Source organism: Lytechinus variegatus, chromosome 8 (genome assembly GCF_018143015.1).
Source record: "Lytechinus variegatus isolate NC3 chromosome 8, Lvar_3.0, whole genome shotgun sequence".
In the NCBI taxonomy this organism is placed as follows: Eukaryota; Metazoa; Echinodermata; class Echinoidea; order Temnopleuroida; family Toxopneustidae; genus Lytechinus; species Lytechinus variegatus.
Genome location: NC_054747.1, coordinates 30,068,622 through 30,129,569, shown reverse-complemented (window position 1 = coordinate 30,129,569; position 60,948 = coordinate 30,068,622). Strand labels below are relative to the sequence as shown.

Genomic DNA, 60,948 nt, shown 5'->3' with positions numbered 1-60,948 from the left:
TTTAATACACAAGAAAGCCCATAAAGCACTATACAATTTTGCTAAACATTTACTTTCAAAATGTTCAGACAAAAGTTATAGCCCTCTAAATAACAAAGTATTATATGACGTACAAGGGTTCACTGCTAGCTGCTTACATGTAAATAACACACAGGCGCTTGTGTGTCAACGCATCATGAGTTCAAGGACCCCCCAAAAAAAAAAAAAATTGCCAAATCGTCTACTGCCAACTCGTCCATTCACCTCATGGACTATACCTTCATTTAGTCTAATGCCATTCCATCCATCAACATTTTGTCTAACAACCATTTGGTCCAACATCACTTTGTCTAATCACCAGTTAGTCTACGTCGTCTCATATAAAACCATTTGGTCTAATATCCTTTTTATTTTCATTCATTTCATCCAACACTTAGTCCTATTAGACTAAATGGTATATGGACCAAATGGCTATTGGAACAACTGGTAATTTTAGACAAAATGGTGAGGCAGAGTGGACAAACTAATTAGACGATGTGAACTGATGGCAGAACAAATGATAGTACATGCAGACACGTTGGCAATTGGACAAATTGGCATTACACCAATTGAAAATAAACAGATCAATCACTGGCCTGTTTAATTCTATGCTGTTTTGTGTTTCAATAGAGCCCTTTTCAAAAAGTATTTAAGCAGAGCCCTGTAATCCAAGAGAATATATTATGCGAAAATTCCATAAACGTGAACACATGTAAACATACAGATGGAAAGTTGACATAATACATGTATGTATGTCATTTGAAGTTTGAGTTGTCGACATTGCATTATATGCTCACCTGCATTTGAATTATCACAGCAGTATGGCCCAGGTGCTACATGTATGCAATAAATATCTAGAATAATTTGGCAAGAAAAGTACACATGCATTTTGTACACAGATTCATCCAATCTACTTGAACACGATTGTAAGTTTGATTTCCAAAAATAATTTACACTCGCCTAATATACAATGCCTTTATATATAATACAAAATCAATAAATATATTGCATTTTCATAGCTTTTATACTGTGCATCATGACTATCAAAATTGGCTGAAAAAGTTTAAGTTCTATTTTAAATTGCTTACATGTACATGTAGCTGTACCAATGAAGTCATCAAAATATTGTAGTTTGAGTTGAGAATAAAGCTTTTAGATTCTATCAAAGGACTATTATCTAATACATGCCTTGAAAAATAAACATGAATTTAGAAATGAGATGTACTGTATTGCTGAGTTGATTCACCCCCCCCCCCCAGCCATTTTAGGGTTAATCTTGTTTGTTTCATTTGCATAATTAACATTACACATTCTCATAATTGATAAATATAATTTTATTTTCAAAGATTTGCTTACATGTATGTCGGATTGTCATTACATTGACGGTTCACCTTTCGCCTTAAGACCACTAACTTGGCCTTAAAGAAACTTTGTAATGTCGTGAATAGTGACCACCACTAATATACATGTAGGTATACCTTCATGTAGAACACTGCTGAGATGTTTTGTACACATGTACATATACATCTAATATTGGCTTGAAATTTATAGATAAACTGCAAATAAACAAAGTTGCAATGTGACAAAATGTGACACTTCTGTAAGGTCACATTCTTCTTCCCTAACCAAATCAATTTATTGTATGTGACTGTGTTGTTATCAAGGAAAGAAATTCCTACCACAATTTGCTACTGTACATGTACATGCAATTTCTCTATAAATAAAATTGTCATTTGTGATTTTTAGCAGAATTCTTCATCTAAGTATAGTGATATATTGTAACATTGGAATCCTTTCCAAAATGACAAAATTTGCTAGAATTTGAGCTATAAAATAATTAATATTCTGTTATTTTTGTTGCCATAACAATTGAATGTATCTTCATGTGTAAGCAAATGAAATAAATAAATCATTAACACTTTATATTACAGGCAAAGCAGCTGTTCCTGAATTTACTTCAGCTTGGATCGCTGCTTCTTTCAGGTTTTTTCACCTTAGAATGTGTCTTGACATGCCTCTCTAGGGATGTGCTCTGTCCAAAAGCTTTCCCACACTCCTGGCAAACGTAAGGTTTTTCCCCAGTGTGAATGCGCTCATGGCGTTGACAGGTAGTCTTTTGGGTGAACCGGCATTCACAGAAGCTGCATCTGTACGGCTTCTCACCAGTGTGAATGAGCCGATGCTTTTGAAGGCCACTCTTCTGGGCGAACCCATTCCCGCATTCCGTACATATGAATGGAAGCTCGCCGGAATGGGTCCTCTCGTGGCGCAGGCATGTGGATTTTTGCGTGAAACCTTTGCCGCATTCCTTACATTTGAATGGTTTTTCACCAGTGTGGCAAAGGCTGTGCCGCAGGAGGTGACTACGTTGGATAAACGTCTTCTCGCAGACGAGGCATGTGAACACCTTTGGTTCTCTTGACCGCAGCAAGGCCGGAGGATCAATGCATGGTGCTGTACTGGTTTCTAAACCTTCATTCTTGTTTCCTAGCGTTTCCTTCTGACTAGCACCATTGGTCGTAGCAGATTCCAGTAATTTATCTTCTGAGGTGGTATTCTGAGTTATTGGTGAATTTAATGAGATTATGATATCTTGTGAAGTTGTATTTTCAGCTGGTGACGAATCTAAGGGAATTTTCATATCTTGTGAAGTTGTATTCTGAGCTTTTGGTGATTCTGCAGGGATTTTGATAAGGGACGGATCCGACTTCTCGCTCGATACCCTATGCTTTTCTTTGGCGTGCCTTTCGAGCCTCTTAGAAGAAGAGAAGCCATCACCACACTCATTGCACATGTACGGCTGATTTCTGCCATGCGTCTGTTCATGTCGTTGCAGAGAGGCTTTCTGTCCAAATCGCTTCCCACAATGCTGGCAAGAAAAGGCCTTCTCACCCGTATGAACTATTTGATGTCTACGCAGGAAAGATGGCAAGCTAAAGATCTTCTTACAGATATCACATGCATAACCCTTTTTATCTAAACAAGATGTTTCCAGATCAACTTTTCTCGTTTCAGGATTGACTTTTCTCCGTTTCTTGGTGGTACTTGCTGTTTGAACATGGTTCGCACCTTTAACATGCTGCTCAGAAACTTCTTGTAAATAATTCCTAGACTGGATCACTTCTTCCCCCTTTTCTATGCCCAACTTTTCCACATGAGATCTTCCTGCTTTATCATCCTGCATTAAGATCCTTGATTGAGTCACTACCTTTTCTTCTTCAGGAACATGTACCTCAATGCTCTCACAGTGAGTTTCCATAGGCAAACTAGCTTTTTTGTGTTGAAGAACATTGCAAGTCTTTTCCCTGGGCCCCTGCCCATCACGCACGAGTTCTGGCATCCTCTGGACCAAGTGCATCTGTTGATGGATAGTTAGCACTCTTCGCTGGTTGAAGCTACGCCCACATTCTCCGCAGGTGTGCTTCTTGCGGTCTCCCATCTTACTCATCATCCCAAAAAAGTTTGCCCTTCGTCTTGAAGACATTCGATTTGGCATTGAGAGCTTGGAACCTTCCACCAACTGAAGGTACCCCAGGAGATGTCTCTGAACAATCAACGCTGACATCTTTATCAACCTCCGCATCCAATGTCTCTTCATCTTGGGTCACAAATTCCTCACCAACACTACCATTAAAACTAGTCTCTGTCACTGTACCTAAAACAGGTTTCCCCCCTCCTTGTTTATCTTCAGTCATTCTTTGAGTCTCTTCATCCTCTAGATGGCTACCTTTCCACAGTGAAATCTGACTATTCCTACCTCTTTTCCTCTTATTCAATCTCTTTCCCACATTATCACCTTCATATTTTGTGTCTCCAGACTGAGCTTTTGTAACAAGGTATTCATGACAATCCTTCACCTTGTCATTCCCACCATGGTCCTCCTCCTGTACATTTTCTGCTCTTACTCCACCGTCATGTTTCTGGGTCAACTTCCTCAGGACAATCTGATCAAGAATGCCCATTTTCCCAAGCCGTTTATGATGGTGCGAGTTTGGTCTGGTTTGGTCATGACCATGGTCATCCCTTGATGAAGGAATCCCATGGCTATTGAGAGATAGGGGGTGATGGGGTAAAGTAATTAAAGATTGAGTGTTTCCTGGGTCTTCTGTAGACTCCTCCATTATTGCAATGATCTCATTTCAGACCTGGGATTAGGTTGCTACTGCCATGTTTTTCACTGTTAGGTTCTGTCTTGTCTTTTCGCAGTACATGTATATTCAGGCCACATTACTGCACCTTGCCAGTGAAGAGAAATCCCCAAGAAACTCAAATTTTGATCAAAGCAATGCCCAGAATAAAATCAAATTGACTGGTAATAATAGGCCTTAACTACCCTAGAGATTATAGCAGAAGTCAATCAAAATAAAAAAATAGAAAAAACCATGTCCTGAGAGATCTTTATAGGTGTCCATCATGTCAGAGTTACAGTTAATGGTTGTTTGATGATCCAAGGCAGTGGGAGCAGAGTTCATGATGGCTATTCACACATTCTTGTATTAAAGTATTCTTCATCACAAAAGTTATTCATTTCCAAATGGCTCCGTCTGGGATCATTGCGGGAGATAGGATGGTGGCCAAAATAGAACAAGGTGGAAGCAGTCCAGGATGTCATTTGCTTTCATGCTCTCTCCAGGTCATTGATCAACCTAGATTAAGATTAAAAAAATAAAGAAATAGAAGATGTCTCAATCAATCATGGTAAATACACCTTATGACTTGCAGTTCACAGCATTTCTGACCTCGATTTCAACTACATGTAGGTGAAGAAATATATGCAGAGCTGCCAAGCTCACTTTATATCAAATTCATTATTTCTTTTAACCTACATGTACATGTATTTTCCAACCTTAAATCAAATTTTTCTCCAACATTTTGAAAAAAAAATATAAATTTATGAGGGAAAATACTATTAAGTGTTACTTAATCCTTCAAATCCCACTAAATAACAAATGTCAGCTCTGCATACAGTATCACTCCCCCCCCCAAAAAAGTATTTCAAAAATATAAATAATGCTCTGGATCACCTATCATATCAACTGGTGAATTATGAAAAAGCATGGTCTTATGCTACCCATTATAAAAAAATGTGTTCAAAGCCTACTCTTTGAATTCAAACAAATTTGTAATCAACTATCAGCATAGAGTTTTAGGATTATTACATTATCCTATTAAATTTAGCATTTATAGAAGCCAAGTTTCACTGTGATTGTACGTAGATCTATCTAAGTCTAAAATCTAGGTCCAAATAGCAATTGGTCAATTCCAGCCAAATGTTGCATTTTTCCATTTTCAAAAATTTCTTTTCGGAGCAATTTTGTTTATACTGTTTATAAGTATACAGTTTAAGGTTTACAAAAACACACTTATATTTACTATACCCTCATTCATTCATAAAATATGCAATGTACACTCTGTTGCATTGTGGTACTAAGATTTCATAGAAAATGTACAACTTTCACCCATCCTTGGCTCCTGGCAAGCAAAGGGTGCTGATGAAAAATCCCACTGTCCATGTGACCTCCAAGCAATAATTTACCATTAGCTGTATTGTTTTACACGCTGCAGTGAAACTATGAGGCACAAAATACATATCAAGGTGTGTATGTTTGATGTCCCATAAGTCACAGTTTTGAGCATTAAGTTTCCCTCATATGCTGCCATAGACTCCTGGAGACAAGTATTGGACTTTTTTATCTACCATAGTACATGCTTGCTTCAACAAATTAAGCTGCATCTGTATTGGACTTGAAATAGCTATACTGGGGGGACATACATTTCAGTCCCATAAGTCACATGTCCCATAAGTCACATATACAGTTCGTAAACCATGCCACCTTAAAGCTGTCCATGACAGCAAAGAGAGAGACAAGAATGCTTAAAAGCTGGAGAACAGTATGCTGACTGTCAGAAAAAACAGTCTGAATATCAAAGGCAGTGCATTGAACAACAAAAAATAAGTTTGCATTGTGTGCCCAGTCCAGAAAGAAGGAGAAAACTGAATATGATCGCTAAAATGCAAAGCTGAGTGCAGGTGAATTGGGTTTGTTTCACCCTAGCTTTTAGTCATTTTTTAGGTCCAGATCATTCTCTTGGTTTTCTTGTCCCCTTAGAGTGTGCATCAACTGTTTTACATATGATGTGAACTTGGTATATACACGTAGTTCCATGGAAACTATTAAAACCTATGTCAATGTCCCATCAGTCACGAATTTAGTAGTTGAGCGACCCTCTGGATCCTGTCAAAATAAGAGCACCAGTCCTCAGATGCATTTAAGGCTACCATGAGCAGAGCTATTAAAGCCCCTGTAAATGCCAAAAAATTGTTCAGAAGCTTGCAATCAAGTTTTCTCAGAATCATTCCTGCCGCCTGCCAATAGAAAGGAACATGCGCATTTAAAGAGGACCAAAGGGTGGTGTCATAATGTCATGAACATCGAATCGCCGGTTCTAAACCTAGTCGCAGCTGCATGATCGTCTTACACATTTGTATTTGCAAAAATAATGATTTGTGTTGTCCTTGGTTGTTACCATCATTCTGATAGTCGTAAAAGGGCACTGGTTCATAAAGCTTTTCGTAACTTAAGAGCGACTTTAAGAACGACCGATGGTCCTTGTGGTAAATGTCATCATAAATTGGCAATGTTTTAGCATATAAGAAAGGATCACTAGTCATTCTGAAAAGTTGCTCCTAACTTACAACAGCTTTATGAAATGGCCCCAGGTTATTTTGTTTAGAACCAGGCCGCCATTACACCATGACAACTAACATCACTTTGGTACTCTACAAATGATGATGTCCTTACAGGCATTCAGAATTTCTATGAAAGAGATGACATATCAACCCAAGCAGCTGGCAAAAAAAGAAGTTGTGATAGGGTGCATCCCCATGGTATATTTTTTAACCAACATTTTTTGTATTGCCTGAAGTGTATAGTTAATGAATCTTGATGTTCCCTTTGTCAAATCGTGTCCCATGGGGTTCCAAATTGGCAATTTTGGCAGCCATCTTGGATTTTTCATGAAAATCAATTATTTTCATATTTTTTGCACAGACAATGGTAAATCTTCCATGTAAATGAATACACTTTTTACTATACAAGTATACATGTACATGCAGTTTAGATAGTAGAAAGCGATTGCAACTGTTTTCTAGACAGTCCAGTTAATGAATTTTTTAAAAAGAATTTATGCCAAAATTTTAATATTTTTTGTCAAAAATTTGCCTGTGCACTGATATCCATCTGTTTTATCATAAACATCAACAGCTAATGAAAAATATGAGCATTTGACACAAAAGAGAGTATATTAACAAGAATATTGATTTACTTCATGGCAGCATTAATGTCTTAATTTCTCACATGTAATACACTGTTGTGTAAAGGTCATTTTCTTACCATACTGTATGAGACAGATAGAGAAAAGCAACATTTATTTGTCCTATCTGTAACAAATATGTCATATCATTATGTCCCATCAGTCACAATTGAAAGTGTGTACATTCTTTCTAATTGTTCATTTTTCATCTGTTTATAAATTTTTATGATTGTAATTGTTTATTGATTATTTTCTACTTATTTGATTACAGTTCTTAAAACTTGATGACAAGTTAGGAAGCTTTTTTTTGGTTAATGTTCCCTTTATATAAATGAACTGCGTGAAAAGATGTTTCTGCCCTTTGTTGAATTTATTTCTGACACAATGGCATGAATTATTAAGGGTGTCATCTTATTAGGAAATATTTATTCATGCTGAAATTAAGTTTGACTTAAAAAGTCATCGCGAGGAAATGTTAATTCCATGAAATGAGATAGGGTCCCATCAGTCACATTCACTTGTCCCATAAGTCACACACGATTGCACACAACTACTGAAACAAATGAAATGAATCAAGTCCAATTCAAGTACTGTTAGTGAGCCCTATCACTAGTTAATCTCCAAGCCCAAATCTAAAAACATTGTCATAAAACTGAGATAGATATGGCACTTTGAACAAAAGAGCCCAATTTGTGTGGTCCATCAATGTCCCATAAGTCACAATGACATTTCTGAATATCTAGCACCCTATGCAACCAAGCTGAAAGCATACATTTTTGTATATAGTAAGTTTAAGTATTCTTCTTTCAGTTTAATAAAGTTAATCCATGTTTGTGCAGCTACTATTTCAGATATGCACCTCAGTTATGTGGAAAAAAGTATCAAATGTCCCATAAGTCACAATGGAATTGACCATTTATTAATTTATCTGATCTTGAAGTGAAGAACTTTATTAATACAACTAATCTGATTTCTGATTTTTTTATACTTAGAGGATCTGTTTTGTGAAATATCTAGAAAAACAAGTAATGTTTTTTCATTGGTGATTTTAACGTTGATCTTTTATTATGACTAATTCCCATCAATTACATGTACAACATTATCATTGTATACCTTTGATTTTAAACCCAAGGAGAACAATACAAACTTCAGCGACTCTTCTCGATAACTTATTCACAAACAACTTTGATAGTGTCATAAAAAATGATTACTTGTTAATGTCAGTGATCATTTCAAAATAAAGTGTTTTCACAATGATTAATTATTTGAATGTTTGAGACTCTACCCATAATCCTAAGTGATACAAATGTGTGATGAATAATGAAAATGGTACTGACTTTTGAAAGTTTCAGCGTACTTGACGAATATGATATTAGGAGTGGGCTATAAATGGGTGATTTTTGGTTTTACTGTGGGAACAGTTTTTTTGTGTTCCTTTTACCTTATCTCAACATGAAATGACAATATTTTTTGTCTCGGGTCCGAGAAAAAAGTGTGCTGGGCAAAAATCCAAAATGGCCGCCAAAGCCCCCCCAAATTACAGTTTATATAAGCCTTGTTATCTGTCATGGTGGCGAATGCATTTATACAGTGCAGTATGTAGTACAATACATTGTATACTGTATAGCCCCAATGGACAATATACATTTTTTAAAGGGGAATGAAACCTTTGGAACAAATAGGCTTGTGTAGAAACAGAAAAATCAAAGAATAAGAATAAAGAAAGTTTGAGAAAAATCGGACAAATAATGAGAAAGTTATGAGCATTTGAAAATTGCAATCACTAATGCTATGGAGATCCTCCCATTGGCAATGCGACAAGGTTTTGTGATGTCACTGATGAACAACTTTCCCTTTGGTGGACTATAAAATACCCTCAAAATGTCTCTTTTTGCTTTTTCTTATGATGATACAAACTCTTTATCCATGATGTTTTCTTATAAAATATGTATTACATGCCCTCATGTAGAAAGAACACATGATCTATGGATAGATGTGAATTAAGAGGCAATTCAAGTGAAATATATACTAAAATAATGGGGAGAGTTGTTCACAAGTGACATCACACATCTTTGTCGCATTGCCAACTTTCTATCTCCATAGCAATAGTGATCGCAATATTCAAATGCTCATAACTTTCTCATTATTTGCCAGATTTTTCTCAAACTTTTGTTGATCTCTTTCTTTGATTTTTCTGTTTTCACACAAGATATCTTGTTCCAATGGTTTCATTCTCCTTTAATTTAATAAGATATATTTCACAAACATCGTAAAACCCAAAGTGGAGGAATAAAAGCAATATAGCTATATGAAGCTGCTTGCTAATGTTGACCTCGTACCATCTAATATCCCAGAACCCCAGGATTATAAAACCTACTTTTTGGCTGAAAAAAGGCTACAAAAATGGGAAAATTTAGGTATATAATTACCTTTTCATCTCTATACAAATAATGGTTTAAAAGTACTAATAATAGGAAAAACAAATTGCCTGCCCCCTAAAACATATGAATAGACACCAAAACCAGAGAAATTGACCACCAAATAAAAAGGTTGTGGCCAAAACTGTGATTTTGGGGGGTTTTGGCGGCCATTTTGGATTTTGGCCCGGCACACTTTTTTTCTCGGACCCGAGACAAAAAATATTGTCATTTCATGTTGAGATACATTACAAGGAATAAAAAAGAACTGTTGTCATATTGAAATTACAAAAAAAGTATTTTTGACCCATGTACATGTATAGCCCACTCCTAATGATATATCATAGATGTTGATTTTACATTTTCATGAATAAATCAACTAGTCTATATGATCAGTGTTTTCCTTTCAAAGAGAAGTCAGACCCACAATTTAAGAAAAAAAACCTGGTTTAATAATGGTTTTTAAAAAATGTGCAGGGAAGAAAATATCTTGCATCAAAAATACATAAAGAATCAAACGGTCAATCCACGTCAAATCAACCAATTTTCAGACAATTTGTCACCCGACCCTCTTCGATTTTCTTTAAACTCTCACCAAATGTTGCCCCAAGTGTCTGACGGAAAAATCTGAAATATTTTGCCCCAAGGTCAAATGGTTGCTAAGATACGGCCTCCCATAGCAACCAATGCGCACGCAAAGAAATTATTTCAAATACAAAGCAAAAGAAATTTTGTGTCTCGCCCACTTATGAAAATAACCAGAAATATCATGATTTGTGAGGGCACGCAAGAGGATTTTATCGAAACTTCATTGTGAAATGACTGGGATGAAATAACACTTTTCATAACAGCCTTGTATGTAAACTTTAATGTTGACCTGAAAATGACCTTTGACCGTACCATGTGACCTCCGACATAACATGCAGGTCGCCTAAGTACATCTACCATTCATGTTTGGTTGAACAGCGACTTACGGATGCGGAGTTACATGTACGAGTCTTGCATGTAAACTTTAACATTGACCTGAAAATGACCTTTGACCTTACCATGTGACCTCCGACTGCAGCATAACACGCACGTCCCCCAAGTCCATCAACCATCCAAGTTTGGTTGAAAAGCGACATACGGTTGCGGAGTTAGGTGTCATAAGAGAGTCTTGCATGTAAACTTTAACGTTGACCTGAAAATGACCTTTGACCTTACCATATGACCTCAGACTGCAGCATAACATGCAGGTCCCCCAAGTCTATCTACCATCCAAGTTTGGTTGAAAAGCGACTTCGCACAGTTGTGGAGTTAGGTGTCATAAGAGAGTCTTGCATACATGTAAACTTTAATGTTAACCTGAAAATGACCTTTGACCTTTAACCATGTGACCTCAGACTGCAGCATAATGTTTGGTTGAAAATCGACTTATGGTTGTGGAGTTATGTGTCATTACACCTTTGTGACGGATGGACGACGAACGACATTTAGATCCCTAAGTCTCGCCTTCACCTCTGGTGGGCGAGACAAAAATTGCCTATTTTTGATTGACTACTGCAGCAAAGTTTGATTGATTACAGTCTTCATGTTAAGTAAATTGGAAGAACTTTTTGGTCTTAACATGCAGAGTATACTGTAGCTCGGACCTGTCAACCAGATTTCGCACACGAGGTCACCGAAAATGGCGTTAAGCATCTGTGTCGATGATTTCAGAAGCATATGTTTGAAGGCTCATAAATCCAAAAGTAAATTAGCTTAGAACTAAATATTATGCACATTCATGGTCTTTCATATACTCAACAGAATGACAAAAAATTGACCCAAGAGTATGTGTCGTTTTCATGTAGGGCGCCCTCAAAGTTGGATTTTTTTCAAAAGATGCCAAGTTCAACGTCACGGATCACCTCCTGTCCCAAAAAAAATAGATAGACATTTACCCTTATTTTCAAGTGTTACTTGAGAAATTTTGCGACCGGAATGTTTAGGGACTGATTTGCGCATTCCGAAATGGTCGTAAACACCCTAAAATTGATGTTAGTGACAATGACATGCTTTTCAACACTTTTCAAATAGTGATAACTCAAAAGATGAAGAGCCAAAAGACATTGATATCTTCTGTGATGATAGTCTGTAATTAGTATTAAAAGGATATATCTTCAGAAATTGTTTTTATTGTTGAGCATGATCGGTTCATCACGGACGGACATTTGATAGATTTTGAAAGTTTTGTAGGCTTGTAACAAATTAGGAATAAGATGAACAAGGTTCCTTTGTGTTTTATAGTGAAGGGTAGGACATAGTATGCTGAATGGTTAAAAAAGTTTGTTGCCATGGTTACCTACAAACACAGGTATCTACTAAATGTGCCATATCACGGACGGACAAGATAGAAATGTGGTTTTTAGAATTTTTGTACATTTTTATTGTTTCTATCTAAACAGCTTTACATGGACCAATTATTGTTAATGCACCTAACACTCGGGTATGTTAGCTTCTATGTTCAGCATATTGAATTCTTAACCAATATCAAACTTCCGAGAGAATTGCAAATATTTTCCATCACGGACGGACATCATGGACGGACATCACGGACGGACACAATTAAAATACAATGGAAGTACTCTGTAAAAAGTTCTTAGTACTTTTTTGGTAAACAAATGCAATTGTTTTGATGATTTGTACATATTTTAATAATATTAAACAGTATTAGTTGCACAATCAAGTTGCTGCAACTTGATTTAAGATGTAGCAACTTGATTTCTATGCTAGACGCACAGTATAATCTAGACATACGATTGCTCTTAACATATTTCTTGTCAAAATCGAACGTAAAGAGTAAGTGATGTATAACAAAAAAAATAAAAACATAAAAAGCCATTGATATGCAGGCAGAAAGGAGCAAATTCACATGACAGTCCTTTTACTTTTAGAAGATGTTAGTATTCATAGAGCATTAGCAAGTGAAAAGACTTTAAATGAAAAATTGACATCCTGGTTCTTCCCGCATACATTTTTTACATAGTTTTTGTGGCTCAACTTACCCCAGACGATGGCACAACTTACCCCACAGATGGGGCAAGTTGAGCAATTTGACATCCTTTTTTTCAAAGGTCACAATGACATTCAGCGTGGGGGTAGAAAGTTATATATAGGTGAAAAATATTTCCCAAGAATCAAATTTAAAGGTAAGGTACTTATTTCTACAATATTACTAGTCATATCAATTCTAACGTGCAAAATGCAAAAAGTGTCACAACTTACCCCGCCTTCCCCTATTGTCTTTTTAAAGTGTAGAATACAAGTAGGTTCAAAATCAACAGCTAGTTGATTATTGATCATGTTGATACAAGTATTTTTATGATCATGATGATTTTAGGCATTAATTTTCCAAGAGCAAAGATGTTTTTTAAGGTCCAAAAACTAAATCTAAAAGATTAACAGGTCACTGATCCTTATACTTGTTTGTTAGATCAACACTTGTCATGGGCTCTCTTTAAATCCATCTTTTGCATTAAAGCGGAGACACCCCATAACATCAACAGCCCTCATGTATTTAGGCCCTGACTGAATCCAAAATTGAAATTGATATTCCAATCCAAAGCTTAACTTCTAAACACTGCAGTGCAAGCTTTATGCATTTTCACAGTTTACCAGATAAGCGATTTGCTTAAAATTAGCTCCAAAATGGACTTCGAAAAAAGGTATTCATGTAATTTTCACAAACCTATGTTCTGTTAGAAGCATTGTGAATCCATAAGTTTGTACATGGAAAAATTGATTTTTCTGCTTATCAGATTATGCATTGCATTCTACTTCTTCTCCATAACTTTCTGCAAGCTTGAATTGATGAAATCTACAGCTTTGGATGTGTTCTTGCCATACTTTGTTTCCCGCTTTTTTGGCATATACATGTACATGTAGCTTTTCAACTCTATCTGCATTCCAATAATGCTTAACAATTTTCCTGACAACAATATAGCCCCAATAACGGCCAAACAAAGATATCACAAAAAATTGTGAAGAGTTGTAGGCTTATTCCATTTGAGTTCCGAATAATTCTCAGAGCCATTTTTCACTGCAATTAGAAGCTAAAATTAAACTCATAATCTGCTCAGCAAAGTTTCTCATTTGCATATATGAATCTTTCCACAAGTATTTCACTCGTCCGTCCGTGATGAAATTAATGTCCGTCCGTGATCATTTTTCATTGATTTATCAAATGCATAAAATGTATGGATTTTAGCTATGTTCAAATAAAATGATGAACAGTGTCCAGTGAAATACTTCTACACACTTTTATTTCTGTTTCTATTCTGATAAAGAATAAAAAGCTGAATCCATAGACATTATCCTAATAAAAATGATCACGGACGGACATTAATTTCATCACGGACGGACGGAAATGTTAACATCTACAAGGAAAGTTTACTTCCATATTTTTTTCCTACTAATTTATGTTTGATGATAGATTAATGTTCAGAGTGCAAGACCATTAAAAAAAATTGGAGTAACTTTGAAAACAATAAAACTAGAGTGAAATGAATTTGAGTGAATTAACTTTGTCCGTCCGTGATCAAATTAATGTCCGTCCGTGATCATTTTTGACTGAGTTTATGATATGGATAAAATGTATGGATTTTAGCCATGTTCAAATAAAATAATGTACAGTGTTTAGAGAGATACCTCTAAACCTTTTTATTTTTTATTTCTACTCTGATAAAGAATAAAAAAACTTTTCATCTTTTTTTCCATCACGGACAGAAATTTCAAAATGGAAATGTTAACACCTACCAAAAAAAATTAGTTCCCAATATTTTTGTTCTACTATATTATGTCTGATAATAGAGAAATGTTCAGAGTGCAAGAACATCCAAACCAAATTAGAGTAACTTTAAAAACAGTAAAACTAGAGTGAATTTAATTTGAGTAGAAATGTCCGTCCGTGATGAGAGGTAGCAGCACCCCCATGAATAAAATGGACTATTCCGGTACTTTCGGAATCATCAATCTTCATGAAACTTAGTTTTTTGAAACCTGAGATATCAAAGATCATTTTAAAAGCAAATTTGATAAAAGTACCTTAAAAAAAATTTTTCACCTCAATGCGAACCCTTAACCGATCATGCTTTGTTGGTAATGACCTCGAAAACACACCTAAAATTCAATAAAAACCGTAAATTGGCTAATTTTCCAGAATCATATGGCATTCAAATGATGTTTACATTGACTTTCAAATGGGTGTCATTTCAATACAAAGGGTGAGCTTAAGCCAAAACTTGAAAGACATGTTCAACTTTTGTTCTACTTTGAGCAACATAAAATATTTGAACTCAAAACCATATCATTTGACCTTGAAATTATTCCAAATAAGTAGCATTAAATCGTGCATGTACGTTGTACTTGTTCCAACTAACCCTGGTCTCCCCTACATGTAATGGTTATTCATCTCCTATACAAAACATTAATATTACTGTTCCTCTGGGAACTGTTTTATGTCCTCTATTTTAATGTATATAAATGAGTAGAGGACACTTACACACAGTTATAGATCTAAATGAACAACAATGAATAATATCATTTAACAAAGAAAAAAATAAATAGCACTTATATTTTAAAATTAATTTGTAAATAAGCAGGATGGGCGAAGTGTCCTGGGTCGCACAATAGTACAGGTACATACAACGTATTTACAAAAAAATGAAAATGGAGCCCCGAAAAAAAGTCCCTATGATTTGTACCTGTATATTTTATCAGATTGTGGAAATAAATAAATCTAAAAAAATACAATCTAATTATACAGGCCTACTAACACAGGGAGCTCCTGACATTAAGGCACAACTGGACCCTCAAAAAAAGGGAAAAGTTTTTAAACTTGGCCTTGCTTACTAAACTTAAGGAGTTTGGGACTCATCCTATGAACAAGGTTATAATATAAGTTTGGTGACCTTTGGAAATCTTGAAGGAATCCCAACAAATTTGATATCATTGGAAATCTTGTGAAATAAGAAAAAAAATGGTGATTCAATCAACTCATTGTATGATATATTGACAGAGATATTCAATTTTACAGGGGAAAATATGAAGAATTTGTTCTGTCAAAAAAAATTAAAGGCCTGTTTGAGTGGGGAGACAGTGGCTTTTTGAAATCTTGAAGGAATCCCAACAAATTTAGTACCATTGGCATTGGAAAGCTTGTGTAATAAGAAAAAAAAAATGGTGCATAGATCAACTCATGTCAAATATTGACAGAGATATTTCTGTTTAAAGGGGAGAATGTGCAGATTTTTTTACAGCAAAAGTAGATTTTCATAACTTACACAAAATGCAATGAATGGAACTGTGTCTGTGTAATACTTGTTTTTAATGCAATGCGCTGCTCTGCGCGACAAGGCATGCCCCACTCACACTAAGTACAAGGTTAGTATATATACTAACCTCGTACAATGGACCGTGTTTGACCCTGGATTTCGAAGTAGTCGGCAAACATCGCTTCATTGCTGAAGTAATATTTGCTGAAACTCCTTCTCGCTACGCACCGGGGCTCTTGCCGATAAGTAGCAATACATTAAACAAATATGAAAATAATTTTAAAATAATAGATCTTAAAAAAGAGCAAATTTCGCTGACCTCGGCCTCGAAAGTGACTTCGCTTGTCTCTTCTACGGAAATACAAGGAAGCCCATTGGTGGCGCGAATAATTTCACAACCTTGATTCAGCTCCTCGGTAATTTTATAACTGTGTCTAAATTCTTTGAATGCGCAATCCTTATGATTAATTTACTAATTATGGGTGCCAGCCAATAAATGAAATGCCTTCAAAAACATAATTAAAGACTTTTATTGGTGATAACACTTATTTGCAATTAATTTAAAAAGATGACTAATAAAAAAATGAAAATAATCTACGTGCCTGGAAAGAAACCAGCAGTAGAAGCTTTAACAAACGTCAATACATGTACGTATACGGTATCCCAAAGTCTCTGCAATGAAAAGATTGGACACTTCACAGACTTCGCATAATGCCTTGCGTCGATTTGCGTGTAAAATAGTGTAGGTGCCTAGTCTTTCCCTTGTGTCTTTGAATATGAATATAAATCGCGCGCCCTCTTTAGGCGAAAATTGATATCCACGCTGATCAGTTTTCATCTCCATAAAATCTTCACTAAAGATCAAGAAAATATATACGTTTTTTTAAAGAAACTTCAAGAAGTCACGGAAGGATCTAAATGATCGGTGTCATAGCAGAATGTGAAATATAAAATTATAGGTAATATTTAATGTGGGCAAAAGCCCAGAATCTTTAAGAAGTGTTGTGTGTGCCGCGTGTATACGACTGATATTCCTTCGCACGCAAGATGCTTTGAACCCATGGGCCCTTGAAATATGTAGCCTTGTAGGCCTAGACCAAAAGCTTCGGTCTCTGTTTTGTTGGTTGTTCAGCTGAACTCCGTTGGCTTCACTCACCAAATACAGAGACCAAAGTTCTAGCGCGATCTGTACAGGGGACTCAATGGCCATATGTTTATGTAGTTAAGATCGGATAAAACGGGGGAAGTGAATTTGCACGACAGCCGAGGTAAGTGACTGTTTTCGTTTCTTTTAACTTGATTTTTTTCTGTTTTTTTGGCAATTAATGCCAAAAGGGAAGATTAATTTGCATTTCGGTTGCATAAATGTTCAAAATTTTAATTCATTAAAGACAAAAATTGAAGAGCCCCGACGGGGGGATTTTGCATTGCAAGTCCCCTAATGGTGGCTGCACGATAGCGAGCCGTCTGTGTACGAGGAGAAATTTAAAAAAAAGGGTTAAAAAACTCCTCGAAACAGACGGCTACCAGCTGTCTATTGTAGGCCTAGATCATTTTATCTATAAAACTTCAAAGTTTCTCATGGTATAGGTTTCTATAACTAGGTTTTTCCGGCATTATCGTGATATTGGGAACCACCGTTCATGCACAGCAGTGCTTTATTCAGTCACACGCACGGTTCCCCATTTCCACCTCCATTCACTTCGTACACAAGTCCCGGGGGGGCCACTTCCATTCACGAGTGGATACCATGCGCGACCATGTGGTCTCAAAAAGCACCCTAAACACGTAATTTCCATGTTCTGAAAAAGCACCCCTTAACAAGTATTGGCGTGTGAAACCCTACCCTTAGTAAGTATTGGAAACAAAACGATACTCTTGACAAATATTCCCTGAAATGAACCCCTAAACAAGTACAGGAATGTTTTATGGCGGGTCCTTCGGTCGTCGGCTTTACCTTATTTGGTTTAGTACGACCCCACCCCTACACGTCGCTCAAATCGGACTCTAAACACAAAGTGTTGGGGCAAAAAGGACATCCTTTATAAAACATTAATTTGGTTTTATCATCCCCGCAAATTCGACCCTAAACACGTAATTTTCCTAGCGAAATAGATACCCTTTTTTCATTATTTTGGTGTTTTTGATACCCTTAAGGCCTTATCACGTTACGTACGTAACGTGCCCTATCGTGAAAAAGACATCCTTTTTACGTGTTTTTTTGGTCGCGCATGGTATCCACTCGTCAATATGTAAGTGGCCCCCCCCCCCCCCGGTACACAAGTGCGCGTACACAAATCTACGAGTGGTTCCCAAAAACACAATTTTGGCCGTTTTTCCTCCTCCTTTAATGGCTTCATACTTGTTTTATACATGGGTGCACAGACAGATACAAATTCTGAAGTAGCATTTCACCGAACTCCCCTACTTATTAACAAATGGCGATGCTTTATTGCATGTGTCCCACCTACTGAGTTCCGTGTATCCATTTCCTTAAGTTCATAGACTAAGACATTTATAGAAAAGTTTCTCGTATAAATTCTGCGCATTCTGTGGATGACGTTAAAACAAAAACATCGTCCGAAATCTTATCAAACATCTTTCGTTATTTATTTGATATACAATAAATAAATACTCACAATGAACTGGCAACTGCAACAACAAAGACTAACAAGATCAAGAAGAGTCTCAATTTCTGTCTGCGTTCCTCGATCGTCAGCTAGAATACAGCGCCCTCTGCGTCTCTCCCGCGTGCATAGATTATGGGGGGGGGGGGGGGGCGGCGCTCCATGCACGGAATTTCCGTGGCTCCATATACATGTATGCCACGGAAATCCATGCAAGCAAGGTCGAGAGGGCCACAAACCAGAGAAACAAACGATAGGCCTACGATGTCACCCACTCACTATATTCCTCGTATCTAAATACTTGTATCTTACTATTAACAAAAAAATTTTCGATATTTGCAGATTCTTTAACAAGGAAACTTTTCATGGAAGAATCAAAACATTTTTTCACATGGTGAAAATTTTAAGTTTCATATCTCCTACATTATAAAAAAACAAATACACCAAGGAAATAGTGAGTGGATGGCGTTATTGGAATCCATGTTTGCACACCGAGCAGTATGTACATTGTACGACCAATAAGTATAACTTTAATGTTCTTATTTCACTTCCGAACTACTGATTAATAATATTATACTTTTAGAGAAGGCGGGGTGGGGTGGAATTGTTCTAATGCAGGGGCGGATCCATAACTTCTAAGTCTTCTTCTGAATGATGGACATTAATTGACGGTACGGCAAACTTGACAAGATTAACAAAAGTTTTTTTCGCTCATGTACGGCTTTTGTGAAAAATGAGGAAAACTTTATGTCATCATCAATTTCTTATAACAAATTTGAAAGAAATTTCGAGCGTTATGCTTGTTTGAAATTATTCTGGACACATTGATTCAAATCAGCACCTTTTTCTTGATTGGACTTGGCCTTTAAATCATTATGTAAAGTATCACACAGTGTAGAATCAGATAAGAGTTGGCAAAAAGAAAAAAAAAGATCCCAAAAGAGAAGATTTTCAGTTTAACAGTGAGCGAACGTAATAGTGATCATTCGAATATTCTTACAAGCTATATTATTTTAATTCCATTACATTCATAAACATGTCGTCTTTAAAGAAATAGTAACCTGAAATGAGCGTTGATGGGACCTTATGCATGTTAGGGAGGTGTAAAATGTATGAGATAACCAATGCTAGCTGCAAGTTACAACGGAGGCATAGCCTATATACCGGAAATTGGGGACAAGGTATCCTTCATGGATTGACGAAAGTATTTAACTATCTATTTTTTTTTAAATATGGCCAAGCCTTTGATTTAATAGATTCGCGTTATTTGAAATTATAATTTTTTATACTGATTTTGTTCATGTTTTTTGCTTAATTGTTCAATTTGTATTAGATATATAGGCCTGTTATTATATTTAGCCAAAAATCACATAGCGATATATTATAGATATCTCTATCATCATCATCATCATCATCAAACATCATCATCATCATATCATCATCATCATCATCATCATCACCATCATCATCATCAATCATCATCATCATATCATCATCATCATCATCATCATCACCATCACCATCATCATCATCATCATCATCATCAATCATTATCAATCATCGTCATTATCATCATGATCATGATCATCATCATTATCGCCATCACCATCTTTATATCTGGTGATAGATGATGAGAAAAATTAGCTATTGGAAGCCAAGAAATGGCGCCATGAAAACATAATACAAATAAAAATACATTAATGTGCTTACATCAGTCTTTTCTTTCTTTCTTGTGTACAAACACTGAAGTGAGCTTATTTGCACAAGTAGGTTATCTCAACACAAGAAATATATATTATTAAACTTAATTGTCCTCTTGTGCCTGAAACGTACATATATACCTGAACAGATCAACTTACTTGAAAATGTATCATTATCACCATCACTGATTACTTACCATCATCATTAGTAGCAGCAGCATCAATTAATTTCACCATCAATTTCTATTTCGTTATCACCATGGTCATAATCACAATTATTACATTTTAAATCACAACAATCCCCAGCAACACCACCACACCACCATCATCATCATCACCATCATCATGATTATCACCATCATCATCATCATCTTCATCACCTTCATCACCACCATTTTTAATGTCATTATTATCATCATCATCACCACCATTTTCAATGTCATCATCATCAGCAGCAGCACAACCACTATCGTCATCATCGGTACCATCCCCACCATCATCATCTTCAAAATTATCAGCCTTATTATGTTTGGCAGCATTACGGGTATTTACGTATCGATATTTACCAGTCTTGGAAAAATTGAATATGTAGTTCACGCCTTTTTCCTCATGTAATCAATTTCATGCCGTAATACAAAACAACCATTGTACAGTTGAAAATGTGATGAGCTTGTCTGAGCTCCTCGATTTTATTACTTTGAGACATTCTTTAAAATTTTGGTCCGATTAAAAAAAAGAACTCTAGCCGCTTCAATAATACAGCAAGAAATATATTGATATATACATTGATATTCTCTTATCAATCGTTGAAATCTATCTAGGGCATACAAATGGAAAATTTTACCCCGAAAAATGTGCTAACAAAACCAATAACATAATGAAATAGACACCAACTGTCGACAAAACCCCCTCAGCTGTCAATTTTGATTTCACTTGCTTGCATTTTCAAATGAATTGATGTGCGGTAAAAAGTGTTTGCGTATAGGGATTGAAAAAATACGCTATTGTTTTACTCTTGTGGGGATCAGGCTATGATGGGCTGATGGTTTTAATGTCTGGACCTCGATCTCAAGTAGTTTCTGGTTCACCTTGTTTTAATAACTCTTTTATGCTGCATGTGACAAATAGCACCAATTATTCACTTATAGTATATCAATGTGAGTTTCGATATTCCTCTGGCGCGTTCAGAGCTATTGTTCAGCAATTCAACGCACAATCTTTTGCTAATTTTGGTGAGTGTGGTTTTGCTTCTTTGTCTGTTTGTAATAGCTTTCTCTTGTAAGTCATATAACTACAACCATTGACCAAAAAAATAAAAATTGTGGACTATGATAAAATAATATTCAGCAATCGCAATTGAGTTAAGTACTGTCCAATACGTTGAAGGCCGCGGTGGGTGGTGTAATTTACAAATCTTCTGCAGTTTCTGGATGGGCTTGGTTCGAAGGCGATGATGTTGTCTGTGTTCCTTCAACATTTACGGACTCTGATCTGCAGGAGGTTGAGTCTGGTGTGTTGTATCAGAGGTTCTAGTAGTTTGGTTTGAGGGTTTTGTTGTCTGGCGTGCTTCATCTGTAACCATTGAATGGCCTTTGGTTGTTGGCATGTTGGATAGCGTTGTCTGATGAAATTCATCTGCAGTTTCGGAGTGACTTAGGTTCGAAGCTTTCGACGTCTGTCCCATATCATCGGCAGTGTCTGTACGGCCTTCTGTTGGTGTTCTAGGGCTTGAATGATTGTCAGCATTAATTCCGAGTTGATTGCCGCTGGTGGGCGTTGGGCGGGAAGAAAGTTGAGTTTCTTCATTACCATTATCGTCAAAGAAACTTGGGAATGATGGCCCATCGCTGGCATACAGCGAGTCAAAAGAAGAGTAGTCTAGTGGAGTGTCTTCGAGTGCAGGCTGTGAAGGGCGATTTGGTTCAGCAGGAGGTTCTGCAGTAATATTTAATTTCAAAAGAAAATGTCACCTTATCTATGTGTCAATGATGTGCTCATGTGGAAGGCTTATTATATCGGAGGCATGCACATGGTGCGATGAAAAAACGCCGACAAAGAGAATGCAATAAATGCGATTCCTGAAAAAAGGGATCCTTGTTTGTATGTTCTTGTTAGTAAACTGTATTTGTTTTCATTATTTATTACAATAATGATAAACAATTATCTTGACCCCCTAATACATTATGGCGACCGAGGAAATGAAACAAAATTCTATGGTTATCATCTAACTTTTTTTTTAACTGAATATAAACAGGTACACAATTATCTGTTCAAAGGAGGAGTCCATCCTCGCAGTTCTGTTTTTTTCTCCAGCAAATGGATTATTGAAGAATGAACGAAAATTGTTTTACCACATTCACTCTTTACAGATTTAGCATTGTAATATTCCTTTTACTTAATTTGGCTATTATTATTTATATATTTTTGCTATTTCATTCGCTTACCGATTGGTCAATCGTTCATCCAACTGCGATGAGAAGGGTCTTTCGATGTTTGCATGAGACAAAATAAGTTTTGCTTGGAATATGATTTACGACGGTGATAAAGCACTGTAATCAATAAATATTTTACCCTCTTTAAATTGCACATGATGCTTGACAAAAGGTGGCGTGAGCTTGATATTTTTTTCCTGAGAAAGAGCCCACGCCCGTAGAAACGTTACTACCTTAAAGCTTACCAGTTTGAACGTTCGGGAGATACCAAGAAAAGGAAGAGGATAATAGATCAGTGACATCAGGAGGAGAGTCAATATGATCAGGATCTTGTACCGGGTGAATCTTCATGGACAGAAATTTCTAATGAACATAAAAATTAAGTAATCATCAATGTTGAAACTAAGGCGGAGAGCAGGGGCGTAGATAGCGGGGGGGATGGGGGGATGCACCCCCCCCCCCAGAATTTTAGGTGGGGGGATGGTGTGTACAATCATCCCCCCAGGTTTCTGTGGGGGAAGAAGCAAAACTATACAGTAATAAAGCAATGAATGCTAGTTAAAATCAATCAATAATAATAGCAGTAATAATCATAACGTACAGCAATGACAAACATGATCAAAATTGGACTTTTATTCAGAGTCAATCATCTTATATGCATTTACAACTTGCAAGTTTTAAGTAATAACAACTGTCTTGCGTCGTCATATACATTTAAGGATCGTTATTCAGAGTTTCACCAAGTACATTTCCTTATAATAATTATGTATTTGCAAAGGAGATAAGTTCAAAATATTTCATTACAGATTTAAGAAAGTGTCGCTTAATCACTCCCTTTCAGAGCAATTGCTTTCATAACACATTAACACTGTTCAAACGAATTAATAAGAAATTACCTATACACATACACTGACCCTTTTCCCTGCTGGCCATGTCCTCAACCCCTACTTTGCAAAGGAAAGGTGAAAATTTTCAGTCTCTAAGGAGCGAATTAGTAAATGAATGATTTTGGAATGAAAGTGCAAATTTTGGATGGCCTCAGTGATATCCGAGGTTTTTTTCACTCAATATTTTTGGCGCAATGTATTTTGGAATTACTTATACCAGTGATTTCTGTACGTGCGCAGTCTTCTAGGTTTGAAGGTTATAAACTGTTACATTTCCTTACCTATGTTTTTATCATAATCATCACAACAAGGTACATAATAAGAAATGAATCGAAATTATAACAAGTTACTATCTATACAGTTTACATCCGACAACCCGGTGAGGTTTATTTCATTTCCATACTTAATTCAATCAAGCCTTTGTAGTCATGGTAATTTTAAACAGAGTGTGCTTATCATTTTAGTGTCCGCATATCTGCACGTGGATAAGAAATATAATGTTGAGCTTTTTTTTATTTTACCCCTATTACTATAATTGTAATTGATATTTTTTTAGTTATTTGGCTGTTTATTTGTTTATTCCTTTAGTTGTTGATTCATTCGTTTGATCATTAACAATATATCGCTACTTTTAAAAGAGCATACTACTATACTAGTAAAATAAGGAATACTAGTTATTCTAGATCATGTTTAGAAGGACTGTCATGACCAAGATGATAACTAGACATCCGACAAATGACATTTCTCTTATGATCATCTTTACTCATTGTCATTAATCAAACAAAAGATTACTGCCATGAAAAATGTGCAAGGAAGTTTGTTTATTACAGGATGCCCTGTTTATTGCTGAAAGCAAAGTGATTAAAATACACACGAGATAATCCATGAGGCAGATCGTGTTATTTTGTTATCTTTAACTCGTCTGCTTTGGCCCATGATATTTTGTTTTTATCGAGTACGTTATCTCCTTCATTCTTTATATTTATATATTAATTATATATATATATATATATATATATATATATATATATATATATATAATATATATATATATATATATATATATATATATATATATATATAATTATATATATAATATATATATATATATATATATATATATATATATATATATATATATATATATATATATAATATATATATATATATAATATATATATATATATATATATATATATATATATATATATATATATATAGAAAGTATGATCCAGCTAGGGATCATCCCCCCAGGTCTAAGGACCTGTCTACGCCACTGGCGGAGAGCACAGGCAAAAATATACGAGGCCAGACTGTCCGAGTTCAAGGTCAAGCAAAAAATCTAAGGTCAATTCTCTTGGCAATTAACCGCTTCGGACCTCCAAGGCCGAGGAGACGTCCGAGACCATGGAGAAGGCCAATGCGACATTTGCCCTCGATCGAGGTCGGATTCGAGGTCAAGGATGACCTCGAGGAACGCACCACTTCAATCGATCTTCCATCTAAAGTTCTGCTAATTTCTTGTTACAATTCCTATTTCTGGAATGTTTAATGACCACCTACGTAACGCACTCTTCCAGGACCTACCAGAGGCCAAGGAAAAGGACTTTTCTACCTGCGAGACCAAAGACTAGACGTTGCGAGGAGGAGCACAACACTTAAAAAGGTCAAAGTAAGCCATGGGACCATAGTTTTAAGTCAACAGAGGAATCGAAACGCACTCCATGTTTTTTTTAGTAGTGGGAATGAAAAAGAAATGATTCAAGTCATCAATCATTTACATTAGATCTCTGATAAACCTCGTATTCATCCTTTGCCACTCCGTTAAAATGTAGATCTCATGACGTCTATCAAGTCACATTTTTTATTTGAATGATATAATATGAATATGAAATGATATGAAAGAAGATATTAAATATAACCTTTTTTATGAAATGGAAAAAAATGAAAAAGAGTGGTAGATATGCCGTCTTTTCGCAGAACTGTGGAAAACATGCAAAGATGGTATGCACATTCTATATATATTTAAGAGATTCAAATAATCACCTTCGCACGTTGGTAGTTCGGCGGACCAATGTCCATTTTCCAGGCAGACCAGACTATTGGTTGCCCCTTGTAGAATGTAGCCTTGTTGGCAGTGGAATATCCTTATATCTCCGATATTCCTTCCATAGCCATAGACCCCCTCCATCAAAGCATGGTTTGGTATTGTCAGCTCTGGACATTTGTTAACTACCAGATAGAAAGGCAAACATATCTCATTCAGCGATAATAGACAGTAAACCTTTGTAAATATTGGAATGATATCACTTTGTTTCATTTATTGGTTCATTATTGGAGTTCTAGAAAAAAAAAATTCCAGAGCACTTAAGGTATATATGGCTCTGAATAAAGTGATATTTCCGTATCTTTTAAAAAATATTCATATCATGATAACATTCGTATTAATTAATATTTCCTACTTTAACAAAGTATTTGTCTTGTTTTAATTTAATCATACGGAAAATAGCATAAAACCCATGCACTCCAAACCAACCCAATTGCTGAATGGATAGCCTTATGTCGGATTCGATGCAAGGCTATACACTCCCGACATATGCCCGAAGGTCTCTATCCTCCATCTTCACCCAATCCAAATGCATGTGCCAACCTGGAGCTGGGATCAACTGAAATTGGTATACATGTATGTACACAAATTTCCCAGAATGAGAAAAGCATTGCCTGTTTAATCGAAAAAGATGGCTTACTCATGGCCGTCACCCGGCTTTTTCCAAGGTGGGGGGGGGGGCTTTTTGGGGAAAAAGAGACAAGGCTTACCAATTCCGCATCAGGCAACGCCACTGGTGGCCCTATAGGAACATTTTTTTAAACAGGCTGTGGTGGCTTATTTGACAAAAGAAAGAAAAAAATAAATTAAAAAAGGCATTTCGATCAAATTTTAAAAGAAAAAGGGGGTCTAGAGGGGGTGCGTTCACATCTTCAGCATCCCCTGGTGACGGTCATGCTTAACTTGATTAACTTCACATCCGCCTGCAGATCATTTGGTTCGGATTTTTGCGCGCTCCCAAGGTATAGAGCTGTAGCCTATTTATAGCGTTTACACTATTCCGAGGCTGGTGGGAGTCTGGGGTGGGAATGTTGACCAGCATGTGGACATAGGCCCTAAAGTTTAGTGTATTATTTGGGACGATGAATGATGATTCATCATTCATCGTCCCAAATAATACACTAAACTTTATTGATGAAGAACAATTGCTTAATCTCCCATGCCCCTCAATAAAAACCTTACTTTTACACAAAGGAAGGTCTCCTGACCATTTGCCATTGGCACATGCGAGTGTCCTTGATCCAACTAGACGGTAATCGTCTCCGCATCCAAACGAGATTGTAGTACCACTTAAAACAATGTCCCCAATGTGACGTCCTGATATATATCCTCCATGTTCGGTGAAATCGGGAACTTCACATTCGGCAGCTGAAATAAAAAAGAGAGAAATAATGCAAAAACAAATACACCGGGGTACACTGATGGAAGGAGGTACAACTTTCTTTTAAACAATGGACTGACATGACCGAGCACAATAATAGTGATGAATGCCATTAAACGTAAATCTTGGCGGATTCTCCACTCCGGCATGTTTGCGTTTTAATGTTTAACAAATGCTTCGTTTTGATAAATCTGTATACATAGCGATAATTGAATTATAAATTAGAATGCTACAAGCATGGAGCTACAAGTAACCACAAGGATTACATTGTTGCAACAGTGGCATACCTTTAAAGAGCACGTGAACGCTGTGGGAATATGAGGACCAAGAGCATGTGAACATGCCAGAGAAGTCGGTAGAAATAGGTTTCAGCCGTTTGCCATGTGATCTGGGCCAGCGCCAGCTCTGAAAGAAAATAAAATATTGAATTGCGTAGTTATTCAAAAAAGTACAGTCATGATATTAGTAAACAACGACGGCATACTATTAATGATGAAGACAGTGAGTATAGAGCCAGTATGGTGTCATATGGGCAAAAAACTAGAAATATGAGTGTCTCACATAACAGTGATATCATTTTCACATATTAGCTCCATACCTCCATCTAGGCCTACAGCGCAATCTGAAGAAGACACATGGAGGAGGTGTGTTACGGTCTTAAACTGTAAACTCCTGCTAAAGCGTAACTCGCTCCCTAGCTTATTGAAAATGTGTTCAGTGTGTGTGCGCGCACTGCCTCTGTGTTGTTTGGTACCATCCGTTTGTACACCAACCTGACACCAACTCACCGGATGCTCGCATAGGATCCACTGCATGCACTGCACACGTACACGATCGCCTGTGCCACGCCTGTGATTTGCTCTAAATGAAAAATATGCTGCAGTTTTTTACCAGGTTATTATACGTCTTATATCTCTTTAATTTTGTGATGAGAAAGATGTGTGTTTCTAGACTACAACCCCCACCCCAAAAGAAAAACTTATGTAGTTGGAAACTAAACTTAAACGGCGAGTTACACTATAAGCAAGATTCGTAACAAGTGAAATGGTATACTGTTCTTTTGATATTTTTAAACCCAAATAATATTATGCAATAATGATGTAAAATTTCCTTTGGTATGAGATCGATGTCCAACCTCAGTTCCTACGTAATATTGGAACATGTTTACCCATAATTCTCCATCGTTCTCAAGAGGAGTTCTCAACCGAGGTAATTTCGTGCTGTAGTCGGTGATTCTGCAAACTACATCGAGACGTCTCTTATCTCCTTGACGTACGTACACCACGACTGTCCCATTGGGAGCTACCTCACGACTGGCGCCATAGAATAACACTTTGGTCTGTATCTCTCCTTAGCACAATGGAAGTGGAAAAAGAAAATATTAAACCAGTTGACGATTTCTACTCCGTTTTATTACTCAATCGCAAGCAGGCATATGAAATGAATTGTTCACTCATTTTTTTCAACTCACACGGTACAATGGGTATCATTACCGACGCATGGAAAGCCATGCTTCCGGTAAATTTGATATGTGTCGGTAATTACTTTAGCACGGTTGAAAAAAAGTGATTTTTAGCATAAAGTCCCACCATTCTATTAAAACAAATGATACACAGATATTTTTCGTGCACCAGTGAGCATGTGGTAATTATGGAAACTAGTCTAAACAGTTCCATAAACGTAATTACCTTATGCTAACAAATCTTACATGTGCATTATTTTTACATTGAAAATGCCCGTGAAATCTTAATCGACAGATTAGAGGTTATTTTTGCAAATTGGAGGACCAGGACAGCAGATCGTCCAAACATTCGGACTGGAAAAAAAATGCAAGTATGTCCTTGGTCCCGAGTCCTGGGCCCCGTTGTACAAAGAGTTGTGATTGATCCGATCAATCGTAACTCTATGGAAATCCACCAGTGTCATAATTTTTTCTACAGGAAATTTGCAACATGTTCTTTGTAATCAAAGGAGAACACTCCAAAGTGTCAAGGAATCAATGAATTAATGGATTTTTTGTTAACAAACATGCATTTCATATGTTGACTTTACTGGCTTTCCATAGTTGCGATTGATTGGATCAATCGTAACTCTTTGTACAACGGGGCCCAGGTCGACACTGCTGGTTGATTCACCGATTTTGACAAAGGCTTCTTTGTTATGAAGGGTAATTGATAAAAGGTTATCTGCGTTATATGAAGCGTCTGCGAAGTAACTGCTAAAAAATCCTAATTTTGGAGAGTTTTCGGGGAGTTCCCACTGACCCGGACGTCATAGGGTACATATAGAAATCAATTTTTATAAAATTAATGATGCATATTTGAGAACTTTTATCACAAGAACAGGAAATGAGATTATTACTCTTTTCATATAAATGGAGTTTATGGAGACTTCATTAGTTACCAACGAATACCTATCATTTCTGTTTTATTCTGCGTTTCAGACCTCCTACATAGCAAAAGCCACGAAAAATATCATTATCTTCATATTCTCAGGAAACGAAGGATATTTGATTATTTATTGACAAAAGTGTGTATTTAGTCATTATAAACACCTATATAGTTATACGATTTGATCTATTCTTGTTTTTAACACATGAACCTATATGGAGAACCCTTTTGGGACGTGTTCCACCTATAAGCACTACCCAGGCAGTGTGATGCCGAAATAAATTACATAGTATAACGTGGTCCGTATTGTTTCCATTGTTGAAAGCATCCCTTGGGGAGTGTTTCATGAAAGGGGCAATTCCATGCTATAGAAAAAATGAGCAATTTTCACAATATTTTTCAACCCACTGTCCAAACAAACAAGGAGTTTCAGTGTATTTTGTGGTAATAATTAAGTACTACTGGGTAGCCATGTAAAAAAATGACAACCAACAAAAATTTGCTGTCCATGGGTGAAATTCGAGGTAAAAATGTTGCGTGTCGTACGGGACATTTCTGAGTCCCGTACGACACACAACATTTTCACCTGTAATTGACCCATAATCAAACAGTTTTTGTTGGCAATCGGTTTTTCCACATGACTACCCACTATAACTTTATTATTGACAAATAAATAGATTGATATAGCTCAAGCAATCAGCTACACCATATATTGTAGTCGAAATGTCTCGTACGACACATATGGAATCGCCCAAAGGACTTGTCAGACATTTTATCCGACAAGACCTGTTTTATCCGACAGTTACTGTGGTAACAGTTCCTGTCAGCCAATCACATTCAAGGAAAGTTGTCAGACCTGACAACTTGTCGGAAAAAATAAATGCTGATGAAACATTCCCCTGTGGCCGTCTTACAAAGCGTTACAATTGATCTGATCTAGCGCAACTGAAGCCAGCAACGTCAACATCTAAATACATTTGTTTAACAAATTTTCGGCATTACTCCTATTTGTTTAAGATCAGTATGCTCGATCTGTAATGAAAATCATAAGATCAGTATGCTCGATCTGTATGAAAATCATAAATCATAAGTCAGAAAAAAAAAATTATGACTTATGATTTTCATACAGATCGAGCATACTGATCTTATGATTTTCATTACAGATCGAGCATACTGATCTTAAACAAATAGGAGTAATGCCCAAAATTTGTTAAACAAATTATAGTTTCCTCCTATAAAAAGCCTCTTAATTTACTATCTAAATACATGTTTGCTCAAAATAATTACTAGAAGTAATGTATATCCATTATCAGTTTTATTGACCATTCAGTATGCTCCTTTTTGTTTCCAAAGGACATCAAACAAACTTCTGAAAGAAAAAGCTATGACATTGTTGGATTTCCATATACTTGAGACTGATCGGATCAATCGTAACTCTTTGTAAGACGGGCCCTGGTGTCAGTAAAGCTCTACGCCAATAAGCCTACACTCTTACCACAGGGTTGTGGGATATGTTTTAATGGTTAATTGTTTGCAATTTGCTCTTCTGGAGATCTATTTAGGGTCGTATGCTACGATCTTGTAAGCGAATCGTGCTTATAGTTTAACTCGCCGGTAAGTTCGCGTAAAAGTGTTCTATTGCAAATATAATGTACGAGCGCACAGTGAATGGGGATTTTATGCGAGAAAATCACTTCAATACAAAATATTCACGCACTTGTAAACACTCTGTGTGTTTCTATTTTTCCAACTACCCAGGACCAAAATCCAATTGAAACCAGTTGGATTTCCAACTGGTTTCAATTGGTTTCAATTGGTTTCAACTGGTTTCAATTGGTTTTAACTGGAATTTAACAATTTCCAGTTGAAACCAGTTGGGCAACTGGAAATCCTTACTGGATCGAACCAGTTGGGTAAATGGAAATCCTAACTGGAACCAGTTGGGCAACTGGAAATCCTAACTGGAACCAGTTGGGCAACTGGAAATCCTAACTGGAACCAGTTGGGTAACTGGAAATCCTAACTGGAACCAGTTGGGCAACTGGAAATCCTAACTGGAACCAGTTGGGCAACTGGAAATCCTAACTGGAACCAGTTGGGTAACTGGAAATCCTAACTGGAACCAGTTGGGTAACTGGAAATCCTAACTGGAACCAGTTGGGCAACTGGAAATCCTAACTGGAACCAGTTGGGCAACTGGAAATCCTAACTGGAACCAGTTGGGTAACTGGAAATCCTAACTGGAACCAGTTGGGCAACTGGAAATCCTAACTGGAACCAGTTGGGCAACTGGAATTTCTAACTGGAACCAGTTGGGTAACTGGAAATCCTAACTGGAACCAGTTGGGCAACTGGAACTTCTCCTAACTGGAACCAGTTGGGTAACTGGAAATGACTTCCAACTGGAAATGATTTCTAACTGGAACCAGTTGGGTAACTGGAAATCCTAAATGGAACCAATCGGGTAACTGGAGATGACTTCTAACTGGAAAGATGGGTAACTGGAAATGAATTCTAATTGGAACCAGTTGGGTAACTGTAAATAAAACTGGAACCAGTTTGGTAACTGGAAATCCTAACTGGATCCAGTTGGGTAACTGGAAATGATTTCCAATTGGTTTCCAATTGGAAATTTTCCAGTTACCCAACTGGATCCAATTGAAACCAGTTAATTTGCATATTTTCTGCCAGTGTGCACAAATTAATGTTTTTATGAGATTCATCATAATTTACAATATATCTGTTGATTTTTGTTAATTTGAAGTACCACACTTTTTTAAGATAAGTGTTTGGAATACTTAGCAGTGAAAACCATGTTCATAAATGTTATAGATTATAATTAGAATAGATTAAAAGATAATTAGTACACCACTAACTGTTACCAAATTGCATCAAATAAAAATACATATATTTGAAGATCTTCCATATAAATATGTACATATGAAAGTCTGCATTTTATCAATGCCCTTTACATTGGTATATACAGGCATAACACTGCTTCTGTGTTGACATGAGCAATAGTTAGTGCAAGTGTTAATTAATTTGTAACTAATTAAGTTCATTCCAACTGGAAGTTCCAATTGGATCCAGTAGGAAATCAATTGGTTTCAACTGGTTCCAGTTGAAACCAGTTGCCTCCAATTGGTTTCAACTGGAACCAATTGAAACCAGTTACCTCCAATTGGATTCAACTGGTTTCAATAGGGAAATTGGAACAACTGGAACCAATTGGAAACCAATTGCCAACTGGTTCCAGTTGCCCAATTGGTTTTAACTGGAACCAATTGGCAACTGGTTTTCAATTGGAACCAGTTGTTCCAATTTCCCTATTGAAACCAGTTGGCCAACTGGTTTCAATTGGTTTTGCTATAATTGGTTTTAACTGGATTTTGGTCCTGGGTACTTAAGTTTTTCTTTTGGGGTGGGGGGTTGTCGTCCGTTCTAGAAAAACACATCTTTCTCATCTCAAAATAAAAGAGATTTAAGACATGTAATAACCTGGCCGGGTAAAAACTGCAGCATATTTTTCATTTAGAGCAAGTCATAGGCGATCGTGTACGTGTGCATGCAGTGGATCCTATGTGTGCATCCGGTGCGTTGGTGTCAGGTTGGTGTATAAACAAATGGTACCAAACAACACAGATGCAGTGCGCGCACACACTGGACACTTTTTCAATAAGCTAGGGAGCGAGTTACACCATAGCAGGATTTTACAGTTAAGGACCGTAACTGTCGTACATACATAATCGTGAAATGCCGTAGTGGGCTTGTCAAAGGATACTAGATTTGTGTAATATTCATGAATGGGGCTTTAATATAGGGTGTGATCTGGGGTAAAAAGGATTTGAATCGTATACTCACGGCATTCTGGTTCTTGTCCTATCCACTGCCCTCCTTGACAAGTTCGTCGTTGATCACCGATCAACATTTTCTTTCCAGGATCTTTGCATCGAGCAATTAAGAATGATCCGTCCGGTAAGACAGCGTTGGAATGATATATGTTGACTGGCTTCCTCGCGTCTCCATTTACAAACTGACGAACATCCCACCTATATCGCGGGACCGAACAAGGTTTTTCTAGAAGATACAAATTAGAATATCAGGAATTGTAAGAACTTGATAATCAAGCATGCATCTGTTTAAAGGATAGGCCTAAAAGAGTATTGCTTTGCGATGGATCTCGTGTTACATGTGTGAAAGGTCAAGTCCACCCCAGAAAAAAATGTTGATATGAATAAAAATCAGAAAATACAAGAAGCATAACATTGGACAATTGATCAAAATCGGATTTAAAAAATGATGATATTTTGAAGTTTAAAAACAGTTAAATGCACATCCTGGTTGGAATGCAAATGCGTGGACTGATGACATCACCAACTCCCTAGCTACTTCTTTTCTATCTTAATATATGAATTTTCTCTAATCATTCTGCGAATCAAAGACTTATTCCTCTTTGAATATATGCGCGTTGTAGGATTCATTTCTGGGTCGCACTGCGATACCGCCTTAAAAGTATTCTTTTATTTATCTTTTCAAATTTTCAGTTTTATTTTATCAGGGTGATCTCATCAATTACAAAAAATGCTATCCTTGAGGGTCCTGAAATAAAAAATAATCAATATGTTAAATATTTACGAAGAATACATTAATCAAAAATGGTATGTACATGTATCAAAGTATTACCAAAAACAAATTTATATGATAAACATTAAAATACAAATTATTACAATTGAATTGCGAGAAAAGGTTACTGTAAAGTTAAGACAAGAGGACAAATTAAGGCAATTGGAAATAACCAAAGACGACGCTGAGGTTAAGAACACAGAAAATGTTGTGAAGATACCAATCTAATGGCAAACAACAGGAGGGCTTCGTCGAAAAATGTGAACCAGAACAGTCATTTCTTCTCAAGTTTCGGAGCTGACAAAGAAATTGCATGTAAGTCGTTTGGTTACACTTCGTAATTCCGAAACACGTAAATTGCCTATACATCGAGTAATCCCAAAACGTGAAAGGGTTCGTTAATCCAAACATTTGTGACGTTATTCCGAAGGTTTGATAAAATCCGAAAACGAAATAAGGTTCGATGTTCCGAAGGTTCACTAATGCGAAAACGAAATAAGGTTCGATGTTCCGAAGGTTCGTTAATGCGAAAACGAAATAAGGTTCGTTGTTCCGAAGGTTCGTTAATTCGAAAACGAAATAAGGTTCGTTGTTCCGAAGGTTCGTTAATTCGAAAACGAAACAAGGTTCAGTTGCTAATGTGGTTTACGGTACACCATGTGGAGTGTTATAGAAGCAGTGGATAGAAGAAGAGAAGGAAGTGGATAGGCGAGAAAGTGGAGATTTGAGAATAGAGTATTCTTTCTTGAGAATAGTCCTGAAAAGGACTGTAAACCAGAAGGAATGTTGAGTGAGAAGAGCTTGAGTAGTAGAGCTGATGAGGAGATGCTGGCTTGCGTCGGCGAGTAGAGATGATGAGTAGTAGAGAGACTCGACAGGTTGACTGTCCGTCTTCAGGAGTGAGTGTTCGCTCGGCGTGCGGCGGGCGAACACTCACTCCTGAAGACGGACAGTCAACCTGTCCGAAACGTCGAGTCTCTCTACTACTCATCATCTCTACTCGCCGACGCAAGCCAGCATCTCCTAATCAGCTCTACTACTCAAGCTGTTCTCACTCAACATTCCTTCTGGTTTACAGTCCTTTTCAGGACTATTCTCAAGAAAGAATCCTCTATTCTCAAATCTCCACTTTCTCGCCTATCCACTTCCTTCTCTTCTTCTATCCACTGCTTCTATAACACTCCACATGGTGTACCGTAAACCACATCAGCAACTGTACATGCCACCATGCAAACCTTCAAACAACATCTGAAACAAGGTTCGTTAACCATTTCGTTTTCGGACTAACGAACCTTCAGAATTACGAACCTCATTTCGTTTTTGGATTAACGAATCTTCGAAATTACGAACCTCATTTCGTTTTCGGACTAGCGAACCTTCGGACTAACGAACCTTCGGAAATACGAACCTTCGGAATAACGAACCTTCGGAATATCCGAACCTTCGGAATAACGAAGCTTCGGAATTACGAATGTATGCGAAGTCATTTGTCCAGAGTCAAGGGATGAACTGTTGTTTTGATTTACTAATATTTTCGACAAAGAATTCTTTGGCTGTTCTTGTCATAAGGTGCTTTGACAATTCATTTTATGTTCTTGAATTCGCCATGCGTTGTTAGCGAAAACTCCGCATTGGGTGGGGAAAGGCAAACTTGCACCAACTTCAGCGAAGCTGGTGTCATTTTTAATAGTGAAGGTGACGTGACCAAGTGTTCGATGAGGCGCCAGGCTAGACGCGTGAAATACTCGGGCTCGATCCCCGGCCACAGAGGAGTTCATTTAATTGACTGTGCTTTTTTATCCTGTAATAAAATAAATGGATATTTTATTTGTTCGCAATCTTGGTAGCTATGTGTGTAGAAAAAGTTAACATGTGAAGATTACATAGAGACTCAAGCCTCTGTTACATTTTTTCCCTTTTAATTCTACAGTTGCTACTTGGAAAATTGTTTTAGCGGTTGCCACTTATCATTCCTAGCGTCTGTTGTTTATCCGTCACAACACCGTCAAACTTGTCAAATATGTATTGGAAAAGATAGACCTACATGTACTTAATGCGCGCAGTGGCATACCGTGGGTCATGGCATGGAGGGGAGGTGGGTCACCGGCGAAATGTTTTGAGTCACTTCGTGGGTGCGCGAAGCGCGGTCAATTGCCGGGTATACTGACCTAATGGATACATTTTAAGGACAGTGTCATTAAACAGATACTACCGATTTATACAACTTTACAGATTAATGTTCAGACACGTGCATACGACACATTATGTTGGTAGTTGTATTGAACATCAATCAATATAATTTAATCAATCGATGTTTAGATACACTGGGTGAAAAGAAAAAGGAAAATGTTTCTCAGCCAAAAGACTCTCTGTCCCCTTCTGTAAGTCTTCCTGCAAACACTAAAATCAATTTTAGGCAAATAAAAGTTCTTTATGTTTATTACCGTGAATATTAGTCTATATTAAGAATAATAAATGTTATACGCAAACAAATTACGTACCGCACCGAGGCCATGCTGGGATCCATACTCCGTTCGAGCATTGTGACGTCACAGAATGTTGCGGGACCGCACCGGTATCACAACTGATTGATACTTCAACCTCGTACCCGTTCGGGATTCCCTCAGACCAGAACCCTCCGGCTCCCCTAACCGTGTACCGTCCTAAACGGCTTGTTTCAGGCATGCATGGCGAGGTACCAACTAGGGATGATAATATTCAAATATATACCGATGAAAAGAAATTCATCTTTAAATAAAATACCAACAAGACCGATGGCTTTTCAGGCTCTGATGTACTGCTGAAGATTATTCATCTAAATATTGTCATATGTCTGTATAATTAAGGAAATAATATCTGGACTCTGGTTAATAAAAACAAATAAATTGGTTGAGCACCCCGATCCCCCCCCCTGGCCTTCGTCATTTTGTCTGGTCCCGTGACGTACAAAAACAACGTCGAGTTCTTTTCTGGTTATGGATAAAGGTGCTTAGACGTAGAATGTGTTTTTAATATGAACATCGCCTATTTCTATCTGCGGTAATTCCAAAACTAATTCAGCGTATTAATCCATAAATAACGAGACTGAATTATTTTTTAAAAATGCATTATATATGACTTAAAAAGTTTGTGTTTGGTTGTTTGGTATAAATATTACAACTTGTTCATATCTTAAAGGACAAGCCAAAAATCTAGTGATACCAGGGTGTTGATGAAAAGAGTATGATCATAGGCCTTAATTTTCTTCGTGTTACGGTAAACAGCGGTCAAAAGAAATAGCTCGTTGTTTAAGCCTGTCACTATAACAACAGGTTACTCAAACTGTTTTGTAATTGTTTAAACTTCTTAAAAAACTGGTTTAAAAAGTTTAAACAGTTCTTTAAAAAGTCTAAACATTTGTTTAAAAAGTTTAAACAGTAGTTGTTAGAGTGACAGGCTTAAACAACGTCCTTAAAATTTTAAACAGCATCTTACAGTGAACAATACGTATTCGACATACTATTAGGGCATACCCGAGGCAAAAGTCCAAGTCGATAAGCAGCATGTAATTTTCTTTTCTTGTTATAAGGGGGGGGGGTAACTTTAAATGTGGAAAGTAAGTTTTGATGGATATTTGTATGAAATGAATAAGTAGAATCATCATTTTCAAGGGAGGACTACCCCGCGCCACTGGTTTGTACGGACGGACATTCGTTATTTACGGTGAGCGAGGAAACAACCATCAGCTTATTTTCTTTTAATATTTACCACCACACTTTCGGCTCAGCACCCCCACCCCTTCTTTAAATTGACCTACCCCCCTAAATAAAGCCAAAAAGAACAATTTCTTACCGCAAATTGATGCAAAAAATAGTTGAATGTAGATACAACTATAAACAATGGTGTCAACTCTGTTCATTCCCATATTGACCAAGTAGCATGAACACTTGAATGCGAAATGTAAGGTATAGTCTGAGGCAGGTAAGGTGTGTCGTGTTGGATACATCGCCTGTATTTATTTGTGTTTAAGTTCCTTTCCGGAAGTGTATTTGAAGATCCCCTTTCAGGTCCTGGACACCTTCCGATTCTTTGAGGAAATGAAAGGAAATTCGAACCCATATGACGCATGCATTCAACAAAATGTTTATATAAAACAGATTAAAATTATCCGGTTTAGCTCTTATTCTAAGAGTTAAAGTGATTTTTTGTGCCATTAACTATGGAAGAATTACTGAAACAACAAAAAATAACCTTCATTGTCCTATATACGCAATAAAAACTGAGTTTCAACAGAAACTGATTAAATTTGACAAAGGCACTATACACATCATTCACTTAGTCAAATTGATCTTTACCCAGGCTAGTTTCAGAGATCTTTACTACGCGCTTGCCAATGGTTGGTCCACTTCACTGATGGCTATGGCCCATATGATATCATTTGGTTTCTTCATCGAATGTAAAAAAGAAATGACAAGAGAAAGACCAATGAAAATGGGATGGAATTAAACCTTCTTAGTTTATTACACATTCATTCACGGGCACGTTTTAGTGATTGGCTCAATCATTAAGAAGGTAAATGAATTATGATAAGAACTTAAAACTGACTAGAACAATTGCACAGCCACTCATGGATCCACGGCGGATGCCATGGGAAGCGGCAAAAGCGGTTAATAATTTATATTAAGTATGGCAAATTCCCTAAAGTCTGCGCAGTCCCCCTTGTCTGCGCACACGCGTATCTGCGCGATTCTAGTAAAAGAAGATACGCAACGAGGACGAACTTTATACATGCAATACATAGACAGGTATTCATAAAAAATCCGACTCAAAATGGTGGGAAAATAATGAATTTAGAGCATTTCATGTGACGGCCTCAAAATGCAGCCTTTCTCATCAAAATTCCCAAATCGTGTTCAAAGTGAATGAGTGCGCAGACATGGGGTACCCTTTTTTTCCTATCTTAAAATGAACGCCAGAAGGTGTTTTTTTTTTCCAGTAAATGCTATATTCTTTCATTCTTTAATGAGAAATTTGGTACACTTAGTCTTAATAATATAAGGAACATTATTAACTGAAATATTTTGTGAAATAAGAAGAAATTCATGTAAAATCTTATCTCAAATTGTTAGGTGCGCAGACTCGGGGCCCACCATCATACTTCAAACAGCCGCACAAGATGCCAAAAAGGAAAACTCCCAAAGCGCCATGGTCTTCGTCTAATGAGGGCTACTGATGTGGAATAATGTATAATTAAATAAAAAATACAATAATTTTTCTCTGCTAGATTCGAGTCTAGTACAGTCAGTCCTTGGTCGAAATGCCAGAATAAACCATAGCGTTCATACTAGTAGCTACATTTTATTGCTTTCTATTGTGTTTCTGGGGTGGCATTCTGAAAACGTTCTTATCTTTGTTCTTTTATTTTTTATCTTATCTCATTGAGATAAGAAGACGCTAAAATCATAGCAAATCGGTATTCTGAAAATCTTCTTAACGCGTTCTTATCTTTGTAATGATTGCCACCTTCTTAACTTCAACCAGGGGCAGAAATCTCTCCCAAAAGGTAGGGGGGGGGGCAAAGGTCTGGAAAATTTGACATGCAAAAAAAAGGCTATTACCTAAAACTTAAGGTCACTTCGACGAAAATATATTTGACAAGGAAAAAAAAAAAGGTCATCATTCTCGTCCCAAAACGCACGTTTTATTCCAATTTATAGTGACACATTTCTTTTCACATCACCAAATTAAGGCCCAAAATAATAGGGGGGACATTTGATATTGTGTCCCCCCCCCACTAGTGAGTTTTAGTAGGGGGAACACGTCCCCCCTGTCCCCCTGGGATTTTCGCCCATGACTTCAACACGCCCATTTTTAGGATATTACCAATCAAAATGCACTTTATATTTGGCAGTTTAACCAATAGAAGCGTTCCTTATGTCAAGAGAATATCATGGGCGCTGTGCTGTTTCTGGCGCATTGCGCGAAATTCGGAATTACTTGTGTAAAAAGACCACTGAAATTGTGATTCACGCTTTTGTTTCTTCCAGAATTGACTTTTGCAATTCACTTTTATATGGCCTGCCTGAAAAAGATATAAGAAAGATACAAATAGTGCAAAACAGCGCAGACAGACTTATCATGCGTGCTAAAGGTAAAGATCCCATAACGCCCTTGTTGTCGCACTTGCATTGGTTGCCTGTACAGAAGAGGATTGTTTTCAAGATATTAGCGATATGTCATAAAACAATAGTTAGTAAGTCCCCGTTGTACCTATATAATCTGATTACTGAATATGTCCCACAAAGGAATCTCCGTTCTTCTAGCCAGAATTTATTAACTGTACCAGCATCTAAAACATGTTCGTTTGGTGATCGTGCCTTTCAGTTAGCAGCACCTGTACTATGGAATAAACTGCCCAATAATCTGAGGGCCATCATATGTACTTCCACCTTTCTTAAATCTTTAAAAACATACTTGTTCTCATGTTAGATTATTTGGTTTAGGATAGGTATGTTGCAATGTTTTGTTAATCTTTCATTCAGTATTTATGTATTTCATTCGAAGTATACCTGTATTAGACTTAATTACCTCCTTTGTAAAGCGCATAGAGATTCTGTAGAATATTATGCGCTATATAAGCATCTACTACTACTGCTATTATTATTATTATTAATGGGCATTTTGTACGCAATGACTGATTATCATTTCGAGACACGTGCATAAAATAAAGAAAGAAAGAAATTAAAGAAAAAAAGTAAATAAAGCATGTACGAATAATGAATAAATTATGAAGAAAGAAAGTAGACAGAAAGGTGTCAGAATTAAGCAGAAATAAAAAAAAAAGATTTGATTTTGATTTGAATTTATTTCTGCACTCGGCATATATATTCAACATAACAGCTAGGTGATACAATTAAGTTTACAAAACATTTTAAGAAATAGTTATAACAAAGCAATGAAAAAATTAATATTAAAAAGTAGCAATATTCAATGAAAAGAAAATAACATTTTAAACGAAGCAGGAGACCGTCATCGTGAGCGGTTAAGCTTGAAAATGATGGCTGCCTCGTAAAATGGTACATAAATTTCTTTTTTCATTGATCAAGTGGGTGCAATGCAGGTGCAGATGCGGGTGCAGTAAAGGGCAGTTGAATAATTAACTTGAAGATGAAAGGAACAAAGCAAAAAATAATGAAAGAAATGAAGAGTAAACAAAAGTAAGCAAGCAAAAAGAACTTAAAGATTACAAAAAATAAAATAAGGAAAAATAGATAGGGCGATTATCAATGATAAAGTGAGGAAGAAAAAATAAAGACAGAAACTTAAAGGAAAAAAAAGGAAAAGGACAAAATAAAAAATTGAAAAAAGGATAAAGTGAAGTCATAAAGAAGCGAAAAAGAAAAAAAAATTGAAAAAAGACAGTGTGAAAGAAAGAGAAAACGAAAGAATAAAAAAAATGTAAAAAGTAAAGGAATTAAGAGAGGAAAAGGAAAATGAAACTAAGAAATTAAGAGAGAAGAAAATTAAAGCAAAATAAAGATTAAAGAAAGATAAAAGGAAAGAAAGGAAAATTTCAAGAAAGAAAAGGTACGAAAGGGGAAAATAAAAAGTCAGGAAACCATATACATGATACGAGAGAGAGAGAGAGAGAGAGAGAGAGGGGAGGGGGGGGGGGGAGAGAGAGAGTAGAACCGAAAATTCAAATCACAAGCATGACAAGAACATGTAATGTGCAGTGCGCCTTCTTGGTTTGCACTGGGCGGAATTCAAATACTTTATTTAGATAAATTCGTTTTAATATATTGCCTTCATCCTATTATGGCATTATCATACAAATGACATAAAAGGAGGTCATGGCGTATTATGAAAGACAGACTGAAAGCACCCTCTTGCGCACATAGGTGTGCGTCGCAATTTATGTTTTGTAAAGGCCATCACACACCTTATGACCTAATTGGTCTGCGACTGGCTTGCGACTGAGTGAGGGGAGATGTGACGTCACAGCTCTTGTCAGCTTGATAGTCACAGACCGGTCAGAGACAAGTTGCAAGGAAAATCGTAAGGATTTGACATGTCGAATCCTTATGACTGAATCGCAAGCTCATGCCCAACTTTCAGCCAATCAGATAGCAGAGTTGCACGACGCGTATATGATAAACAATGCGCATACGCAGTAGTAAGTGCACTTTCCCAGTTGCTATGGCAAAAAGCAAACAGTACATGCCAACGAACATAGAGGGCAGCAACACACAGCAGTGTTTCTTTTAGGAAGGTCCACTCCGCTCAGATTTTGTGACCACTTAAGCCCGCCCCTCACTCAGCGCACTTTTTTTTTGGTAAATTGTAGAGTTCATTTTTTTTTTCGTTTTTTCGATTTAAATATTTTTTAAGGATACTAAAAACTCCACGAAATAATGCTAAATACTATTTTATATATAATTTTAAAAAAAAAAAAACTAAGACAAAACGTATACAAGGTTCTTTATAGTGATCAATTTATTTTTAATGAGTTGCGTAAATTAAATGTATCAAAAAGCACTGGGTTAGACTCGATACCTGCTAAATTTCTAAAAAGAAGGGGCAAAGAGTTTGTACAAACCATTAAATTTCTTGATAAATCTATTTATATTTACTAGCACTTTCCTAGACGATATGAAAATTGCAAAAGTAACTCATATTCATAAGAACAAAGATAAAACTGTTGTTGAAAACTGTAGACCTATCAGTGTTTTAAGCATAATATCCAAAATTCTAGAAAAGGTGGTATGTGTTCAGATCGAAAAATATTGATAAATAATGATATGAATTACGAATATCAGTCTGGTTTTCGACATGACTATTCGACTGAGACATGCCTTATTCACTTGACTGAATATCTGAGAACAAACATTTCTAAGGGACAATTCGTTGGGATGGTACTCCTAGATCTTAAAAAAGCATCTGATACAGTTAATCATGGCATCTTATTGAAAAAAATTACAAATAATGGGTTTTAGCCACGTTACTGTAGCATGGTTCAAATCCTACTTGTCGAATCGACATCAAGTAGTGGCTATTCGCGATATTCGTTCCAGAATTATGCCTATAATGTGTGGAGTTCCACAAGGAAGTATTTTAGGCCCAATCCTATTTTCAACTTATATAAATGACATGTCTTTTTGTATAAAAGCTGACTGTAAATTATTATTGTATGCAGATGATAGCGTACTACTTTGTTCAAATTCCAACCCAAAATTTGTTGAGGAAAAACAGCTGTCTACATGTGTCGATTTGATGATTGATAATAAATTATCGTTACACTTAGGCAAAACCGAAAGCATTCTGTTTTGTTCTAAAAGTAATCATAGAACTTCATTTGAATTTGAAGTATCATACAATAATAAGATAATTCAGAGGAAAGAATCTGTAAAGTAATTAGGCATTGAGTTGACTAGCTCCCTTTCATTTTCATATAGTAGAATCAATCGTAAAAAAGGCAAATGCCCGTTTGAAATTTCTGTACAGGTATCAAAGTTGTATGGATCAAAAAGCAAGGCGTATTCTCTGTTTTGCTCTTATTCAGAGTTTATTTGACTATGTTTACCCTGCATGCCTGGTTTAGTGACATAAGCGAACTCGATAAAAAGAAGTTGAAAATTATACAGAATAAAATGGTTAGATTCATTAACTGTTCTGGTCCCAGAACCCATGTTGGCTACACCGAACTCTCTGGAGAAGGTTTTCTTAAAGTCAACAAAAGATCAAAACAGCTTATTTTGCACCACGTGCATAAAATCTATCACAATAGATCGAATCATTAAATTGGATTAAACTTTAATCTAGTTACCGAAATACACAGTAACTATAATACAAGAAACAGCCATTTCAACTTTTGCTTACCAGAAAGGGGTTGGCAACTCCTTTTATTACAATGCTATAAAACAATGGAATTCTGTGGAAGCTTAAAAGTGCCACCGAGATGTTGAGATAATTATCTCGGGAAGTCGACATCTTGATAGCAAAAGATAAGATGACGAGATCCTGGATCTCATCATGTCGACATCTTTTAGAAGAGATGATGAGATGACAAGATCCCGGATCTCATCATGTCAACATCTTTTAGAAGAGATGATGAGATGACAAGATCCCGGATCTCATCATGTTGACATCTTTTAGAAGAGATGATGAGATGACAAGATCCCGGATCTCATCATGTTGACATCTTTTAGAAGAGATGATGAGATGACAAGATCCCGGATCTCGTCATGTCGTCATCTTTTAGAAGAGATGGTCAGATGACAAGATCTTCGATCCATGATCATGTCATCTAATCATCTCTTCTACAAGATGTCAACATGATGAGATCCGAGATCTCGTCATCTCATCATCTCTTCTAAAAGATGTCAACATGATGAGATCCGGGATCTTGTCATCTCATCATCTCTTCTAAAAGATGGTATAGTTACCTTTTAACTCTACAAATAATGGTTTAAAAGTGCTAATTATAGGAAGAACAAATTGCCTGTCCCCAAACACATACGAATAGACACCAAAACCAAAGAATAATACCACCAAATAAAAAAGTTGTGGCCAAAACTGTGATTTTGGGGGGTTTGGGCGGCCATTTTGGATTTTGGCCCAGCACACTTTTTTCTCGGACCCGAGACAAAAAATATTGTCATTTCATGTTGAGATGCATTACAAGGAATAAATAAAAAAACTGTTCCCATATTGAAATTACAAAAAAAGTATTTTTGACCCATGTATAGCCCACTCCTATTTCAAGTGAAAATGTTAAAAAATAGAAAAAAAAATCAACTCTACAATCTACTAAAAAAGTGCGCTGAGTGAGGGGCGGAGCTAATAGTAGTCACAAAATGAGCTTGACTAAATCGGGGTGAAATTAGCAGTTTGGTTTATTTGATGGCTGTTTTACTGAAGAATTAAAAAACATAAGACATGAAAATGGTAATATTTTTCAAATTTAAAATGTGGTACATTTTAGTCAATCATTTTCATATTTTTGTATTTCTAGCATGTCTAGTAGGCCTACTGGAATTTAGCTTTGTCATAATCTGTTAGTTTACCTCTATTTTGCTATTAATCTTTGAATGTATTTCGTCGGTTCATGGTTTTGTTGGCATGCCTAACATGCTTACCAAATTGTGCACGCACTTCAATCGCATGCGCGTATCGAGTGGACCTTCCTAAAAGCAACACTGCCCACTGATCTGAGATCATTGACACTGCTGTGTGTTGCTGCCCTCTACGTTCGTTGGTGCATGCGTGAGTCGCAGATCGGATCGCAAGGTATGCGGTGTTGAGGCTTGCGATTCATCTCCCCTCACTCAGTCGCAAGCCAGTCGCCGACCAGTCGGGTCGTACGCGCATTCATTGGTTGGAAGTCAAGTTTTGTTGAGATTTTGAGAGTTACGTTTGATTGTTATTTGTATGTAACTGGCCATAGACCGAGTTTGCACAAGGGGTATTCTGTCTCTATCAACTAAATGACCTTTGTCTAATTTCTAAAACAAAAAGTACAATAATTACAGGGCACAATATATGAACCATATAGGTTTGAAGAATAAGTTATGACTTGTATTCAGCCGTAAATGATATAGTGATATTTCATCATGTTTAAGGACAAATTTACAATTGATTTAACTTTCAGAATCACGGGGTTCGGCAGTGTAACAGCATGAGGAATCCTACTGCAAGAAAGACAAGTAATGCAAAATCACTATTTACGCATTTGATTGGCTTTCATACATATTTACACTTCATTATTTACATTCATAAACTGATTAACTAAAAACAGAACTTAACGATGAAAAAAAATCTTTGTGTTTTCCAAACTTGCACATTAAACACAAGGTATCATTATTAGTGAAAATATATTTTCAAATTATTCAATTGTGACGTAATGCACCGATACGGAATGTCACGTCAAAACCTCGTGAGCTTCCTCATTCCATAGCGAAAAAGTGGGCAGTATTGGTGCATTGTAAATTGATGACAATCATGACGTAGGTGTGGACGTCATCCGAATGTCAAATCACAGGTTTCGAATCAATCACGGTCAGATTTTCATAAAATCCACAATTGTTATACATGTTATAATAGAGTTTGTATTTACTCGTCGTATAATTTCTTTCTGTGCAAAAAAAAAACCTTGGAAGGTATGGCGTCGCAACATGCAATAACAGTTTAAATATCATTCCAATCCAAGTTATCATGGTTATCGCGCAAAACACGGATCACTGTGGTCGACTTCCAAAGGGTGCGTTTCACGGAAGGAAACTGATCAAAACACATGACGATATCCTATGGAAATGACGATTAAATATATACTGTTCATTGGTAAGGTGTTGAGTTACTATCGTACGTGTATTCATACAGACGTTTAACAAAGTCAACGTGGACAAGATAGTTCTAAGGAGGAAAGGAAATCTGTCATCAGATTTCAAAAATACACATTGGCCCGTATTCTGAAGTCGGGTTTAACTTAAACTCAGGTTTAAGCTTGTGGTTTAAGCCAAAAGTATCAATTTTTTTATTAAGTTGTATGTTTCTTATGTTTACTGTGCTCTTTCCTGATTCATCGAAGGTGAAGACAATCATCTATTTATACTTCCTACACAATTATGAATGAATTGAGAGCCGAATGAGCTGAAAGTATGACATCTCTACTGTTAGTGATTTATGTAACGATTGGCTCTCCATACTTAAACCACAACTTTAAACCTGAGTTTAAGTTAAACCCGATTTCCATGACTTCAGAATACGGGCCATTGTGATAAGATTAACAGTTGAGAGGTAAAAAATATCTTAATGTTTACAGGTAAGACAAACATAATGTGATAAGATATAGAGTCACACACTTTAACCCTTTAAAGAGAATTATGATAGCTTCATGTTCATTTTCTGCAGAATTGTAGATAATCGGAAAAAATGCAAATTCACTACAATTAATAAGCATCACAATGAAAAACTATTTGTTTTTATTGTTAAGAGATCATATAGAGGTAGAAAAAAAGCAAAACAAATAAAAAGATACATATTGAGTCGTGGAAACGGGTCCTCGGAGGATTGTAATTCATTGTAATTCATTGTTGTAATCGTATTCGGACAATCTGTTTGTACAATGTGTTTGTTTCTTTCATTTGAAAAAAGAAATCTTGTAATAGCATGTAATTCATATGTGGATTTGATATGTAATAAATGAGACGAGAAATGGTATAAAGAGAAAAAAATAAGCATAACAATGAGAAACTGCAAGAAAACAGGGGAAAAATTAGATAGACATTACAGATAATATATCAAAATTATAATTATCTGAAATGTATATCCAATTTCTTTGAAATAACAGTCATTTTATTAAAAGGTAGAAAAAAGAAATATTTGTAAAATGTAACGATAGAAAGGGAAAAAAGAGAAGAAGGAGAAGAAAAGAAGTAGAATATGATAAAAAAGAAGAAGTAGTAAAAGAAGCAGAAGTAAAAAAAAGTAGAAGAAGAAGTAGAAGAAGAAGAAAAAGAAGAAGTAGAAGAAGAAAAAGAAGAAGTAGAAGAAGAAGAAGAAAAAAAAAGAAGAAGTAGAAGAAGAATAAGGAGAAGTCGACGGCGAACTTTCTACAATCGCTTCTAATCGTTTCCCTAATTAGCTCGAATGTAGGTCTTGGTTGATTTCCTCCCTCCGGCATTATAGCATGAAAGAGTATCTGAAAAAGTAAAGCGTGAAGGAAAGAAAAAATACTTTATCTTTATACATTTCCATATGATTGACGAGTACACATATAATATATTTCTTTTGATATTTATATACTGTCTGAATCATGGACAACTTAAGAACGTTTGTGTTAAGAGAAAATAGTTAAAAAAGGAACTTTCCCTTTTTTTTTAAAAGGGAACTTGTCCTTTTTTTAAAAAGGGAACTTGTCCTTTTTTTCCTCGATATTGCCCTACTATAAGAGAGAATACATGGCTGTTACATAATTGACACTTGACTATTCACACTCCTCTCACGATATTCTTACCTCGTAAATAAACGAAATCTGAGCAAAAACAATAAACGCCCGATCGTTGTAACTTTTTTCATTGTCAACATATTTTCTCAGTCCTCGACGAATTTGAAATTCTGTTTGTTTGAATGAATATGAATTAGACAAAAATGTAATTATTATTCATATTGATAAAGAGAGAGGGGATAATTGGAATCACATCACAATTTTGTGTAACAGAATGTACCATAGGCCTGTAGACAACTTAAAAGTTGAGACCTTTTGTCCTATGACCAAACATGATATTCAAATTTGGTAAGTAAAATATTATGGCTGCTAGATGATGCAATTTATCACGCCCTCCATGTGAATTGTTCCCACGATGATGAAACAAACAAGTTTACCTTGAACTTCAAAAGACACTGTAGATCTCGGTAAAAATCTATTTATCTTTCCATATCCATAGTGATATTTGTGTGAAGAGAAATTATATAACAATGAAACTTTCATTTTTTGTCAATATCGCCCTATTATCATACACAATACATGGCTGCTAAATAATTGACATATTCACACTTCCCCAACGATATCGTTACCACGTTAATAAAGGGAATCCTTTCTTTCCGTATTTACATACCGTCTGAATCTGAATCCTGGACAACTTTGAAACTTTGTATGTTTGTGCGAAGAGGAATTAGACAATAATGATATTTTCATTGATATCAATATACAGATTTCTCGATGTCACATCACAATTTGCTCTCCAAAAATATTTTCTTTAGCAAAGTCGAACTATTTTTTCTTAGTAACTTATCAGTCGAGAGCTTTTTTTGCTATGAAAAAATATGGCAATCAAATTTGGTAAGACCTTCATTCCACAGATGGGGAGACCTTTGAAGGACATCTAAAAGATAAAAAATGGCAATTTCTTAAAGTAGTCTACGAGATCAATGAAACTTGTCATATTTGTTGAAAGGCTAAAAAAGACTCCTCAAATAATTCTGAAAGACTGATTGATATTTCTCGTCTTACCGGACTTGTCGTATAGATATCTTTCAATGGTCTTTCAGGGTTCTTTTATGCAGCAATTGATATTTTAGAATTCTTCCCATGTTTTTTTTTCCTGGGCTTATAGTGATCTGTTTAATGATCTCTAATGAGTCTTTGAGTGATCTCTACAAAAATCTTGAGAGATTGTCGATTGATTATGGAAAGACTAATAAAGACTTTGAAAATTCATCACAAGGCCACCGAAAGACTACTAAAAGACCATCAGAAGAACACTTTCCTGAAAGACTATTAAAAGGTTGTTTTTAACCATTTTATTGTTATTGTTTGAAATGAAGTAGTCCGAAAATTTTTCTTCGCCCAGCTAATTGTGGCCCGGCGGACCCTGTGCAGCCCAGATCTACAAGTTCCTACCCCTTAAATAGTTGAACACCAAACAGGGTAGCAGCAACTCCCATCTTTTAATGTCTTTTGGTCTGACGCAGCCGGGGTTTGAACCCCTGACCTTCCGGTTGTGAAACACACGCTCTACCAACTGAACAAACACACCGGTTGTTCCAAAGATGGTGACACAAACATGTTAAAAAGCGTAGTCGGCTCAGTCGGTAAAGCATCTGCATATCGAACCAAAGGTCGTTGGTTCGAGCCCTCCCCGGGTGGATGAATAAAGCCTGCGTCGTGTGTAGATGTCACTTTCCTCTTCAATAGGTGCAGGGTATGTTTCAGTGGAAAACACTCCGTCCCTCGGATTAGACGTTAAATGGAGGCCATGTGTAAAGGGAGTCACCACCTTTGCACGTTAAGAACCCACTGCAATATTCGTATTCATAAGATTAGATGGAAACCACGGTGTAGCGGTCCATCTACATTCCCCCAATCTGTTATATCGGGAGGAGAGACCTACGGGTCATAGTGATTTAGCCAACTTTTCGCCTCTGAGGCATGGTGAAGCCAGCAAATAATACTAATAATAATTTCCTCGAACATAAAAAGTAACTACAGATTTTATTAAAATTATGTGCATCTTTTCATTTTAGTGATATAAGTGTGAAGAAGAATTTGACAGCAATAAAACTTTATTTCTTTTCTTTATTCACCAATATTTAAAATGCATTGCTATTACATTATTGACATGTTTGCTCTCCTCTCACGATATCGTTACCACATTGATGAAATAATTCTTATAAAAAAGTTAACCTTTCAACTTTACATTTAATTTTTCTAGATATATACATTTTATAATATCTGAATAATGGAAAGCTTTGAAATTATGCATATTTTTTGCGAAGAGGAATTAGACATCAATGATATTTTCATTGATATCAATATATAGAAGATGATTTTCTTGGTATTGCATCACAATTTGCTCTTCAAAAAGGTATTTTGTATAGAAGAATTTACCATAAGCCTATAGATAACTTAATAGTTGAGAGCTTTCCCCCTATGAACAAGTATGGCAATTAAACTTGATAAGCAGAATCATCCAGATGAAAAACATGGCCACTATATGATGACGTTGTTCACGCCTTGTTTATGATATTGTTCCCACGATGGTGAAACAAACATGTTTACCTTGGGCTCAAAGAGTACTGTATATTTTTTTTTAAAAGTCTGTTCATCTTTCCATATTTAGTGATATAAGTGTGAAAAAGAATTCGACAACAATGAAACTTTCATTTTTTGTCAATATTCCCCTATTATCATAAAGAAAATACATGGCTGCTAAATAATTGTCATTTTCACACTTCTCTCACGATATTCCTACCACGAAAATGAAAGAAATCTAAACAAAATGATAAACGCCCTATCGTTGTATTTCATTGTTTTCTCTATGTTTTTTACATATATATCCTTAACAAATGAGGAATTTTGTATGTTGAAGTAAGTAACAATTTAGGAACAATGTAATTTTTCATAATGATAAAGAAGGAGGTAATAGTTTTCCTGCTATCGCATAACAATTGACATCACGAAAAGTATTTTGTATAGTAGATTCTACCACAGGCCTGTAGAGAACTTAATAATTGACAGCTTTCCCCTATGACCAAATATGGCAATTAAATTTGGTAAGCAAAATATTCAGATATACATGGCTGCCATCACGTGGAAGGCGTGGTTAATTTCATCGTAGCGATTAATTAACCACGCCTTCAACGTGATATTGTTCCCACGATGATGAAACAAGCATGTTTACCTTGCGCTAAAAAGTATTTTTAAAGAAATCTTTTCATCTTTCCATATTTAGTAATTTAAGTTTGAAGAGGAATTCAACAACAATGAAATTTTGATATTGTGTCAATATACCCCTATTATCATACACAATACATGGCTGTTAGATAATTAAACCTTGACTATTCACACTCCTCTCACAATATTCTTACCTCGTAAATGAACGAAATTTGAACAAAAACAATAAACGCCCGGTCGTTGTAACTTTTTTCATTGTCAACATATTTTCTCATCTTCGACAAATAAGGAATTTTGTATGTTTGAGTGAATATGAATTAGACAACAATGTAAATTTTATTCATATTGATAAAGAGAGAGGGGATAATTGGAATCACATCACAATTTTGTGTAACAGAATGTACCATAGGCCTGTAGAGAACTTAAAAGTTGAGACCTTTTCTCCCATGACCAAACATTATAATCAAATTTGGTAAGCAAAATATTTAGATATACTGTACATGGCTGCTAGATGATGCAATTTATCACGCTCTCCATGTGAAATTGTTCCCACGATGATGAAACAAACAAGTATACCTTGAACTTTAAAAGACACTGTAGATTTCGGTAAAAATCTGTTTATCTTTCCATATCTATAGTGATATTTGTGTGAAGAGAAATTATATGACAATGAAACTTTCATTTTTTGTCAATATCGCCCTATTATCATACACAATACATGGCTGCTAAATAATTGACATATTCACACTTCCCCAACGATATCGTTACCACGTTAATAAAGAGAATCCTTTCTTTCAATATTTACATACCGTCTGAATCTGAATCCTGGACAACTTTGAAACTTTATATGTTTGTGCGAAGAGGAATTAGACAATAATGATATTTTCATTGATATCAATATACAGATTTCTCGATGTCACATCAGAATTTGCTCTCCAAAAATATTTACTATAGCAAAGTCGAACTATTTTTTCTTAAGAACTTATCAGTCGAGAGCTTTTTTGCTATGAAAAAATATGGCAATTAAATTTGGTAAGACCTCATTCAACAGATGGGGATACCTTCGAAGGACATCTGAAAGATAAACAAGTGGAATGCCTCTGGCCGTCTCACCTGCATCACGCGGTTCAATATAGCAGCAGTGTTGACTTTGAATACTACTCTAACTCGCACAAGATGTTCAGTGATACATGGTTACTCTTATGTCCACTTTTTATGAACGAGACCAATAAACTTACAGAGATATGATGGTTATTCAACAAAAAACCTCAACATGGCCAAAGTTCATTGACCTTACATGACCTTTGACCTTGATCATGTGACCTGAAACTCGCACAGGATGTTCAGTGATACTTGATTACTTTTATGTACAAGTTTCATGAATCAGATCCATAAACTTTCAAAGTTTTGATGGTAATTCAACAGATACACCTAATTCGGCCAAAGTTAATTGACTTTTGACCTTGGTCATGTGACCTGAAACGCGCACAGGATGTTCAGTGATATTTGATTACTCATATGTCCAAGTTTAGTGAACTAGACTAATAAACTTTCAAAGTTATGATGGTAATTCAACAGATACCCCCGATTCGGTCAAAGTTCATTGACCCTAAATGACCTTTGACCTTAATCATGAGACGTGAAACTTGCACAAAATATTCAGTGATGCTCGATTACTATTATGTCCAAGTTTCGTGAATGAAATCCATAAACTTTTAAAGTTATGATGGGAATTCAACAGATATCCCCAATTCGGCCAAAGTTCATTGACCCTAAATGACCTTTGACCTTGGTCATGTGACGTGAAACTCATGCAGGATGTTCAGTGATACTTGATTAACTTTATGTCTAAGTTTCATGAACTAGGTCCATATATTTTCTAAGTTATGATGACATTTCAAAAACTTAACCTCAGGTTAAGATTTCGATGTTGATTCCTCCAACATGGTCTAAGTTCATTGACCCTATGTGACCTTTGACCTTAGTCATGTGACATGAAACTTTAATATGATGTTCAGTAATACTTGATTAACCTTATGGCTAAGTTTCATGAACTAGGTCCATATACTTTCTAAGTTATGATGTCATTTCAAAAACTTAACCTCAGGTTAAGATTTGATGTTGACGCCGCCGCCGCCGTCGGAAAAGCGGCGCCTACAGTCTCACTCTGCTTCGCAAGTGAGACAAAAATGGCAATTTCTTAAAGTAATCTACGAGATCAATGAAACTTGTCATATTTGTTGAAAGGCTAAAAAAGACTCCTCAAATAATTCTGAAAGACTGATTGATATTTCTCGTCTTACCGGACTTGTCGTATAGATATATTTCAATGGTCTTTCAGAGTTCTTTTATGCAGCAATTGATCTTTTAGACTTCTTCCCATGTTTTTTTTCCTGGGCTTATAGTGATCTGTTCAATGATCTCTAATGATTCTTTGAGTGATCTCTACAAAAATCTTGAGAGATTGTCGAAAGATTATGGAAAGACTAATAAAAACTTTGAAAATTCATCACAAGACCACTGAAAGACTACTGAAAGACCATCAGAAGAACACTTTCCTGAAAGACTATTAATTGTTATTGTTCGAAATGAAGTAGTCCGAAAATTTTTCTTCGCCCAGCTAATTGTGGCCCGGCAGCCTCTGTGCAGCCCAGATCTACAAGTTCCTACCCCTTAAATAGTTGAACACCAAACAGGGTAGCAGCAACTCCCATCTTTTAACGTCTTTTGGTCTGACGCGGCCGGGGTTTGAACCCCTGACCTTCCGGTTGTGAAACACACGCTCTACCAACTGAGCAAACACACCGGATGTTCCAAAGATGGTGACACAAACAAGTTAAAAAGCGTAGTCGGGTCAGTCGGTAAAGCATCTGCATATCGAACCAAAGGTCGTTGGTTTGAGCCCTCCCCGGGCGGATGAATAAAGCCTGCGTCGTGTGTAGATGTCACTTTCCTCTTCAATAGGTGCTGGGTATGTTTCAGTGGAAAACACTCCGTCCCTCGGATTAGACGTTAAATGGAGGCCATGTGTAAAGGGAGTCACCACCTTTGCACGTTAAGAACCCACTGCAATATTCGTATTCATAAGATTAGATGGAAACCAAGGTGTAGTGGTCCATCTACATTCCCCCAATCTGTTGTATCGGTAGGAGGGACCTACGGGTCATAGTGATTTAGCCAACTTTTCGCCTCTGAGGCAAGGTGAAGCCAGCAAATAATACTAATAATAATTTCCTCGAACATAAAAAGTAACTACAGATTTTATTAAAATTATGTGCATCTTTTCATTTTAGTGATATAAGTGCATGTGAAGAAGAATTTGACAGCAATGAAACTTTATTCCTTTTCTTTATTCACCAATATTTAAAATGCATTGCTATTACATAATGGACATGTTTGCTCTCCTCTCACGATATCGTTACCACATTGATGAAATAATTCTTATAAAAACGTAAACCTTTCAACTTTACATTTAATTTTTCTAAATATATACATTTCATGATGTCTGAAAATGGAAAGCTTTGAAATTATGCATATTTTTTGCGAAGAGGAATTAGACAACAATGATCTTTTCATTGATATCAATATATAGAAGATGATTTTCTTGGTATCGCATCACAATTTGCTCTTCAAAAAGGTATTTTGTATAGCAGAATTTACCATAGGCCTATAGATAACTTAATAGTTGAGAGCTTTCCCCTATGAACAATATGGCAATTAAACTTGATAAGCAAAATCATGAAAAACATGGCTGCTATATGATGACGTTGTTCACGCCTTGTTTATGATATTGTTCCCACGATGGTGAAACAAACATGTTTACCTTAGGCTCGAAGAGTAACTGTAGATTTTTTTTGTAAATATTTCTTCATCTTTCCATATTTAGTGATATAAATGTGAAAAAGAATTTGACAACAATGAAACTTTCATTTTTTGTCAATATCCCCCTATTATCATAAAGAAAATACATGGCTGCTAAATAATTGCCATTTTCACACTTCTCTCACGATATTCCTACCACGAAAATGAAAGAAATCTAAACAAAATGATAAACGCCCTATCGTTGTATTTCATTGTTTTCTTTATTTTTTTTACGTATAAGTCCTCGACAAATGAGGAATTTTTCTATGTTTAAGTAAATAACAATTTTAATAGGAAAAATGTAATTTTTCATAATAATAAAGAAGGAGGTAATAATTTTCTTGCTATTGCATAACAATTGACATCACGAAAAGTACTTTGTATAGTAGATTCTTTTTTTTCTTTTTCTGTTTTTATTGGTTTTCATGAAATAACAGTAACAAACAATATAGGCTGACAATAAGTTCAAGGCTATTTAAACACATTAACAAGTTTGATTATCTCAAATTAACTTAATAATCAGCCACAAACATCCATCCTCACACCATACCACTCACACATACACAAACTCACACATACAGACACACACGCACGTCTTCCCAATGTTAAAAGCTTGTACAAAGTTTAACTTTCTTCATACTTTCCTATGTTAAAAAAGAGGACCCTCATTATTGTATAACAAGTACAAATTAAATTAAATAAGTAAAATAATTGAACCAGGACAAATTTCCTTATAACTGTATGCTCCATTTCTTCAAATGAGCACTCAGCTTATTCTTTTTTTTTTTTTTTAGCTATCTTATATAAAAGGGAAGCGCGATAGGTCAGTCGGTAGAGCGGGGGATTCGTATTCCGGTGACCCGGGTTCAATTCCCACTTAGTGCGCTAGTGCCCTTTGGTAAGGCATTAATCCTCAGTACCAGGTCCTTCGGAGAGGACCTTAAGCCGTGGGTCCTCTGGTTGCTTGCTTACAAGCATTCATGCTTTCTTAGCAATCAGGTTACAAATCACCAATAATAATAATAATAATAATTCTACATTTTGTTTTTATTTACCCATTGAGATAAAAACCTCAAAACTCAGTTCTTTCTCCTGAATTGTATAATTGATTCTACCACAGGCCTGTAGAGAACTAAATAATTGACAACATTCCCCTATGACCAAATATGGCAATTGAATTTGGTAAGCAAAATATCCAGATATACATGGGTGCCATCACGTGGAAGGCGTGGTTAATTGCATCGTAACGATGAAATTAACAACGCCTTCCACGTAATGTTGTTCCCACGATGATGAAACAAGCATGTTTACCTTGCGCTAAAAAGTATTTTTTAAGAAATCTTTTCATCTTTCCATATTTAGTAATATAAGTTTCAAGAGGAATTCAACAACAATGAAATTTTGATTCTGTGTCAATATACCCCTATTATCATAGACAATACATGGCTGTTAGATAATTCAAACTTGACTATTCACACTCCTCTGACGATATTCTTACCTCGTAAATGAACGAAATTTGAACAAAAACAACAAACGCCCGATCGTTGTAACTTTTTTTCATTGTCAACATATTTTCTCAATCCTCGACGAATTAGAAATTTTGTATGTTTGAATGAATATGAATTAGACAACAATGTAATTTTCATTCATATTGATAAGGAGAGAGGGGATAATTGAAATCACATCACAATTTTGTGTAACAGAATGTACCATAGGCCTGTACACAACTTAAAAGTTGAGACCTTTTGTCCTATGACCAAACATGATAATCAAATTTGGTAAGCAAAATATTATGGCTGCTAGATGATGCAATTTATTACGCCCTCCATGTGATTTTGTTCCCACGATGATGAAACAAACAAGTTTACCTCGAACTTCAAAAGCAACTGTAGATTTCGGTAAAAATCTATTTATCTTTCCATATCCATAGTGATATTTGTGTGAAGAGAAATTATATAACAATGAAACTTTCATTTTTTGTCAATATCGCCCTATTATCATACACAATACATGGCTGCTAAATAATTGACATATTCACACTTCCCCAACGATATCGTTACCACGTTAATAAAGGTAATCCTTTCTTTCCGTATTTACATACCGTCTGAATCTGAATCCTGGACAACTTTGAAACTTTGTATGTTTGTGCAAAGAGGAATTAGACAATAATGATATTTTCATTGATATCAATATACAGATTTCTCGATGTCACATCACAATTTGCTCTCCAAAAATATTTTCTATAGCAAAGTCGAACTATTTTTTTTAAGAACTTATCAGTCGAGAGCTTGTTTTGCTATATGAAAAAATATGGCAATTAAATTTGGTAAGACCTTCATTCCACAGAGGGCGAGACCTTTGAAGGACCTCTGAAAGATAAAAAATGGCAATTTCTTAAAGTAGTCTCCGAGATCAATGAAACTTGTCATATTTGTTGAAAGGCTAAAAAAGACTCCTCAAATAATTCTGAAAGACTGATTGATATTTCTCGTCTTACCGGACTTGTCCTATAGATATCTTTCAATGGTCTTTCAGAGTTCTTTTTATGCAGCAATTGATCTTTTAGAATTCTTCCCATGTTTTTTCCTTGGCTTATAGTGATCTTTCAATGATCTCTAATGAGTCTTTGAGTTATCTCTACAAAAATCTTGAGAGATTATCGAAAGATTATGGAAAGACTAATAAAAACTTTGAAAATTCATCACAAGACCACTGAAAGACTACTAAAAGACCATCAGAAGAACACTTTCCTGAAAGACTATTAAAAGGTTGTTTTTAATCATTTCATTGTTATTCTTTGAAATGAAGTAGTCCGAAAATTTTTCTTCGCCCAGCTGATTGTGGCCCGACAGCCTCTTTGCAGTCCAGATCTACAAGTTCCTACCCCTTAAATAGTTAAACACCAAACAGGGTAGCAGCAACTCCCATCTTTTAACGTCTTTTGGTCTGACGCGGCCGGGGTTTGAACCCCTGACCTTCCGGTTGTGAAACAGATGCTCTACCAACTGAGCAAACACACCGGTTGTTCCAAAGATGGTGACACAAACAAGTTAAAAAGCGTAGTCGGCTCAGTCGGTAAAGCATCTGCATATCGAACCAAAGGTCGTTGGTTCGAGCCCTCCCCGGGCGGATGAATAAAGCCTGTGTCGTGTGTAGATGTCACTTTCCTCTTCAATAGGTGCAGGGTATGTTTCAGTGGAAAACACTCCGTCCCTCGGATTAGACGTTAAATGGAGGCCATGTGTAAAGAGAGTCACCATCTTTGCACGTTAAGAACCCACTGCACTATTCGTATTAATAAGATTAGATGGAAACCAAGGTGTAGTGGTCCATCTACATTCCCCCAATCTGTTATATCGGTAGGAGGGACCTACGGGTCATAGTGATTTAGCCAACTTTTCGCCTCTGAGGCAAGGTGAAGCCAGCAAATAATACTAATAATAATTTCCTCGAACACGAAAAGTAACTGTAAAGTTTATTAAAATTATGTGCATCTTTCCATTTTAGTGATATAAGTGTGAAGAAGAATTTGACAGCAATAAAACTTTATTCCTTTTCTTTATTCACCAATATTTAAAATGCATTGCTATTACGTAATTGACATGTTTGCTCTCCTCTCACGATATCGTTACCACATTGATGAAAGAAATCTTATAAAGAAGTAAACCTTTCAACTTTATATCTAATTTTTCTAAATACATACATTTCATACTATCTAAATAATGTAAAACTTCGAAATTATGCATATTTATATGCGAAGAGGAATTAGACAACAATGATATTTTCATTGATATCAATATATAGAAGATGATTTTCTTGGTATCACATCACAATTTGCTCTTCAAAAAGGTATATTGTATAGCAGAATTTACCATAGGCCTATAGATAATTTAATAGTTGAGAGCTTCCCCCTATGAACAAGTATGGCAATTAAACTTGATAAGCAAAACCATCGAGATGAAAAACATGGCTGCTATAATTATGATGACGTTGTTCACGCCTTGTTTATGATATTGTTCCCACGATGGTGAAACAAACATGTTTACCTTGGGCTCGAAGAGTAACTGTAGATTTTTTTTGTAAATATTTGTTCATCTTTCCATATTTTGTGATATAGGTGTGAAAAGGAATTCGACAACAATGAAACTTTCATTTTTTGTCAATAGTCCCCTATTCTCATAAAGAAAATACATGTCTGCTAAATAATTGGCATTTTCACACTTCTCTCACGATATTCCTACCACGAAAATGAAATAAATCTAAACAAAATGATAAACGCCCTATCGTTGTATTTCATTGTTTTCTTTATGTTTTTTACGTATAAGTCCTCGACAAATGAGGAATTTTGTATGTTTAAGTAAATAACAATTTTAATAGGAACAATGTAATTTTTCATAATGATAAAGGAGGTAATAATTTTCTTGCTATCGCATAACAACTGACATCACGAAAAGAACTTTGTATAGTAGATTCTTTTTTTTCTTTTTCTGTTTTTATTGGTTTTCATAAAATAACAGTAACAAGCAATACAGGCTGACAATAAGTTCAAGGCTATTTAAACACATTAACAAGCTAGATTATCTCAAATTAACTTAATAATCAGCCACAAACATCCATCCTCACACCATACCACTCACACATACACAAACAAACCCACACATACAAACACACACGCACGTCTTGTCAATGTTAAAAGCTTGTACAAAGTTTAACTTTCTTCATACTTTCCTATGTTAAAAAAGAGGACCCTCATTAATGTATATCAAGTACAAATTAAATTAAATAAATAAAAAAATTGAACCAGGACAAATTTCCTTATAACTGTATGCTCCATTTCTTCAAATGAGCACTCAGCTTATTCTTTTCTTTGAGCTATCTTATATTCTACATTTTGTTTTTATTTACCCATTGAGATAAAAACCTCAAAACTCAGTTCTTTCTCCTGAATTGTATAATTGATTCTACCACAGGCCTGTAGAGAACTAAATAATTGACAACATTCCCCTATGACCAAATATGGCAATTAAGGTTGGTAAGCAAAATATCCAGATATACATGGCTGCCATCACGTGGAAGGCGTGGTTAATTGCATCGTAACGATGAAATTAACCACGCCTTCCACGTAATGTTGTTCCCACGATGATGAAACAAGCATGTTTACCTTGCGCTAAAAAGTATTTTTTAAGAAATCTTTTCATCTTTCCATATTTAGTAATATAAGTTTGAAGAGGAATTCAACAACAATGAAATTTTGATTTTGTGTTAATATACCCCTATTATCATAGACAATACATGGCTGTTAGATAATTAAAACTTGACTATTCACACTCCTCTGACGATATTCTTACCTCGTAAATGAACGAAATTTGAACAAAAACAACAAACGCCCGATCGTTGTAACTTTTTTTCATTGTCAACATATTTTCTCAATCCTCGACGAATTTGAAATTTTGTATGTTTGAATGAATATGAATTAGACAACAATGTAATTTTCATTCATATTGATAAGGAGAGAGGGGATAATTGGAATCACATCACAATTTTGTGTAACAAAATGTACCATAGGCCTGTAGACAACTTAAAAGTTGAGACCTTTTGTCCTATGACCAAACATGATAATCAAATTTGGTAAGCAAAATATTATGGCTGCTAGATGATGCAATTTATCACGCCCTCCATGTGAAATTGTTCCCACGATGATGAAACAAACAAGTTTACCTTGAACTTCAAAAGTAACTGTAGATTT

The 60,948-nt window shown here is 36.0% G+C and overlaps 1 protein-coding gene and 1 pseudogene across 2 annotated transcripts; both read right to left on the bottom strand.

The window, feature by feature from the left end:
• Positions 1 to 264: 264 nt before the first annotated feature.
• LOC121420314 lies at positions 265 to 18,776 on the bottom strand (annotated as a pseudogene).
• A 2,258-nt stretch (positions 18,777 to 21,034) lies between these two features.
• LOC121420313 (sushi, von Willebrand factor type A, EGF and pentraxin domain-containing protein 1-like) lies at positions 21,035 to 38,181 on the bottom strand. 2 transcript variants are annotated; one of them, XR_005970739.1, is made up of 9 exons: positions 38,021 to 38,181; positions 36,691 to 36,891; positions 33,428 to 33,643; positions 28,345 to 28,526; positions 27,464 to 27,581; positions 26,978 to 27,163; positions 25,735 to 25,920; positions 23,047 to 23,164; positions 22,217 to 22,304 (listed from the first exon to the last, which is right to left on the bottom strand). XR_005970739.1 is itself a non-coding variant. In XM_041614899.1 (8 exons), exons 1-8 carry the CDS (start codon positions 38,172 to 38,174, stop codon positions 21,847 to 21,849), a joined length of 1,701 nt encoding a protein of 566 aa, XP_041470833.1. In that variant the 5' UTR covers positions 38,175 to 38,180; the 3' UTR covers positions 21,035 to 21,846. The 2 variants fall into 2 exon arrangements, 1 of the variants encoding a protein (XP_041470833.1); XM_041614899.1 differs by lacking the exon at positions 23,047 to 23,164 and having other exon boundaries at positions 21,035 to 22,304; positions 38,021 to 38,180.
• Between the last annotated feature and the right edge of the window lie 22,767 nt (positions 38,182 to 60,948).

Coding starts and splice junctions, on each gene's coding strand:
- LOC121420313 (XM_041614899.1), bottom strand. CDS start 38,174: ATGTATCCAACACGACACACCTTACCTGCCTCAGACTATACCTTACAT. Junction 27,582..28,344: donor AGAACGATGGAGAATTATGG/GTAAACATGTTC, acceptor ATTTTCTTTCAG/AGCTGGCGCTGGCCCAGATC. Junction 27,164..27,463: donor CGTTCACGTGCTCTTTAAAG/GTATGCCACTGT, acceptor TTTTTATTTCAG/CTGCCGAATGTGAAGTTCCC.